Here is a 72,089-nt window from a genome sequence, read left to right on the forward strand (position 1 = left end):
TATTAAATTGATATATATATAAATATGGTAAAATGATTAGTAGTAGTAATGATAATAATAATAATAAAAATAGATGTCTGGTACCCATAGTGTCCGCTAGATGGTAATCTAGCACTGTAAACTGCACCCAACAGCTTCAGTGTGCACTAGAATGTGTTATTGGTTGTAATGACACAGTATATACACTAAGTGGCAGCAGACATCCATTTTTTGTCACAAAGGCACACATGACGGTCTCTGCAGAACAGCAGTAGTCTTTGTTCAACAATGTGGTGGAATTAGCGTTGAGCAACAATGGCTGAGAAACAGTTTCTAAAAGGGTTCATTTTTTGCTTTCCAATTTGCCTACATAATAATGCAACAGATACAATTTACAATTTAAGACACTGTACATAGACTATAATAAGTTAGTAAAATAAAATCACTTGATATAATATAGAGGGATGTCTGATAGCTGCTTAGGGTGTTGCCACCTCGACCAAACCCTAGATAAGCAGGAGGAAAAGGATAGCTGGATGGATGGGTTGATGCCATGGTTTAGCATCAACCCTAGAGACCCCCTCACCCCCCAAGAAAAAATGGTGAGGTGCTGTGTCAGTCCTCATCAGATGAGCTCTGCACAAGGGCATATTATCATCACCATCGTCATCATTAGTAATTACACGAGGAGACAGTGACCTTAAATCTCCCCAGAACTTGTTCTCCCAGCTGACTGGGTGTGTATTTGAACCACCAACTGTAACTTTATAATGGTGGTAACTTTCTTACATTTTTAGTCACCCAGATGTTACAAGTGGCAGTCTAAGGCGATATCGTATTGTTGCGTGATTTGGCCTAGTTTTTGGAAGATGAGTTTGTTCTCTGACTTATTAAATATGACTGGGATGCTTAAGCAAGAGTCTCCCCTCTTTCCCCTGCACTTGAACAGTCTGACCTCAGCCCACTCTGCCATTATTCATAGCTACAGATCTGACTCAGGAAGACAGGTGTGTGTGTGTGTGACACAGATAGACTGTGACAGAGGAGGGTGCAAGCCCCTCAGGATTGCATACAAATAAACAAGCTTTCAGCTCTTTCAATGGAGAAAAATCTTTGACCGTATGCGAGACACCCAAAATATTTTGAACGGAGCTCTTCTTTCCAGCCAAAAACATATTTCATGTACTTGCTTTCTTTAGAGCTGCTGGGAAATTAATAATTCAAGACAACTAAACTGTATGAGAGGTGGCGTCAGTTATTTGTGTTTAAAAAACTGAAACCCACCAAAGCACTTTAAAATATACCTTTGTCTTTCCTTATTTTCTGTACTTCTGGATCTGCATGATATCACCAAAAGCAGATGACCTTAACATGGTCATTTTAAGCATATAGTTCTGGCTGTTAGCATTGCATCTCCAACCACTTGTTTAAATTTTCTATTTGCAAGGGACAGCCAATCTTAAAGCCAATGAGAAACGTGGCCAATCTTGTGGTAATAAAGGATTATTATCAACAATGAATCATGCAAAAAAAAAACAACAACAACAATGGTTTGGGACTTGAGCAATTAATCCCAGGCTTGCTCTGTCCATGACACTGCCTGTGTTATGCACATTTTGAGTCAGTTTCTATGAATCTGAAACTGAATGGAAGTTCAGTGTATTGACTTGAAGTTGCTATTAGCAACACCAAATATTTATATCAATACGCTACGGCACATACCACAAATCATCACACCCATTTTACAGTTTATTGCTGTGGCATTAACATGGATGGCTTGTCACATCATACCCCCTTCTCTGGGCATACTGTCTACATCTATACTGCAAGTACCAAAACCTCGAAGAATATAGAAAATATAAAAAACAAAAAAAGCAGCATCAATAAATAGTAAAGGATGGATGATTGAAACATCATTTTTTGTTGTTATAATTTAGACAAATCATGTGAACAAAAGTTAACTGAAAAGAATAATAATGGATTGCATTTATATAGCGCTTTTTGAGAACCTCAAAGCGCTTTACAATTCCACTATTCATTCACTCTCATATTCACACACTGGTAGAGGCAAGCTACAGTTGTAGCCACAGCTGCCCTGGGGCAGACTAACAGAAGCGAGGCTGCCATGTCGCGCCATCGGCCCCTCTGGCCATCACCAGTAGGCGGTGGGTGAAGTGTCTTGCCCAAGGACACAACGACCGAGACTGTCCAATCTGGGGCTCGAACCGGCAACCTTCCAATTACAAGACGAACTGCCAACTCTTGCGCCACGATCGCCACAGAAAAGAAGGCACGTAAAGGGTACTCAATATGCTTTATTCTAACTCCATATTATTATGATTATTGTCTTTGTTGAATAGCACATTGAATGATTTGTAGTTCCCTGCATGATCCTTTTTAACTTTTTTTATTGGCAACAGCTGAAGTCTGAGTTCATCCTTTGTCAGAAAGAAAGTGTTTGAGCTTGTCTCCCTTTTAGGAAAACCTCACTCTCAGCCAACTATCTTGTGATTGGCTGCCTGTCACAAACAGAAAGTTCTAAATGTCTGTGTTTAGGGAGAGCTCTGTGTCTCTGTCTTTGTCAGTATAGCTAATATTAAGGAAACTGGCTATACTAATACCACAAGACACAAGTTGAATAAGACAGAAAAACCCAGCTGAAAATGAGCAATTTTATAAGTTGTTTATACAAATGGTGAAAAACACATATGACGAAAAGTTTAGTTGATTAAATAAAAGTCAAAAATCTCTCATTTGATCCCAGGAGGAGACACAAATCTCTTGAGGGTTGCTTTAGTAAGGGCATCTGGCATAAAGAAAATTGCCAAATCAAATATGCAAAGCTACTCATGGTGATGACCCCTTGTAACAAAGGAAACAGCCAAAGGTAACTTTGACCATGTAGCAGAAAGCAAGGAACAGATTCATCTTAGTGGCAGAATTAACTCGTTAATGTTTACCAGGCAGTGTTTAACAAACTAATGATCTGACAGTCGACAAGAGGACAGGCAAGACTCTATAGCACAGATTTTACACAGGTGAAAGCAATCAGACACAAATCAATAAGCTAGGGTGAAAATTGCCAAACAGGGAAATGAGAGAATGATAAACAAGTCTCACTTTTGTCCGCTGTGTTGGATAAATTACAAATGTCGGACATACATTCGTGGACACAGGTCACTTGGACTCACTAAAGTTGTCATGCAGTATTTTATATTCATAGGGATCCCGACTCGGTTCGTTCCATCTGAATGAACATTCATTGCTAAGCCAGACACCATACAAGTAAAATTCAGCTTTACCTACCTTTATGTGTCAGGTATTTTCATTTCATTTCAAGGCAATAGGCACTGCTTTACTGTGAGACAGGTTTAGAAATACACGATTAAAGCTCTCGTTGAGAAACATTCACGGTTTCTTTTCTGCTTAGTACTGACTTGGGATATGCATAGTTTATTTTCTGTGACACCGACATACAATTCCAGTAGGAATGAAAAAGAAAAGATTGAAAAGGTGATCATAGAGGCACGCTAGGGAATTTCCTGGCATAAAGAAAGACTCAATTTTCAGCTTTATATCTGTTATCACCACTGGGAACTGCAGCTTATCTGAATGAAAAGGCAGAAACACACAAGGTTCTCTACAAGGTCAGTCTCACAACCATTCTTAATGGAACAGGTTGTACATCACTGAGAAATTACAGGGTTGTTGCCCTGGCACTGTGGGTGAAAGTATTGAAAAAGACCTGTTCATCCATCCACTTGCTGACCTTATATTTTCATCACATCTACTGTGTGTGTGCATGTGTGTGTGTGTGTGTAAGTGTGTACACAAGCCTTGTGAATTCATGACATAAATTGTCAGTAGCACTTACAGCACTACGAAAAGCTTGTAAGGACTGCAAAACATACTCTATTGCACTCCTCAGCCTCTTCATTTAAAGGTGTGATCCTACCTTTCAAAGAAAACACAGACCTATTTCGACGTGACCTTTACCTTTCATGTCTTCTGTCATGAAAACTGACAGTCTGAGTGAAGGGCATTTGCTGTTTTCTGCTCACTGAGATATGAAAGTGAAGAAATTTATAGAAAAATCATGGCAACGAGGTAGGTTTCTCAAGAGGGGTTAGCTGTGAGAAGGTGAATAGGTTGCTATTAGTTATGGACTTCACACAGAGGTGTCATGATCTGTGTGTGCAGATCGTGTTGGAGAGAGGGTTCAAAAGCAGAAGCGTAGAGACAGGAGTGGACTTAACAAAAAGCAAGCCGTTTATTTAGGCTGGGAGAAAAACCAACAAGATTACAAAAGGCAAAAAGAGACACTTTACTAACTAAACAAAACACTAAGAACTGGACACATGGATACATGGAGTAACTGACACAATATATACACATGAGGGTGATTTAAGTGGAGACACATGGAAACATACGCAGGACAAATCAGGCATAAGGAGACAGGGGAAGCAAAAACTGAACACAATGCACATGACACAAAGGACTGCCAAAATAAAACAGGAAGTAACATGCACACCAAGAGTCAGACAAGGACACACAGGCTTGACACCAAGACACAGGGGTATACAAACATGGAAACACACAACAGACTGGGGAAGATAAAGGATGACAGAGAGGGAGAAGAACATGGAGACAGACACAGAGACATGACAAGGAGTAGACCATGACACAGAGGTACATTTACTCACTGTTAAATAAATCAGTACTAGATATGGAAAAGGTCATGCTAAAATGCTGCATTCGTAAAAGAGATTGTCTGTGTGTGAAAGTCATTTATACAAAAATTAATATATTTAATTTCTAAAAGTATTTAGTGAGAAGTGATGTAAAGATAACTCATATTCATCGCATGTCCTTTGTAGAGTATTTCAGCAACTTTCAGTTCATTTTTTGTCGCCAAGGAGCAGTTAGGTTAGGTGTAATTAAAGTTTCTTCTACATGTGAATTTGCCCTTTCTAAACCACATTTCCAACTGTAACAAAGAAGGAAAACAAACAAACAAAAAAAACCTAATCTCTTCCACTCCGGGCAACAAATAGGATATTTTCCTTGGGAGTTAGTGAAGAACAAAACAGAGTGAGAAGGAGAGTGAGCACAGGAATTGCAAATTAATGTTTTTCCAGACCTGCTAAATATACACAAGTATTTGCTAACATGTTTGCTGTCTCTATTATTTAAGGTCTATTAAACTTGAAAAAGGTCAAAATGTAACTTTAAGAAGTAATTATGACATTTTTTTTTACCGGGTACATAAGATATAACAAAACATTTTCCTAATCCTGGATGGAAAAGATTTTATAGTTTATTAAGGTGCAATTAAAAAAATGAGAAAACAACAATGGGACCACTGGTCGTTTTAAGCAAATATGTTGATCGTGTTACGAAACAGTTGTATAAATAAACTCGTGAACCAGCTCTTGAGGTAAATATCCAGACTTTTAGCTGCTAAAGCTATAAGACACATGCAGGATTGTATTCAGTATGTGTTGTGTCTTCAGTGCAACCTGATTATTTACAGTGCAATGCATTTTAAAGAAACAGAATAGCACACAAATAGGAGCAGAGTACCAGTAACAAACCCTCCAGGCTCAGCCAAAGGGACCTGTGTTTAATTTGAGTTGATAGCACTCATCATATATGCACAGAACTGTGTCCAGATTGAAGCCTTAGGGAGACAGAAAGCGACGATGGGGAGGCATGGGAAGAAGGGAATTTTTTTACACTGTGGATAAGGCAATCCAGTGAGAGAGTGTGGTAAATAGTGAGAGCAAGAAAAACGCTGCAGGCTCTCTTGTAATGGTCTGAGGATATCACTGTATCTGATGTTCACATTCAGTGCTTCAAGAGTACAAAACAGAGACAAGCGGAAGCAGAGAGGAAGAAGACAGAGACTGCAGTTTGTTTAGGAAAAAAAGACAACATCACGCTTAAAGAGGGATTGAGTGGGAATAGCAGATTAGCAGCGGGAAAAAGAATGAAAAAAATTGGAGGACATGAGGGTGGGTGAAAGGGTGACTAAGAAGAAAAGAATAGGAAAGAAAGAACTATAATATAGTGAACGCAGGGGTAGCATAAATGACTAAGCTAACTGATGTGGAAACCAATCATATGTGCATCACACCAAACCAAACAACAACTTGAAAGGTCTCTATACAGGGTGGCAATGCTGCACGCAAGCTGCAACACAAAGTGCACGCACATGCAACCCAACACAACAGTCGTGCCATGCAAGGTGTGCTGCCTGTGCCCTGAAGATGTTATTCTCCCTACTGACAGCACCACACTGAAGCTCAGGCAACTGCCTCGTTAGAAGTAATTACGTGATGGAATATGCTTTAACAATTGGCCACATGCACCAGACTTACCTCACTGGACAGCTGCCATGCTGATTAAAGACATAACCAGTGGTGCATGCTGAAATGAAACTGTGTTCATCTAACCTAATTCATCATCTGCACCACTGCTGCAAAGACATGCCATGGATGATGTTCTTGGTATAAAATGCTGGTTAGTGACTAACACTAAAATTATTATTATTATTTTTAAATTAACATTGATTGGTAAAACAGGGAGAACCTTATTCTTCCAATCTAAAAAAGAGTAATGTGCAAGAAGGTATAACTGAGAGACCTAACACTGACACTCACTAGAACAAATCTAAATGAGCAGTGAACAATGAAAGCCAAGTAACTTTTGGTAGGTGCTGAGATACCTTTTTAAAGAATGTCTTAAAGACTCAGCATGGCTCCATGTGTGAGGAGTTAACAGAATCTACAGACCAGAAGCATCCAAAAATATGTTGTAATAGATGTGTAATAACCTTGAAAAAACAAATGGAGTAAATTTTTTGGTCCCTGTCCTTCTTCATGGGGTCCATGATTTTGCACGAGAACAGTCGCCTAGAACAGACATCAATAATTACTCTACAGAGGATGGTTTGTGGTGGTTTTATTGACCAATGATCCTCCTCCAAGCTTGAAGTACAAGTCTAAGATGATTTTCAGGTGGTTGCGGTCTAAAACCTAACCCTCAGATTGCATTATTCATTGTACCTTGAAACAATGCTAACAAGTCTGCATATTCTTTGAAATTATCTGAGCCATGTCTGTTTTACTGTGAAATTCAATTTTCAAAAGGTTTCTGGGTTTTCATTCATGTACACATGTTTGTAGTCTTATTATTTTTAATGCATCAAAGCTCAAAGTCAACTTTGCCTCTCATTACCTTTATTTCCAACTCAAATTTCACTGTCTTCTTTTTGTCATTTCACAGATTACTTCAAAGGGGTCCCTCAGACATGTGTTGTATTGTGATGTAGAACGCTATGCTAATATGACCTTGCACCTACTTGTGCTATGGAGGACAATTTGAGACCTATGACAATGAAAGGGTAAAGATGGTGTAGGCATGGCCATTTGGAGCTAGACAGAACTTTATGGATACAGATATATAGACTGAATATAGACTGAATCACATTGAGAGCTACATAACTAGAAAGATCTATATTAAACTTAAAGCTTAAAGCATTTAAAGCTGTTTATTTGGCATTTATTTGGTAACACTCTATAAACAAAAAGTATTGCACAGTGAAGAACTAGTATTACCAAGAATCTCACAATTAAATTAGAATATTTAAGCTTTCCCCTGCCATGAAATACGCACAGTAATAATAATAAAAACAGCAGCGACATAGGTGCAATCTAAAAGTATTACTTTCTCAGTGGCAGGTTCCTGGCAAAGGAGCAGTGTGTTAGAAGAAATAAGGAGGAGCTGTAGGAAGTGTGACAAAAGGAGAAGATTTGGCTCTCTGCTCAATGTGTGCTCTTTTCTATACTTGTTTATTTGTTTCTCAGTTGTTTTAGATCCCTGTGGCATGCAGGAGGAGATCTTTTATTACACTGGGTGTGAAATTACGCTAAGCCGCTTAGTCAATCAATTACAAAAAAAAAGTGTGTAAAAAGTTTTTTTTTAAAGTTGGGTGGGGGCGTGCTGTCCTCTTTTGGAAATGTGTGCATGTTGAGATTATGCGTTCATCGGTTCCTTAGTCATCATCCATAAAGAAGATGAGGATGAGCCTGAAATGACTGGAGGGGACAAACCTTGACGAAGTATTGCGCAGCAGCAGCTAGCGGACAGGTGGCTGTCATCGTCACCGCACGCGCAATCGACCGGAAACGCGCGAGGGTCAGGCTCGAGACGTTTGATATAAAAATACGCGTGAGAGCAGCAGAAAGAGTACAAGAGAGCTGAATTCGATGTGACTTTTGAACAGACCCAAACGCAAAAAGACACGTTGGGTGTGTGCGTGCGTGCCCGCGCGTCTCCTCCAGCATCCGGCAAGGGGAAAGAGAGAGAGAGCGAGAGAGAAACAGAGCGAGAGAGAGCAGCACCAGCAGTCTGACAAAGCTGCACTCCCTCAAAGTTTGACATCTCCAGCGGCTACAGAAAGAGTTGTGCTCCGCCGCGACCATGGAGCCTCGGAAACGCACTGGTTTTGTACTGGTTGGAGTTTACCTGTGGGCAACATTCTGCTGTCAAGGTGGGTCACCGGAGCCTTCAGTCTGTATTCTGTATGCGTGCGTGAAAAGATGGCCAAAAAGACCGAGAGAGGAGCAATGGATTGACATGTTTTAAGACAGACTTCGGATTACTTCGGATGTTTATCGGTCATGAGATTTGTATCCAGTGTGTTTAAAAAAGCCAAGCACATGAGTTGTACATACTGTAGAGACTTTTATAAAAATAATAATAATAATGCTTGATTATAATGTTAAGTCAGCGTGGTAATATCAGTCGTGTGGCTATATATTTGCGGTATATTATTATATGCGCAAAGAGTGAATCCCTAAAGATTGCCACGGTTAAAAGTGCTGTATTACTGGATTTCCATGCTTGCAGCGCATGGCTCAGTGGCTGCATGTGTCTGCGCGTACACGATAGTGAGTGAACCTTCTTTAATAGAGTGGCGACAGCTGGCCCACAATAAGGAGGGCGTCCCGGCGGTGATGCACGAATTTCATGGGGCCATTCATCCCTTCAGTGTAATCTGCAATTAAAGGATTGTTAAATGCGCGACAGTGGAACTGAGCAAGAGAACCCTCAGACGAGGTTAAAAGTCTATGTCTGAATCCCTCGTTTTATTCTGTCTTTGTGCAGTAGTCTTTTTTTATTTTGATGCTGTTGAGAGGGTGCGGAGGTGGAGGGGGGTGTTGAACAGCCAGTTTCAAAAAGTGATTTCTTTACGTTTTAATTGCTCCAAGATTAATATCCCAACATGGTAGGACTTCAAGTAAGGAGGGTGCTGTATGCTTATGTGTCCTCTCAGCTTCTCCCAACAGGTTGCTTGCAGCTCTAAGAAGCCACATTGCTATTACAAAAGCAGGCAAACATACATTCTGTATAATAAAGTGGCTGGAGGAGGGGCATTTCCTGGAGAATGTTCAAGAGCAGTTTCTAAGAGACAAGTGTGAAGTTAAATGTTGTTCACGAGATGAGTCTGTGAATCTTCAAGGAAATTGTCTCGAGTGTAGTGCATCAAACCCTTTTCATTACTCAATGAATTAAGGGATTTGTCTTCTGAGCTCTACAATGCTGCACAAAACGTTGGTCATAATTCATAAGACACCTTTTGAAGGGGGATTTAAGCTGTCCTGAAATGAAAAGATGCTTATTCATTGATACTGGCACTTATTCCCAATGAATGAGCATCATTGAGTTGTTGTTGTTTTTTTTTCTTAATAATGTGCATTTCTACCAGCAACACTGAGTCACACAGTCCTTTCAGATCATACAGTAGTTACTCTCAGTATAGTCTGTAAAATATGGCCAGGATCTAGTCCTTTCATAGCTCACTGAACATGATTATTTGCAGTGGACTTACCATAAAATTAAGGCTGCTAATGAGACAGTGTAGCATGATTGCTTATTATTCTGAAAAATCTATGTATACACCCTAAATGGGTAGCCATTTTTGTTGTTGTGTTTGACAACATTTAGGCGTATGCAGCTGATTCAGAGTCGGCCATGATGAAAACAGTTCAAAGGACAATTTCTCTTTGAATAGTTAGATATAAATGATTAAGACTGAAAACAAAACTGGGATGACTCATGGGCCTGTGTTCAGAGTGACTCAGACAAATGTTAATGGCTGCTGAAAACTGAGTATTTGTCTGAATTTTGCAATTTTCAGTTTATTCTTCAGCCCACATCTTTCCTTTTTGAGTTGGGTTTAACTACCATACCATACCATACCATCTTTATTTATGAAATACTTTAAAATAACCACAGCTTACACAAAGTGCTGTACATTAGAATTAAACAATAAACATACATAAGATATAAAAAACTATTAAAAAGTAAAAAAAATAAATAAAAGAAAAAAATACTACTTCATTTCAATTCTAGTATATCTACAGTATACAGCAGCAGCATCAAACCTGTTTCTAGGTTGATTAGCGCTGTTAAATTAAAAAAAAAAAAAAAGAGTGGTACCTAGATGCTGACCATAGTGGAATAGTTAGCAGGCCATGAGACATTTCCCTCTGGACTTACTGGGGATCAGAATACAAAGTAAACTGTTGGTGGTCACACACCACGCCAAATGAAAAATGTTGGTCCTGGATGATAACATTTAAATCCCTCATTAGTTTTATTTTGAAAGTTTGTCTGTTTTATTTACAGGTTGTTACACCATCACCAAGTGGCTAGAAAAAAATTGATGCAGCTTTGACCTCCTAGGACCTGGCGTCCACATATGTGAACATCACATTTTGGGTTATTTAGACCAAAATACTCAATTTTGCTCTACAAGCGCCTGATATCCACTTACGAGGACATTATACTGCTACCGTTCTATCGAAATTTTAAACGAATATCCTCATATGTGGCTCTCATTTTTCTTAGAAAGAAAAATTAGGTAAAAAGAAAAAATCTTCTAATTCTTTGTTTTTACATTCATCGGGTCATCAGCCCAAATATCAAAGAGAAATTAAAAATGCATGCCATGGAAGAGTTCGGGTCTTAGGAGGTTAAAGAACATTTCTTATAATAAATAATGCAGATCCAATGCACAAATCAATGTTGCTTACAAAAAAAAAAGTATGAGACAACTTTTTTTTGGAATTATTAAATCATGTTTTTGTATTGACTAGAGCAATGGCAAAACCTCCTTAAAAACATATTTCCACTTCCCAGCAAAGTGACTTCATATTCTCAAGGAAACTTACTTGTAACACTCAGACACAGTTGGGCTGTCTTTCTTGCTTTTCAAATTCTGGATATGTATTGATCTTTTGCAGATGTTTGCAAACCATCTGCTTTAATGTGATTCGATTTTAAACTTGGCCAGCCTTCCTCGATGTTCAGACTCGCCAAGACTAATCAATATTTAATCTGTCTTTGTGGTGTGGTAATTGCCATGATATCTGTTCTTTAGTTGAATGGTATCTGCTTTCATGTACATTCCTTCATGTGCTTGCAGTTGTGATCCTAACTCTGTAGGAGTATTTAAGAGGAAAACTATAATAACACACACAGCAAAATGTACAATATTAATGTGTATTTCTACAATAAACACTGAAGTAAAATTAAATAAAACACCCAACAAGGAAAAACTGTTTGTGTTTGATCTACATACAGTGGGGCAAAAAAGTATTTAGTCAGCCACCGATTGTGCAAGTTCCCCCACCTAAAATGATGACAGAGGTCAGTAATTTGCACCAGAGGTACACTTCAACTGTGAGAGACAGAATGTGAAAAAAAAATCCATGAATCCACATGGTAGGATTTGTAAAGAATTTATTCGTAAATCAGGGTGGAAAATAAGTATTTGGTCAATAACAAAAATACAACTCAATACTTTGTAACATAACCTTTGTTGGCAATAACAGAGGTCAAACGTTTACTATAGGTCTTTACCAGGTTTGCACACACAGTAGCTGGTATTTTGGCCCATTCCTCCATGCAGATCTTCTCGAGAGCAGTGATGTTTTGGGGCTGTCGCCGAGCAACACGGACTTTCAACTCCCGCCACAGATTTTCTATGGGGTTGAGGTCTGGAGACTGGCTAGGCCACTCCAGGACTTTCAAATGCTTCTTACGGAGCCACTCCTTTGTTGCCCGGGCGGTGTGTTTGGGATCATTGTCATGTTGGAAGACCCAGCCTCGTTTCATCTTCAAAGTTCTCACTGATGGAAGGAGGTTTTGGCTCAAAATCTCACGATACATGGCCCCATTCATTCTGTCCTTAACACGGGTCAGTCGTCCTGTCCCCTTGGCAGAAAAACAGCCCCATAGCATGATGTTTCCACCCCCATGCTTCACAGTAGGTATGGTGTTCTTGGGATGCAACTCAGTATTCTTCTTCCTCCAAACACGACGAGTTGAGTTTATACCAAAAAGTTCTACTTTGGTTTCATCTGACCACATGACATTCTCCCAATCCTCTGCTGTATCATCCATGTGCTCTCTGGCAAACTTCAGACGGGCCTGGACATGCACTGGCTTCAGCAGCGGAACACGTCTGGCACTGCGGGATTTGATTCCCTGCCGTTGTAGTGTGTTACTGATGGTGACCTTTGTTACTTTGGTCCCAGCTCTCTGCAGGTCATTCACCAGGTCCCCCCGTGTGGTTCTGGGATCTTTGCTCACCGTTCTCATGATCATTTTGACCCCACGGGATGAGATCTTGCGTGGAGCCCCAGATCGAGGGAGATTATCAGTGGTCTTGTATGTCTTCCATTTTCTGATGATTGCTCCCACAGTTGATTTTTTCACACCAAGCTGCTTGCCTATTGTAGATTCACTCTTCCCAGTCTGGTGCAGGTCTACAATACTTTTCCTGGTGTCCTTCGAAAGCTCTTTGGTCTTGGCCATGGCGGAGTTTGGAGTCTGACTGTTTGAGGCTGTGGACAGGTGTCTTTTATACAGATGATGAGTTCAAACAGGTGCCATTCATACAGGTAACGAGTGGGGGACAGAAAAGCTTCTTACAGAAGACGTTACAGGTCTGTGAGAGCCAGAGATTTTCCTTGTTTGAGGTGACCAAATACTTATTTTCCACCCTAATTTACGAATAAATTCTTTACAGATCCTACCATGTGAATTCATGGATTTATTTTTCACATTCTGTCTCTCACAGTTGAAGTGTACCTCTGGTGCAAATTACTGACCTCTGTCATCATTTTAAGTGGGGGAACTTGCACAATCGGTGGCTGACTAAATACTTTTTTGCCCCACTGTATGTGTTATATGCTAGATATGTAGATATTTAGTTATACCAAAAATATGCTTCTGGGAAATAATAAAATCCTTCCATAAATTTTCTACTTACCCAGTTCATGGTTAAGTACAAGAGGAAGGATACACCCTCATCAGGTAGCTAACACAGTAAAACAGAAAATATTCATACTTGCATCTACAGCCAATTCAGAATCACCAATTAGCCTAACTCCAAACATGTCTTTGGACTGTTGGAGGAAGCTGCAGAGGAACACATAAGTCCACACAGAAAGGCCCTAGCCAGTCTGTGGATTTGAACCCAAGACCTTCTTGTTGTGAGGCAACATTGACCCAATACCACTAAAGTAAGTGCTCAGATACATTAGCAGGGAAGTGTAATATCACTACAACAGAATTCCAAAGGTCCACAAATTCCACTCAAAGGGAAAAAAAACTTTGATGTAGGAGAGTAATATGTGGAAGCATAATTTTTCACTTTAATGAGTTTTAGGTTTTGTTTTTTATTCACTGCTTAGTTTTGTATTTACTTACTGTTCGGTGCAGGAAAACCCTTTTACTTTCACAAAGTAACCACATTTAATTGTCTATTTTCTGGGTTATACAGAAGTGACAAGTAACACCCTATTTAATATGTGACTGGTCGCCTGACAAGAACTGACAGAAGAAAGGCAACCACTTGAACAAAGATATATTGAATACAAACCTATTTGTACAATGCCAAAAACAAATGTAATGTCTGATAACATGGAAATGCAGTTTGGGAGCACAAGTTTTAGAAGTCAGGGCTCAAAATGCGAGTGACAATTTTCTGGGCAGAGCTCATACCTCACAAGAAGGACCACTGATAGTTGGTATGAGGGCCTTTATTCCACCAGCTATCAGCTTTTTAAACAAGGTTCAATTTTCCCTGTCGGTTGTTGTAAACACTGACAACAGATTGTTTTCATTGCAATCTCGCTGACGGTCACACTTAAAGTGGTACAATGGTCTTTTATTCATTGTCCTGTGAATTTCACTTTTTACTACTCTGTGTAAACCAACCTACCTTTTGCAGGCATTAAAGATTGACTCTCCTCTGCTCAAGCCCGTCTTTGGCCTGCTGTCCTCAAGTGTCCCTTTTATTGCTGGAAGCCAAAAGCTGTTAGGGTTTCCCTTTGGCTGGCAAAAGCAATATGGTGTACAGTAAGATGAGAAACCCAGATAAGAATTTGCTTCAGGAAGTATAGTTTCATTTTTCCCCCAATATATTTTCAGTTTGTAAAACAAAGTTTTTAGTGTCGTTTAAGGAGCGAAGAATATGTGGTTTTCAGTTCAGCTATGGCAATTACAAGATTTTGGACACAATGACAGGAATAGATTTTGGGGCAAACTTTAGGAAATGACATGCTGTACTTAATTGCTGGATTTCCACCTTATGAATGTAATATGTAGATATTACATTCATAAGGTAGATCCAGCAGTTCTACTGTCAGCTGTGTTACTTTAAGCCTAATTTTAAGTACATGAAAATGAATAATGTCCAACATGCATCAGGTTTGTGTGTAACTGAGAGATTAGGATTTGTTTTCTTTGCCAAGAAGAATGACAACAGTACAGATGCCAGTATGTGTAGTATTTTAAAGGCAGCATACAACTTCAAGGGTGAACCACTTATAAACTAAATTGTCTTTCTGTCTACTGCTGTAGAATCCAGACAATAAAAAAGAAAAAAAATATTTTCATTGCCGTTAACTACACTGTACTGGTATGTCCTGTGCATCTGTATCATTCAGTTCAGAATTAATTAATTAAAACTGAAAAAGAGCTACAGTTGCAATCTGGGTGATGGAAGTATGACTTGACGATGGAAAACTGGGGCAGAATCCTGTATGTCAGTGGCAGGACCTGAGGGTAAGATGAATATTTTGAGGATGTAGCTATTTGTGTAAAAAAAAAAATTGAGGATAAGACCACCCACAGAGCATGAGAAAATATTTCCCTAGCTTTTGCTTTTAAAAGCAAAACTAACCTAAAATATTTCTTATTTTAAGTTAATATTCTTTCCAAAGTGTTTTTTGGCATTGTTCTCTCAGTGGGTAATGATCGACTTTTTTGGACTGTATTTTTGGATTTATCGTGATAATAGAAGTAAACATCAGATCTAAAAATGTAATTCTGTAAAGATACTAAAAAAAACATATTTAAGGAATTATGAAGTTACCATAGAGAAAAATGAACAACATGACTTTTTTGAATCTTCAGCTAAAGCTTTGTAGCAGTTCAGGGAGGTTAATATACAACATAGACGTTTTACGCTCCTTGAAAACTGCTGCCTTTTAATTCTCCCTATGTTAAGAATTAACATAATTAATTAGATTTGTATGCTGCAGCAACACTAGAAAGAGTGTAAACATTATTAGATTACAATAATTAACACATGTACAACATCAAGCATTTCTAAGATCTTACTATAGGTTTTACTGTATGTGCAGTTGTGTATTTGAAGAAAAAGAAGGACAACAAAGAGGCATTTCATAACTTAAAGTGAGCATTATTTGTATTTTAGTCAACCAGTCAGCCTAGTAATCTCTCTAGTGTGTTCTGGAGAGATTAGATCTCCATTACATGACTGAAACACTTTACCTAGAAAGTGCCTAGGAGGCATCTTGGTCCGATGCTCAAACCACCTTAAATGGCTCCTTTTGATGTGGAGGAGTAGCAGCTCTACCAAACTCTCCACCCTTAGCTGTTCCTAGAAATTCTGTCCATAAATATTATGAACAGAATTGGTGGTAAACGGCAGACCAACAGGCACTGAGAACAAGATTTTTTGCTGCTAGTGCAAACTAAGCTCTCACTACAGTTGTGCAGGAAACAGAAACAATTACAAACAGCTACAGCTAAATAAACTATAGCCAATTATAACACACAATTTAGCTCGTGCTATGTTCAGGATCTTTGTTGCTTTTTAACACAACATTTTTCAGGGTTTTTCTTATAATGTAAATATGAACCTATAGTTTTGTTGTGGAGATTTCATGTTTGCAGGATGCCCATTCCTTGAAGGAGAAGCAACAGTCCTAAATGTTCTAAATTTGTAGATGGCATGCAGCTATTACCATTTCATTATTTTTCTGAAGTCTGCTTTCTTAAGTTTGCTGTACAATAACACATCGCAAGTACACACATACACATACGCATGATATTTCTGTCTTATTGTGAAGGTTTATAGCAAGACAGATTTCATTAATTGCCATGTTGACACCCATTTAGAGATGTATATTATTTGTAGTGGCTCTTTGACAGGTCTCTTTACTGTTCAGCTTGTTTTTTTCTTGGCTCACTTCATTTTACTGACTCTCAACATTTTTGCTGGCTGCCACTTTCAGCCATTATGCAGATTTCCTGTCACCCCAAGATTTAGGAGTGGCCTATCACTCGCCAACACCCTCACTCACAAATGAACAGCTAGATGCCTTTGTTTATTTTTGCCTCATTAGCTAATTAGTCATTCACTCAGTCATTGTCGGTGCACTCACGTCTTGGCTGTCACTTGGTAATTGCTGGAATATGTTAAGACAACATCTAATTTGGACATGGATCACTGGGGAGAGGCAGACTGAGACCTTTTCAACTGTGACTGAAAATGACACTGAAGTAGAGAAGTTTAGAAAATTATCTAATGTCATCCTTTAATGAGAGAAGCTGCTGCTCTAAGGTTTTGGGGAACTCAGAGAGACTGTGAGAGATATGCAACCAACCAGGAATCCTAAAATAAAATATATGAAGTCCATATATTCTTCCACCAATAACTCAAAAGAGCCAATCAGAAGCTTTAAAACAGCTGAAATGGGAAGCCAGTGTTGTTGTTCTGGAGAAGAAAGTATACACTTGATGTTCACATCTGTGTTGCGCACACATTTCTACATGTTAATATAGGAAGAACACAGTCAGGATTTTCATTGTATGTTGCATGGCATTTATTCAAATGCTATGGTAGGAGCCCGAAACAGTAATTATATTGGTACTCTGTATAATTTATGTTATTGTGACATAATCCAAAGTCACCAAACATTATTAAAGTTTTTTCATCAGATTTTTATGTCTTGGTGTTCACTGAACCTAAAGTTATGGCTCTCTTCCATTCGTTTTACCAGAGCCTTGATTGTGTAAATCCCCCCTTGTTCTATATTTATATCAGTTGCTGTCTTTTTCAAAAGCAACACTGCAAGGCATTATAGCACAAAATATTCACATATTCTAAATAATACAGCTGAACTGTGAGATTCAGATTAAAAATTCTAACAAGTATATAATAATGTTCAACACAGGTTTACTTCAGTTTAAGCTTTGACTGTAAAGACTAGTTTGATAACAATAGTGGGTTTTTTGTTTTTGTCTGGTTACACTAACAGATACACACTTAGAGCTGCAACCACCAGAGTCACACTTGAACACAAAAACTGTTTGAAATGTGGACTCAACAGCTGTGTGACATGACAGCTCCATCGATTTGACCATCCATCATCACTCTGCTTACCCTGCTCACCCTGCCTGCTGTGAAAGGGCCTTAACAGCAACTTGGTTAAAGTCACTGCTTTGACCGCCACTCAAAGTAATTATATTTCAAATTACGACAGCAGCACTGATAAAAAAGAATTTTAGCATTGTGGATGTGCGATACCCTCGTGGCTGCCTGGGCTTGCTTTTGCTTGAGGGACTGTGCTGTAATACTTGTAATTGTTCAGTGTAAACCTCTTGATGAGGCATAATGAATACAGGAGAGAAAAAAGGGAAACACAGTCAACACAATTAAAGTTCAATGATTTAATGTGCTCATCACATTCACCTTAGTGCGACTTAATCAGTATTTATTGCAGAATTTGACACTGCATGAACAATGTTGGTTGTAACTGCAATAACAGTGCTGATTAGATTTAATATGGGTGGAGTAACTGTTTGATTGTTTTATAAATGTCACAACGGGACTGAACGGACTCACGCGCAGGCTCTAGGTCTTGAAAGCACAAGAGTCTTTATTATGATGCACCAGGTGATTATTTACAAAAGTGAGGGGAAAGCCGGGCTCCGGGGGTCCACACACGAACGGGAAAGACACGCACACTCTCCGTCCACTCCTCTTCACACTCGCACACTCTCCGTCCACTCCTCCTCACACTCCACTCACTCGGGTAACACAGGGGTAGGTCCAGGGAATCTGTACACAGAGACACGAATGGGTAGTTAGGTAAATCGCTATGAAACACTTCTGAAGTCATTGAGCTGGGGTTACACTGACGAGGGTCGGCAACGGTCCAGCGATGAGAAACACAGGGCTGCCGTCTTATAAAGGAGCTGGATCACTCGTGATGAGCCACAGGTGCGTGGGCCAAGGGCAGGAGCCCGCAGGTGAGCTCCGCCCAGGCAGAGGGAGGAGGGAAAGAGGGGAAAGGAGAGAGCAGGAAAAAAATAAAAAAAGGAATACAAAACATATGTAGCCGTACTGAGCCGACCGGGTAGGCACAGGGACCCTGACAATAAAGTTACTGGATTGAGTGAAAAAGAAAAAGGATGTGCACAGCAGAATTTAAATTGATCAGCTCCTTGCACCATTGTTCCTTTGGTTTCCTTTGCTAGTTCATTTTCCTCTTTTACCATAGGGCAAATCTGTACAAGTTAAAAAGTGAGTGACTATCTTGCTTCATTTTGGTTATAATTCTCAATTTATTCCCTGCAGTTTGTCATGGTGGAGTGTACCAGAGAAAGCTGTATCGTGATCTGATGGTAAACTACAATCGACTTGAGAGACCAGTCCAAAACGACTCTGCACCCATTGTGGTCGAACTGGGCCTCACTTTGCTACAGATTATTGATGTGGTGAGTCTGTGTGTGTTGTGAAGTGCCGAGAATATCTGAAGACAGTTGAAAGAGGATGAGGGTTTTTTTAAGACAAGTTGTACAGCAGCACACTGCCTGCAACAAACACTCATCTCGCAGCCAGTGGCACATAGAAGCCACTGCTGTTAGTTCAGTTTGAGAGGATGATTACTTTTACTGAAAACAAGCTTGAGGTTTATTGCCTACCCTAATAACAGGATTACAAAAAGGTGTTGGTCTTCTAATAATGGTTCTTATCTCTTATTAGAATCAGAATACTTCATTAATCCCAATCCAAAATAATGAAAAATAACAGAATGGGGAAAAAAACAGGGGTAATAGCAACAGGCTGCATGCAGGTCGGTGCAAATGTGCTAAATATTTATCCCAAAAGATTGATTACGTGAATCTTTTCCAACTTATACTTGAAAATGAAGCAATAGCATTCCTTGATTAACTAAAAACGTTTTCTCATCTATTTGTCACTTTCTTTCCATACCTCCCTTGCCCAGCGTTATATGTGTTTTGGGCTTATAATGCTGTCTTACTTTGTGAAACTTGAGGCATGTCTTTTAGGCTTTTTTATATTGAAGGTATTTCATCTTTCTTTATGCATCTTTTGTACTTCTTTAAAACTGTGAAGTTGAATTTCAAACTATTATTCCCACAGTGTCAAACTCAGTCAAGGGGGAAAAATTAAAGATTGACATGCTGAAAATGCTAACCATATCCTAACCAAAGGCAGTATAGAGTGCCTCTCTAGAAATTCCTGTAGAAGGTTTTCAAGGTAAAACTTATCTACAGTGTCAAACACTGTCAGTTTTCAGTTTGTTGTTTTTGAAAACAACAATAAAGATCAAATATTGTAAGATATTTTAATTTCGTCTTCAGCTATTTTCTCTTTAAAGAACTCTGCTCTTCTATGCTATGCTAAATTGCTGCTTATATTTGTCACCAGAAATAGGAGAAATAACCTCTAAAACAGAGGTTAGAAGGTTTCATAATGGTGACTCAGCCTAAGAATATATTATTACTTGACAATTTTTAAAATTGTTTTGTCACCTCAAACACTTATTACCCCAAAGCATCATTATATTAAATTAGAGCTGATTAACAATGTCATCATGTCTTCCTAACTAGTCAACAAGCTAAGGCATATGGAAAAATATAATTCGAGTGCTCAACAGACAGATTTAGTTATTTTTGACTGCATATTTCGATCCCAGACAACATTTGCCAGCCTGAATACTTAATTAGCCACCTAACATTAGCTGGTTGCCACTCCTTTAAACACTTCCTGCACAACACAATACAATACCTGTGTTTGTCTTCTTCATTTTATGGATATCATTTGAAGTGGTACCCTGAGAGAAAAGCTTGACTTAAAGCATCCATTCTTATTTTTGTGTCCTACATTTTATACCCACAAACACACACCCATACACACACCATTTAGCTCAACAAGGCACAATCCTCCCTTTCTCTGACATTCTTCACTCTTTTTAATGTTAAACCCACAACTCTTAAATTGACACTTCTGTGGTTTGAGTAGATTTTCTGTCACATCTCATATTTTGCTCCTTCAGTGTTTGCTCTACACTCAGTCAAGTGTTTCCTCCTGTTCCCCATCTCATACACCTACTCTTGCACAAAAACACACAAACCTCCTGCCTTCTGGCCCTACCACACAGCCAGGGCACTCAACCAAAAAAGCCAAGCCGACACCCTGTCACTTCCCAGAGTCAGCCCTGTGACAAGACATGAGGTTTCCTCATGATAACTACATGGTGGTACAGTAAATCTCATACACTAGACTCCTATTCTAATTCTATTGTTAATATGAAGTCTCAAACAGCGCACACTAAAAACATTTTAATGCATTTTAGATCTTGAGCTTCCATATGGAGAATCAGAACCAAGCAGCTTCCACATGGAATCTCTGAAGAACTCGTCACATAGTTACATGACTACAAATTTCTTTTCTTTTAAAACTATTTTATAGTTATTGTAGTTTATGTTATGTAAATATGTATAGTGTGCATGTATGTGCATGTATGTGTGTTTGTGTGTTGGTTGTTTATGTATTGTTGTGCTGTTAGATGGCTTGATAAATAATGAATAAGCTGGCAAAACCAGATGAATTAATGCTTACTGGGCATCTGTAAATAATGTAAACCTTGCTGTGTCTGTGTATATGTATGTGAGTATAATTGCAATGTGTGTGTAATATGGCCTTTGATTCCTCCATCTGCTCCTGGGTAACTCTCTAACCATGGAAATAGGGCAGGTTGATGCCCACTGGGTCCACTGCCATGAATAATGCCATACACAGACAGACTGATGGACAACTGGTAACCATATAGTTTAAAGTGCCACCATGTGTCTCATGCACCTTATTAGGAAACCAGTAAAGTTCATTGCAGATATGTAACAAAGTATATTTAATTGAGGACAACACATATATACCCTGTCATTCTTTTGAGTTTCTCTTTTACCTCTGAGTGAACAACTATGAATGAGAAATAAATATTTGCAATTTTACTTTACCGCACATTTATACTTGAATACTATAGGTGTTGCGTTCTTAACTGATTAGGGTTTTACATTAAAAAATAAATAAAATTAATTAAAAAAAAAACATCTACTATGACATTATTATAAATTTAAATATGAAATCAAATAAATAATGAGCTCTAATCCGGCTATCAACATTAAATTTGCACAATCATCGTATTGCCTCAATGAAGATGATTCAGTGATAAAATATAACAGTCACAATTTTGATGTACCATGGCCAATTCCACTGTTAAAAACTCATCTGCAGGATTTTTGCCAAAAACGCTTCATTGAAGACACATTCTCAACAAGTTTTTGTTATAAAAACATACTTTCAAACAATGAGAATTTGCTGTGGTGATAATTTTAAAAAATATTAATACTAGTCATAAATGCTTAAGTAAACCATTTTGAATACTACTTCTTCAGTTGCCAAGTATGCTCATGCTACATTCAAAGTAAGATGGAAGTCTGTTTGCTTTGGGATAATAGTATTACTTAACAACTCTGGAGGAAGATTCTTGACTCTTGAGGAAGATTAAAATAGTCAGAAAAAATGCTTGTAACAGATGTTTCTTTGCACAAGAGCAGGCACTTCTTTGCTTCTGCTCATGTTTGATTCAATCAACCCTGAGATATAAAGTATCTGCAGAGAAATGCTCCTCTTTCAGATAAACTGATGCATTGCAGCAGAAGCATGACCGTATCCATTGACCTGTATATAAAAGAACGAATTTTCACTATTCTTTGTCCCGATGAAGCTCTATTATTCAAAGAAACTGATGGGAAATATAAAGTCAATGCAAGTACATGAAGCACAATAGAGTTTTCTAAGAAGATATTATTTATTTCAGATTTTAGAATTTGTTGTCTTCCCTGTTTGGTGATTCTCTATCTTTGAAATATTGATCCTTTCATCTGGATTGGAAGAAAAAGAGGTAGGAAGTTATCCTATTGTTCCAAGCTGGGGATATAACTGAATGAATTCCACAGATGAAATCCTCTTTCTGGGGGAAAATGCACATGAAGATTTCAAACAAAGAACTATTTCATATGTGTATTACATTTTTCAGCCTTGAATGCTATATCGCTTGCAGTGAAATACAGATAAAGAGCTGTTATTAAATGCAAGTGTCCATCAAGCACAGCCTACAAAAACCAATCACAGTAGATTTATGAAAAGATTAGAGTGTTTATAGCGGGTGTCACAGAGCTGATATTGCAGCTCAGTGAAATCTCACAAAACACCAAAAAAAGAGAGGTCAGCCACAAAATAGAGCAAAAACACAGCAACCTTAAAGCAAAGCCAGGTCTCCAAAACTGTACATTAGGTTGCACACCAGAGGGACATAAAATGTTTCTTTGTATACAATAGAAGGCTGTTCCATTTCAACTGTGGAGAAGGAAGCCTGTTTAAAAGAAGCAGAGATTAGAAAGGACAGGTGGAGATAAGATTGTAGTTTGGGGGGAGTTAGGGAGGAATTGAGGAGGCAGAGGGATAGGGGGATGTAAACTGTGAGAATCGATTTTCACTACAAAGAGAAGTAAAAGCAGTGCTTTGCTTGGCTTGTCGCTGATGACACAAAGTTAAACCTTTGGAAAACTGTGGTAGTTGATTATACATCCTGATAATCATGACGGAGAATGTTAATGAAATTCAATGTTGTATGGTGTGTGCTGCTACATTTACAATTTAGAATAAGAATAAAACTGGTAACTGTAAAAAAAAAATCTCATTTACTTACATTGTTTTTTTTTAATTGAGGTGACCACAATCCTGAGTGTGTGTGTCTATGTATAGTAAGTATGTTCAGAATTTCCATTATATACCTATGTGAAAAAAAATCCTCTTTTTAGTGAAAGACTGAAAAAAAAAACATGTAGAGACAGGGTAGCATAGTCTACAGAATTGTATTTTGTCAAGACCAGTATCCTACACATTATAACTTCCTTTTTTTGCGTATGACTTAGGTTTAGTTATAGTTTTTGTTAAAATCTCTTCTCATGAATTCCTATGTAAGTGCATTTTCACAAATGCACTTGTGCCCTGACCTTTTTCAAGATATTACAGAATGTAGCTGCGTGTAAAAAAGCAAGTGTCCAACCTTATCAGATCAGATATTAGACAGTTTTGCCATCAGCCCCTTAGTAGAAAGTCTGTGTAATATATGATTGTACTGCATATGAGAATAGGTGAATCACTGCATGCATTTGCTTGCTCCTTGCAGGATTCTTTATATGCAAAATATGTTTTAATTGATTTATATTGGTAAACACAAAGACACGATTCTCTTCTTTGTCAGTTGCCTATTTTATATGGTATATTTACTTTAATTTACTTTAGTTCTAGTGTAAATGAGCATCTGTAAATGCTTTGTTAATACATTTATTGTGCCTTTTTATTGAAAATAGAAAATCATGGTTGCCAATATTAAGTGCACTGGCAGTAGCTTTTAAATTTTGAGTTAGATTTTGGAGGGCCAAGTGACAGGTATAATTTTCAACACGTCCTGTGATTGCCCTGGGGTGTCTCTCTGTTAGGATATGCCTGAAACACTTCACCTAGTAGGTGCCCAGTAGGCATCCTAGTCAGATCCCTGAACCACTTTAGCTGGATCCTTTGGATACTGAGAAGTAGCTGCTCTACTATGACCCCTTTCTGGCTGAGCTCCTCAACCAATCTCATAGTCTGAGCCCAGAGGAAACTCATGGCCATAGGTGAGAGTAGGAACATAGATTGTCTGGTAAGCTGGCAGCTTTCCTTTCACGCTCAAGTCACTCTTCACAACAAACAGATCTGTACAGCAGCCACGTCAGTGCTGACACTACAACAATCAGTCTGTCAGTCTCTGACTCCACTCTTGGGGTAACAACTCATCCTTCTAGGTGCATTACCCATTTCTGGCTGAGAACCATGGCCTCAGACTTGTTTTTGTTATATTTTAATCCTACAGAGAGGAGATCCTGAGGCCACCAAACCAGAAACCTTGCTCTACTTGCCTGCAAATAGAAAGTCTGTACACAAAAGTTGTGAACAGGATCAGTGACAAAGGACAGTTTTGCTCAAATAAAGGACTTAAAATACCCTCAAACATCCTCCAAAATTATTGTGAAGAATATGTCAACGCCTCTCTAAAACAATTTAATGGAAACATTATCAAAGTACTATTTACTGTTTGACTACCGTTTTTAGATTATACTATTAGGCAAGCAATATTCAACAGAGGGGATATACAGTGGGGCAAAAAAGTATTTAGTCAGCCACCGATTGTGCAAGTTCCCCCACTTAAAATGATGACAGAGGTCAGTAATTTGCACCAGAGGTACACTTCAACTGTGAGAGACAGAATGTGAAAAAAAAATCCATGAATTCACATGGTAGGATTTGTAAAGAATTTATTCGTAAATTAGGGTGGAAAATAAGTATTTGGTCACCTCAAACAAGGAAAATCTCTGGCTCTCACAGACCTGTAACGTCTTCTGTAAGAAGCTTTTCTGTCCCCCACTCGTTACCTGTATGAATGGCACCTGTTTGAACTCATCATCTGTATAAAAGACACCTGTCCACAGCCTCAAACAGTCAGACTCCAAACGCCGCCATGGCCAAGACCAAAGAGCTTTCGAAGGACACCAGGAAAAGTATTGTAGACCTGCACCAGACTGGGAAGAGTGAATCTACAATAGGCAAGCCGCTTGGTGTGAAAAAATCAACTGTGGGAGCAATCATCAGAAAATGGAAGACATACAAGACCACTGATAATCTCCCTCGATCTGGGGCTCCACGCAAGATCTCATCCCGTGGGGTCAAAATGATCATGAGAACGGTGAGCAAAGATCCCAGAACCACACGGGGGGACCTGGTGAATGACCTGCAGAGAGCTGGGACCAAAGTAACAAAGGTCACCATCAGTAACACACTACAACGGCAGGGAATCAAATCCCGCAGTGCCAGACGTGTTCCGCTGCTGAAGCCAGTGCATGTCCAGGCCCGTCTGAAGTTTGCCAGAGAGCACATGGATGATACAGCAGAGGATTGGGAGAATGTCATGTGGTCAGATGAAACCAAAGTAGAACTTTTTGGTATAAACTCAACTCGTCGTGTTTGGAGGAAGAAGAATACTGAGTTGCATCCCAAGAACACCATACCTACTGTGAAGCATGGGGGTGGAAACATCATGCTATGGGGCTGTTTTTCTGCCAAGGGGACAGGACGACTGATCCGTGTTAAGGACAGAATGAATGGGGCCATGTATCGTGAGATTTTGAGCCAAAACCTCCTTCCATCAGTGAGAACTTTGAAGATGAAATGAGGCTGGGTCTTCCAACATGACAATGATCCAAAACACACCGCCCGGGCAACAAAGGAGTGGCTCCGTAAGAAGCATTTGAAAGTCCTGGAGTGGCCTAGCCAGTCTCCAGACCTCAACCCCATAGAAAATCTGTGGCGGGAGTTGAAAGTCCGTGTTGCTCGGCGACAACCCCAAAACATCACTGCTCTCGAGAAGATCTGCATGGAGGAATGGGCCAAAATACCAGCTACTGTGTGTGCAAACCTGGTAAAGACCTATAGTAAACATTTGACCTCTGTTATTGCCAACAAAGGTTATGATACAAAGTATTGAGTTGTATTTTTGTTATTGACCAAATACTTATTTTCCACCCTGATTTACGAATAAATTCTTTACAAATCCTACCATGTGGATTCATGGATTTTTTTTTCACATTCTGTCTCTCACAGTTGAAGTGTACCTCTGGTGCAAATTACTGACCTCTGTCATCATTTTAGGTGGGGGAACTTGCACAATCGGTGGCTGACTAAATACTTTTTTGCCCCACTGTATGTGACAGTGATTCATTTCTAGTATTTCAAATCTATTTAGCAGTAAAATATAGAATCAAAGTTTACAAGCTACTGTATACATCTTAAAGAAGGGTTTTCCTAACATCTCAATAAAAATCAAGAATCATTCCAAGCAAATATTTCAGTGTACACGTGGTCTCCCAACTAATGTTTAAAGATAGTCTTAAAAACATCTGAAGGTGACCTGTAAGGTCATATCTAACCATACTTCACCACTTGGACTGTTTCACAAAATAAGAAATCCTGAACATCCAGAGGGAGAAAAATAAAAGTAACAGCGTGAAAGAGTCTGATAAGACAGAAAACTGTTCAGAAGCTTAGTTCTGACAAACAGAGAAAAATAGAGAGTACAGTAAATTGATTTCATGATTTTATCTCAGTAACTTTAAAGGGAAAGTTTTGAAAGGGTTGAAATAACTGTATTATTCCAGCTTCAGTCATGGGTAGAAGATAATGTGATAAGTCACTTCAATGAATCCATGAATGTTAAAAAGGGGCTATTCAATGAAGAAACACAGCACGAGATCATCCAGTTACCCACAAGCAGCTTGCAAGTGTTTCAGATCCAAGGCAGTGATAAAACATGAACCCAATGTATCAGTAATAACACAAGGAGCAAAATGTGCTGCTGTCATGTAGGATTTCACAAAACAGACTCTAGTTCATTCACATCTCAGTTTCCCCCCTGCATTGTTCCTGTCTCTCTTTATCCAATACTACTACTACTATTTCTTCTATGACTTGCTTTGTTGAAGCATCTCTGAAATCAGTTTTCTCTGAATATTTTTTGCATTTATTGCTCTCACTCTCATCTCACTACTTCTAGAATCATAAAAGAATCAACAGCCATCCTCTCTGTTTTTCTCCATCTGAACATTTGACCATGAGTTGGACTTTAGGAGCTTCTGTGTATTTATACTTTCACAATATGGATAGAAATGGCTGTATGCTCATCTCTTTCTTGAAAAGCACTCACCCTGTCTATTGTCAATGGAAATTGTTGCTTGACCCTGTTTCTTTATTATTTTTACTTCTGTTTAAAATATTGATATATGTTACTTCTTTGACGTGGCAATGGAAAAACCTTGTAAATAAGAGAATGCCGAAAAAGTACATCATTGTCATTCAGTTAGCCGGCAGCTCAGACTCGTATGAGATGCTGTTTGACTTCATTGCCGATCTGTCTCATTATTGTGCCTTATGTTTACCAGAATTGAATAATTTCTTTCTTTCTTTTTTTTTTTTTTACTCTTGCCCTGTAGAATATTGTCATTTACTATCTGCCTGCACCCATGTCAACTCACTGCTGATTATTCTCTCCGTCTCCTTTTGTTCCCCTCCAGGATGAAAAGAACCAAGTGTTGATAACAAATGCCTGGCTGCAGCTGGTACGTCTCACTTTTAAGTCCTTTTTTGTGTGATCACTGCACAATAATTGTCGTTTAGTATATTTTTGGAAGCCATATGTGGGCTGTGTCATTCATATTTTCAATAAGTGTACACATCTGACTGCTCTTGAAGGCATAGCACAAGCTAAAACCAATAACCTTTTGTTTTTAACAAAAACAATTTCTGGGAACAAACAAGAAACAGCACGATGCAGTTTTATGGCAGACATCTTTAACTGCCAAGTATAAAGGAAAAATTATGTTAAGATGGATCACAAAGGATAATATGATATTATATAATATTTAATAATAGCATGGTATCATAAGGCTATTTATTGTCAGCAATATAGCAGGGGAAGGTGATAGAAATATATTTTCAAAGATATTCTTTCAGGACTCAAGATTTAAAACACTGGGTTACTTTATTTTGCTGTTTAAGCTTTTCTATTTTACCTTTGTTTTACTCTTAAAAATTATATCTGATTTGACATTCTCAACATTTAAAATACAAATTTTAAATCTTGGTTCCTAAAGCCACAGAAAAATCAACATCCTCCTCAACTAATACAGTCACACACTAAAATACAAAAAATAGTGCCGTTCCTACAGACAGGTGACAAAGAAAGACATTACTTTTTAAGTTTTTAGGCCACTACATGCCAGTCTCTGGGATATTCCTGGACTTATCAGCATTCCCATATTCCCAAAGATATTCTCCCACTTTATATTTTGATAATGGTAGGCGGCGTCTGTCTAACACATCAATCCAAAATCTCCCATAGGTGTTCAGCTGGGTTGAGTTCTAGTGACTGTGAAGTGACTCACATCCATTTCATACACATCAAACCACTGAACCATAAACCCCTAGTGTCTTGTGGATAGGTTCGTTGTCAGCTTGTCCAGGATCACTGCCGTCAGCACAGAAAAATGTCATCATAAATTTGACCACTCAGAACAACTTTGTATTGATCTGTATTTATCGTGTTCCCTAAGGAGGTAAGTGGACCAATCCATGCTAACTAAATACTGCCCAAAGCATAACTGCTACACAATATCTTCATTGTAGAGAGTCAACAGTTCAGGTTTTTACTTTGTTGTGGTGTAGAGTAGGGCTGCACGATATTAGGAAAACCTGCGATGTGCGATAACTGTGATCAATACTGCGATAACGATATGACTTGCGATAAAATAAATAGCAAAAAAAAAACAAAAAACAAATACATAATTTCCGTTTTACTGCACAGTTTTATTTAATGAAAGCTGCTGTATTAGCAGTGTAACAACAAAGTGCAGTCAAACATTGAAACATTGCCCCCATAAAAAAATTTCTGAGGCTTGAATTCTGAAAGACATCCTTCCCGGTCTCTATAATTAGTTTTAAATAAACATAACTTAAATTATACTGCAAATTATCTCTATGCAGTTGTTCATCATTTTACCACTCACCAAGTAGTTATGATGCAAGTCAAAACTGGAGTGGAAACTTTACTAGATTAAACTATAGGTAAGAACTTGTCTGCTGTGGGAACACACCAAAGAACAATTGTCTACCTTTGTGGTCGTACTGGCCAAGACTAATATTATCAACAATTAAGAACAATGTAGGTAGTGTATTTTTGTAATTTTTTGAAAAAAAAAAAAGGTTTCTCTATCTTGCATTCATCCTTCCTGAGTGAATGTTTTTTATGGCAAGTTCTTGTTAAGGAAAACCAACATGTTTACTCTCCAAGGTTTTAAACATGTGCGCTGACATGTTACTATGTTTCCTGATGTACTAAAAAGTCTCTCTGAAGGTGAGCTACTTGCAGGTATGCAGAGATACTTCCTTGCAAGCTTGCTTAGCTGTGGGAATGTCATTTTGTGGAGTTTCCACCATGCCAAGGGGTCTTCCTCACTGTCTATGGCCGTGGATAGCAAGTAGCTGTTAAGCTCAGCTTCAACAGCTTGTGAGAGATGCATAAAAGAGGAGGTAGGGATTGGAGCTGCCTTGAAGAAACTGCCCAGGGACTTTTTTGCCTTCTTCAGGGGACGACTGGGTGGATCATCTGTCTGGGCCTCTGGTTCAGCGGAGCTTCTCTCCTGGAACAGAAAGCAGATTATAAGAAAAGTAAACATTTTGGACTAAATATGAATTGAAAGGTTTTATATATGAGCATGCATGAATACCTTCTGTGCCACTGCTTCCATTTCTGACATCACTCTGGTCTTGATGTCTGAGACTCGATCAGTGCTGGTGTAGCTGACTTTAAATCTGGGATCCATGAAGCACGCCATGTCCATAAGTTCCTGGGTAGCTGGATTTTCATATTTAGTAATCAGGTACTCGAGGATTTTCTTCTTAATTGATTTTGTCAAATCACTGTCTTCTTCCTTCTCTGCAAGCACCGACGTCTTCATCAGATGAAGGACTGGTTTTACATATGAAACACTAACGTAGCTCTCACCAGACAGGGCATCTGTAAAGTCTTGCAGGGGGTGTAATGCCTGGTTGACAGACTCCAGTACCTCAAGATCCTGCCAAGTAGGAATCAAGTGTCTTGATTTCTTGTCTGCTGAGATGACATCAGAAATGGCCCGCTGCTGCTCCAGGACTCTCTCAATCATCTTCTGCCTGGAACCCCACCTGGTTGGGCATTCTGTGATCAGTGTGTGCTCTGGGAGGTTGAGCTTCTGCTGTGCTTTTTTCAGAGCCATCTTTGCTTTCCAGCTGTGGCAAAAATGTCCAACTAACTTTTTGCAAAGTCCAATGGCTCGGGCAATGCGGGCATCATCTTTGATAGAATTTTCTGGAGAAATAAGAGGAAACAAAAAAACTGTCATGTTTAAAACCTTTTTTTTTAAAAAAAAAAAACTAATTGAAATTTATAACTAAAGTTGTCTAAAAAGGTAACATTATCCTTATCAATATCAATTTGATAATAATGTATAGCACATTTTCATTGCTAAAAAGATCTGCCTTGAATAAAACTTACCGATTGCAAGGTGCAGCCTGTGTCCAAAACACTGAAGTCTGACCCAGTTGTTTAGCTCCGTGGCTCTCACAACATTGGCACCGTTGTCTGTGGTGATGCACACTTGTCGATCTTCTTTAAGATCCCAGCTGGCTAACACCTCACGTAATACATGGGCTATATTTTCACTAGTGTGGGAGTCTGGAAAATACACAGTCTCTAGACACCGTGTTTTCAGTTCAAAGTCTTCGGTGAGGAAGTGCACTGTGAAACTCATATATGGTTCCGTTGTACGACTTGACCATAGGTCTGTAGTGCTTGCGTAGTTTTCAGCTTGGCTCAGTTCAAACATGACGGTCTTGCGGCATGTTTCATACATTTGTGGAATGGCGACATGTGAAAAGTAGTTTCGTGAGGGGATGCGGTATCTCTGGTCCACTTTATGTATCAGACTGGTGAAGCCCTCTCTGCTAACTGTATTTATAGGCATCATGTCTTTAGCCAAAAAATGTGTAATGGCCTCTGTTATTTCTTTGTACCGCTTCGACGTTTTCTCATAAGGAATTCCACTTGAAAAACTCTGATACAGAGACGGCTGTTGGACTGCTGCGCTCTTTGTCTTAACATTAGCAACCTTTGTTTGGCTAGCCCTATCTTTCTGGAACTCTTCAAACAGTTCTCTGTGGTTGTATTGAAGATGATGGTGGAGATTAGTCGTGTTTCCTCTGGTGGTTGCCACGAGTGTTCGGCAAGTTTTGCAGAGTACCTGTGTTTGGAGAACGTCGTCTTTATCAAATCCAAAGTACCTCCAAATAAGTGAGGTACTATTTTTTTTTTTAGCCACGAGTTCAGTAGCATTCTCGTCACGCGTCTCGCTCTCAGCCATTACAACTCTGACTCGTTGCTGCAGCGTTGTTCGCGCCCGACCTGCGTAGGAGGCGGGCCTCTAATCCATTTGAATGGTTAATGCCGTGAAGGGCTCTATTCGACTGGTCAAATGTGTAAATGGATTTCTTTGATTGGTAAATTCTTTACAGCACGTGTGTAAACATTTTAAGGTACCCAATTATCGCAGTTTACGCCGTCTTTTGCGATGGGCCCATCGCGCAGGCTGATATCGCGATGACAATAAATTTTCGATTTATCGTGCAGCCCTAGTGTAGAGGTATTTAATACAAAATATGTAGATTCCTGTTAAAAGTCCATCTGTGAGACTCACCTTTACTGAAAATAACTTGCACTAAGTTGAAGTAATTGTTTCCTGTATGACTTCATTAGTCTCTCATGTCATTGTGGGACAAATTTGATATTGTTGATATATTCTATTTTTTTTTTTTAGTTAATTGAGGTTTGCAGATATTCGTTAATGCTGAACCCTCCATGGTGGCTGTTAGTCAGGAGGTAGGACAGGTCATATACTAAAAAGAAGGTTGGTAGGTTTGATCCCTGGTTGCACCAGTCTGCTAGAGTATACTTGAATGAGTTACTGAACACTGAGTTGCTCTTGATGAGTTCATCGGAATATGAATGTAAGACAGAAAACACTAAGATGTAGAAAAAAATGGTTGTATGAATGTGCGTTTGAATGAGACATGCTGTATACAGAGCTTTGAGTGTTCAAACAGGCTAGAAAGGTACTACATAAGAACAACTCCACTTATCTATCCTAAGCACTGCCACATTTTAGATTGTTGTCTGGACTTTGACTGAGCCATTACCCATTGTGGATTTCATGACTGCAAGTTGTCCAAGTCCTTTGGTTTCAAAACAAGTCCAAATCAGTATCCCTCCACTACTGTGCTTGACAGCTGGCATGAGGTGTTTGTACTGTATGTTGTGTTGGTTTTTTTGCCAAATGTGGATTAGGAACTTTATGGTCACACATCTCCACTTTGATCTCAAGTTTCCTAAAAACATTGTTACAAAGGCCATTTGGCTTAAACCACAAACTTAAGCTGCTGCTGTGTTCTTTTTAGAGAGGAGAGCTTTATCTTGGCAAACATTCCAAACAAGACATGCTTTTTACAAGTCCTTAACATTTAATATGTTAACTGAGGCCGGTAGCATCTGAGATGCAGCTCTTAGGTTTTTTTGCAATTTCTCTGAGCATTTCTTGATCTGACCTTGCGGTAAATTTACAGGCACATCCATTCCTGGGGAGGCTGCATGTGTTAGAATATGCCTGAATGCTCTAAACCAGCAAACTGCTAAAACTGTTCAAATCTATTTGATAAGTAGCACCTGTCTTTTAATTCCCATGTAAGCAGTAAGGGTGTACTTTGTTTTCACATTACTCTATGCAGTCCAGTCAAAACATTGCATGACTGTATGTGTGAAGGGAAACATGGATTAGACTGTTGACTTAGGTTGCAGGTTGCAGCAAATGCCACACTATCTGTGGTCATTTTGTTTGCATATATTTCCAAGCACTACTTTCATAATTTCTTTAAAAACTTTGCATTGCTTCAACACAGTCCACCAAAACCTGTGTGTGGTTGCTATGCTGTTGTCAGACAAATTCCTATCTCTTATCCACTTAAATAGAATTTCTATATCAGAATAGAAACTGGCAAAGAAGTAAATAGCATAAAAAATATGGATTGCAGCGTTTAGTAGCTCTAGGAAAAGTGTTACATCAAACCAGGTAGGTACAACAGTCTCATTATAACAACAGCCACACTCAGAAGATCCCATTAAGTATGTCACAGCCGTCACGTTGAGTTGGCTGCTGCCTACCTTACAAGTTGAATAAATCAATTATTCAGGAAGCCTCCTCTTTAATACTGGCATCTACTATGGTTCAGTGGCTCAAGGGGGCTTTGCAGACATTGCAATTTTTGAGAGAGACCTAAGATTTACATTAACCAGCTCATACAAAGTCAGCCAGACAGTCAAAGAAAGGACAAGTTTGGGATTACAGGTTTATCAGTCAATGATTGTTCTACATTCAGATGTGACTGAAATACTCAGCACTGAAAATAAAAAACAAATAAACAAATAAAAATAGTGTATCTGAAATTGTGTTATTGTTAACAATCCATTGATTATGAAACCAACATTTTGTAGAATATTTATATAGTAATATGGCCATTGCAGTGCAAATAAAATCAATTCACCCTTGCAAATAACGAAAATCAGATTAGTGCTACATTTTCAATTACCTCTGTTACCTCTTTGGATTTGCAGTTGACTCACATGTGTCATATATGAATTTGAAGAAAAAAAATCAGCCTTTCATACTCTCAAATTAGTGATGCTGTCTTGAATTTATGTTATGCAACTCCATACCTATTCTTAGACAGCTGTTACCTTACATAGCTTTCAGTCCTCCTCATCTGTTCCTGACAGACTACAAAGTTAGTGAGCTGTGATTAGTTCTGTTGGCTGTTAGTTGTGTTTCTCCAGCCAATGAACATGAAAAGAAGCACCAAACCGCCAAGGCCCACAGATGACAAGTGTAGTGATTAAGTCATTAGCTGTGTGAGTGCAGACATATGCAGCAGGCCCATTTGAGATGGATGGAATATCTTTGAAATCATTTTCTATTGTATATTTAACTGACAGATGGTGTGGAAACATGCTGACAGTCACAAGGACTAAACCTTTTAAGTGGAAGAAAAAAAACACTATAAAAATACATGCATGCACATATACATACACACAAACAGATGATCCCAAATATACTGTTGCTACTTTAGCTCTGGGGATTTTTGTTGGTACATGAGGAATTTGCCCTGTGCTTTCAGCAATTGAATGCCTCCACCATATATTTATATACACACCATATAGCTTTCATGCAGCAAAAACACATCCAACTCATTGGAGCATGGAAAAACTATGTCTTGTAGTGTCTGTCACTCGGATGTTAGCAGCAGATTCTTTGATTGCTGCAAGTAGTGGGACAAGACCTCAATGGACTGGGTGTGACAGACTAATTTATGGATTTTATTAAGTCTGAATACACTTGGTCAAGCCACTCCTAAGCCGATTTTTTTATAATGGCGAAGCACTTTATCCTGTAACCACCTTCGCCGTGAGTAAATGTGCTTGCCATGTAATGTTTGGGTGAATGGTCTGTCCACATGAATACCCTGACAACTAGATTTCCAAACAGTGAATTGTATTGTAAAGACATGCTCAATATTGTGGTTAATCTGGGTAACACGTGTGCTTGCACACAGATTTAGAAAAAAGCATAATACTAGCATACGTTTAGATGCCAGGATGAATGCCAGTATTTATACCACTGTGGATCATATATCATCATGCTGTGCATTACAAGTAATGAAAATAAGCACAGAAGCAACACATATCACACTCACTCTTTGTGTTTTTGAACCCTTTGATGCTGTGTTCAGTTAGCTGAATACTGGCAGGCTCAAATGGGACTGCACATGGTTAGTGCCAACAACTGCTGGCCTGGCAACGTTTCTGTGCCAAGCTTCATTATCAGAGTTAGAGACAAAGTAGAAGAGCCAACAGCTGTATTAGTCTGTGTGAAGAGGAAATATTTGACTTCTAATGGGTTGAAGCTGTCCTCTTGTTAAGGACTTAAAAAGCTTCTTATCTGCAAACAGAGGAGTATCTAATACAGCAACACTTTACTAGAAGTACTTAAAAATCTTGTGGTAGTTTTACAGTGATTTGACAGAAAAAAAAATCCATAGCAAACATTTTGAATATCATATTCAAAATGTTTGAGTGGAAAGTAGAATTCTGTATTATAGCGACAACCTTCGGTCCTTCTTTGCCGCTTCTGCAGAACGTAAAGTTTCTGACTCGTGCTCTTGTTAAGTCTCTTGGATGCCTTCCGATAGCAAAAAACGAGGCGAAGGAAAGAAGGTGCAAAACATTTATTTTCCTTACAAATCGAAAGGTACAAAACAAATGCCTCTGGTGGGAGCTCCGTTTATATTCCCTTTGTGTTACAACAAAAGATAACATTAAAACGGCGACGATCAGAAAACTGTTGCTCCACGCCCTGCTTGCTTACCTAACCTTTTACCCACACCCCTCCGCATGCGGGCCAAATACACACCCCCTTTACGACATCTACCAACACTTTACAACAACAACAGACTAACAAAGCAGGATTAATTTATGGAGCACAGCATATTACATTATAACCTAAAATGATCAAGATTATAATAAAAACTTAAAGATCATGACAAATACTTAAATATGGCATGATGTAACTGAGTAAAATATTGGCCTGGACTTGGCTCCAACATCCTGTACACCCTCATCCTCTAGGATCTGCTATAGAAAATCTATCTACAATAACTATTCTTGGTTAATCACCAAACTTTTCAGATCAGTTGAGATGAGGATTCAAATACCATGTGAAACATAAATTAATATCAATGCACATAAAACAGATGGAAATTCCAGCTTATCAGTGGATTTCTTCCTACTGCAGTTTCTGATACTTTTGGTCATTCAAGGGTAAAGCAATAATATGCATGGATATAGTTTCAGTAAAAAATGCTATGAAATACCAGTGATGTGATATATATGCAACTGTACCACGAATATATAGGGTGGGAAAAAGTTTCCTTCACATGTCACTTTTGTTGACCCTCCACTTTTCCATTGCCTTACATAATTTTTTCTAATTTGACACTTTGTTTTCAGCATTGGACAGACATTTACCTCTCATGGAACCCAGACAGCTACCCTGGGGTTCAGAATCTCCGTTTCCCTTCAAATCTAGTGTGGGTCCCAGATATTCTTCTGTACAACAGGTATGTTACATTCTCATCTTTTTGAGTTGGTCTTATCAGGCTAGTGATTGGGTCACTTCATTGCTTTCCAGTAACATTTGTTCATTTATTTTACTGATTAGAACCATGCTCATCTAGCAGATCCAACTATAAGTTAATATATAGATCTTCTAATACCATTAGAAGAACATGCCTTGCTCAAATGGCTTTTAACTATTTCAACCGGAAACAGAAAAAAATCTTCTTTAACAAACAAACAAACTATTCAGACTTTTGACAACTTAAAACTGAATACAATTTGATATATACTTTTTCCATTATCAGTCATAAAGGACTGAGAAAAGAAAATTGTGTTTTTGGACAGAGCGTTCTCACTCCCGAGGCGTAACATGTCGACGTTTTGTCACGTCCCGCGGCGTTCCTGAGGAACGCGAAAGGAGACCTTCGACGTTCTTATGGTACGCGGCGGGTTATGGCTGGAATCCAGTGCAATGACGCTCCCGCGGGAGTAGACGTTCCAGCCCTGTATTCCAGCCCTAAACCTAACCTTATCCCTGGCCCTGACCATAACCTTATTCCTGACCTTAACCAGGACTTTAATGATGTTAAATAGCGTGTTTCTAAGCGATTTGAAGAATAAGAGCGAACATGTGTAGGTTCAGTCCAGACGGTTCTCATATTTCCTCTTTTTCCGAGGTCGTCATTTAGGAACGTGGTGGGTAGCCGAAAACGTAATATGGTGACGATTTGTCACCTAGCGTAAAATGTTACGCTTTGGGAGTGAGAACGGGTTGTTTTGGAGCTTGCAGAAGCCAAAACTTGAAAGCCATCTTCTGGCTAAAATGTCAATGTGAAGGGTAAAAAACACAATTTTGAAATGACAGCAAATCAATAATCATGACTAGAATTTGTTAGTCCAATTTTGGTAATTAGCAATTTATTTTACCATGTTAAAATACTTATTCATCAATTAATTGGCTACAACAGTAATATAAAAAGCTTACAAACTATTTCAGACCAAATTAAGTAAAACATTTCATAATGTCTTTTCAAACGTAGTTTCTCAGGCAATAGTTGCTAAATTTACCCATTATATAATTTGCAGTCCATGGGCATGACAACTTACACAGTTCTTGGTATTTCACCATTTTGTATTTAAAATTGTTCACATGGTAAAGTGCAGTGAATTAGAGTGGGTATTTAATAAAGTGTACTGACTTTAAGCAAATGATAAGGACAGGCAACCCACATTACAAAACCTCCACTTTGCTGTTAATTACATCATACTGCCCACTAGAATAATCAACACTGTTTCCTCAAATTGATTTTTACCATTTAATTTTTCATTAGATTTCATTATATATTTTGGTTTTTACATTTTCTCTCTTTCGCCATTCTTCTTCTATGTAGAAAAATATGCTTTCTTTTGTGAATGGACACAACACTACACTGCCATGTATCTGTGTATCCAAAAACACAGCAGAATGAAAGATTCTATAGATGAAATATCACTCTGCTTACAGTATCATTTAATTAAATGATCGAGCCAATTCCCTCTTTGGGGAATAAACCATAACTCCTTTTAGGCTTTGCATCTGTTTCCAGTAACAGCATAGGACTCTGACTACTGAAAGCACTGTGCCAAGTGGGTAAAATTGCCAGTGCTTTGGCTAGTTTGAAAACTAATAACGATTCAAGCTTCAGAAGAATAGAGAGAATTTAAGCTATATTCTGTACTACCTTTATTTATTTGGAGAATTCTTCTCTTAATTCCATGTTTTAGGCCCTGTCACCGTGGTTGTAGATGAGGTTCAATTCAATAATGAACCACAGGCTCTTGGAAACAGCCATCTGAACAAGCTCATTTCTTCCTTTATCAAAGAATTGGGCTTTAATAGCACAAAGGGGAAATAATCTGTCTCTTGAACACTGGCTCACTGGCTTCTCTGATACAGAGGTCAATAGAACAGAACCTCTTTTCTTTCAGCATATTTGGCTGGACATGAGGCTCCTGTGCTCATTGTCCTGCTTGGCTAGATTGAAGAAATACAAAGCGCTTGGGCTGCTTTCACAATGTCATCTAGATCTGGTCAGATTTAAGAAGAATTCAAGCACCTCACATTACTGCCAGTGACTGACTTGATCATTTTCCAGAGTCCTTTGCATTTTGACCTTTTCTGTGGCACCAGTGTTGTCCTCAAACAACCTGATTTTAGACTTTTATAACATATACTGACAGCTGCCTACACAGTAAACAAATAACACAGAACATTTACCCTTTTGCAAAACAGCTGTGACATAATAAAAATCAACAGCAACACCCAGTGTGCCTCTGTGGGGCACATCAATCATGATTTTGTCTACAAGCATTTGCTGAGAAAAATAGATAAATAAATAAAGTCAATAAATAGTGAAATAATATTCACTTCAGAGAAGAATTTGGTAGGTGTCTTGAAACACTTAAAATTCCTTTGAAAATTGCAGTAAAATATCTTAGGAGTTGCAACAACAGACAATTTTAGGAAGGTTATTTTTTTATTTTTTTATTTTATTGGCCATAGTAAGTAATCGTTACAGTTTAAACTGCAAAGTGGAAGACAGTTCTAGTTCTTACTTAAGGATGTCCACTTGCTAAACATTAATCAAAGAAATGTGCAAGGCAAGGCCACTTGAGGAAACGCTGAAGTGGTATTTATATAGTGCTCCAGTTTATGTGACTAAAACAGACAGCTATGTAATTGTGGATCATTATTAACCTGTCAAAACAGATGATATTAAACAGGGCATCAGCGCTTCACTTAACTCCTTGCAGCAATACACTGCTTCTTGCTTACAAAGAAGTAGACTTGCGATGGGAAAAAGACAACAGGACACAAGATAGAGGTAGATTTGACTCCTGATGTTTCTGTTTCAGCTTCTTTAAGTTGATTAAATATTCTTTCATAAGGGAGAGATAGTGACAGATTTACAGCTTACCTATGACTGAGTGTGTCAGGGCTCGTGTGCGGAGGCGAGGAAGGGATGACCCACATGCAGGACTCGTGGTGCAGAACGAGGTTTATTGAATATGTAGACAACAGATGATAGGATGGCTGGCTGGACTTAGTGGACTGGTAGACTGGCTGGCTAACTGACTGGACGGAACACACACACGACAGAAACAACATCATCAATGACCCGACACTGAATGGGTAGAACAGAGGGCTTAAATACACAGACTGGTGATAATGATGATAATGAGGGACCGGTGAGTACACAGCTGAACATAATGAACTAATGATAATGGGAAGAGGATTGAACATAATACACACAGACCAAGGCTAACACAATAAAACAGGAAGTGGAACAGGCAGTAGATAAACAGTGAGTGTGAACTGAAAACACTGGGTCACCGACCCAGGAACCCTGACAGGACCCCCCCCTTCAAAGGCCGGCACCCGACGGCCAAACGAAAAAGAACCAGAACAGGGCAGGCGGAGGGGGCCCAGGACAGAGGGACGGAGGCCACACAGAGACAGTTCGGGAGGTCGGCAGTGCGGAAGGCAACGGCGGCCAGTCAAGCGAAGGCGGTCCGGGGGCCGGCCGCGCGGAAGGCAGCGGCGGCTCTCCAGTTTTAGGCGTGCTGGCCATGGCCCGGTGGGCACAGGACCAGACGAGGCAGGATCAGGCGAAGCACAGGCCGGAGCTGCAGCAGGCGAAATAAAAGCCAAAGTCGAGGCCGGGCCAGACGAGGACGAAGGCTCCGAGGCCGGGCCAGACGAGGACGAAGGCTCCGAGGCCGGGCCAGACGAGGACGAAGGCTCCGAGGCCGGGCCAGACGAGGACGAAGGCTCCGAGGCCGGGCCAGACGAGGACGAAGGCTCCGAGGCCGGGCCAGACGAGGACGAAGCAGAGCTAGGTGACAGTGAGGCATGAGGCTGGTGCGGTTCCCCTGAACCCCCAGTTGACGAAGAAGGTTGCCGGACGGGCTCCTCGGGCCCTCCAGCGAAAACGGTCTCAGAACCAGTGGGCACTGGAGCCCCTGGCACACACAGGACAGGGCCAGCGGGTGCGGAAACCCCTGGCTGAGGAGCGGCCGGGCCAGCGGGTGCGGAAACCCCTGGCTGGGCAGCAGGGTAGCTCACAGCAGGCTCTGGGTACTGAACAGGTTGGTGGACGGGCGACTGGGCCACTGGTGACTGGACAGGAGGCGACTGGGCCACTGGTGACTGGACAGGAGGCGACTGGGCCACTGGTGACTGGACAGGAGGCGACTGGGCCACGGGTGACTGGACAGGAGGCGACTGGGCCACGGGTGACTGGACAGGAGGCGACTGGAGAGCAGGTGAGTGAACTGACGGGGCTGGAAGCTGAACAGCAGGTGAGGCTGACGACGGAGCTGAGGTTGGTGTGGCTAATGGCTGGGCTACAGACTGAGCTAATGAGGGAGATAAAGCTACAGCCTGAGCTAGTAAGGCCGGTGCCTGAGCAGGGGACACTTCAGCCAGCCTAACCAGGGATAAAGCTAGTGCGTGAAAGGCTGGGTCAGGAGGTGGATGAAGTGGTGGACTGATTAGCTCTTCCGTGCCTCCAGAGCGTGAGGGCACTGGCTGGAGAGCCTCAGCTGAGTCTCTAGGGGGGTCAGACTGGATCCTGGCCGTCCTCAGCCTAGGTGCTGGGACAGGCACGGGAGGTGGCTGGACACCAGTCACCCCCACTCGAGAAACCGAAGCGGGTGTGGCGGTAGACTGGGTCGCAGCTGCCCTCCTCCTGGGAGCTGGCACTGGTGTGGGGGTAGACTGACTGACGGGAGTGGAGATAATGACTGGGTGTGTGATGTTAGCAGGTTTATTGGGGATTGTTCTGGTTTTCCTGCCACCACTATTTACAGTCTTTGGGAGAGCAGAGCAGAACAAATCTTCCCAGTCCACAGAATCTTCCAGGAGGGAAACATCCCACGAATCAGAGATGGGGTTATTGTGCGTTTTGAGTGAATAATCAGATGGTGAGTGCGAAAAACAGTCACTGGAGCTCACCATCGGGAGTGGCTGAAAGTGGTCCGTTTTATGGCGGCGTGTGCGCCGATTTCTCCGGGAGGAGGAAGCGGGCGGGGTACACGTCCGAGCCTCTGGCACGGGAGCCTCTGTTGAGCCGAGGTGGAAGACGGAGCCGCTGTGCCGTGGCGAGGTTGAAGGTCCGGTGAATGAGGCAGGTGATGTGTGAGCGTGGAGCGGAGTGGCGAGAGAGGGAGCGGCCGAAGCGCGGCGTGAAACGTCCACTCTCCGCGGCAGATGCTCCGGTGCAGGTGAGGCAGCAGGTGGGGGAACGCGGCGTCTCCGAGGCCCGCCCAGAGCCAAGCGAGTGCCCTCGAAGACGTGCTCTCGCTCCGCGAAGAGCCGCTGTCTCTCCTTGAGTTTTTCAGCCCACAAGGAGAGCGCTACCTCCTGCCGCTCGTAGAGGTCCGAGTCCGCTGGGTCAAAAGCGTGTCTTCTTGGCACGGGTCGGGTCATTCTGTCAGGGCTCGTGTGCGGAGGCGAGGAAGGGATGACCCACATGCAGGACTCGTGGTGCAGAACGAGGTTTATTGAATATGTAGACAACAGATGATAGGATGGATGGATGGCGGACTGACTGACTGACTGACTGACTGACTGACTGACTGACTGACTGACTGGACGGAACACACGACAGAAACAACATCATCAATGACCCGACACTGAATGGGTAGAACAGAGGGCTTAAATACACAGACTGGTGATAATGATGATAATGAGGGACCGGTGAGTACACAGCTGAACATAATGAACTAATGATAATGGGAAGAGGATTGAACATAATACACACAGACCAAGGCTAACACAATAAAACAGGAAGTGGAACAGGCAGTAGATAAACAGTGAGTGTGAACTGAAAACACTGGGTCACCGACCCAGGAACCCTGACAGAGTGAGAGAGAATGAGTGAGAAAGAGGGATGGAAGCAAGAGCTCTGGGTGTCTACAAGGGATGATACAGAACATTAAGCGGCTTACAGTAGGGATAACTGATAATGATCAATATGCTCCTGACAGAGACCTAGATTGTAAATGACATTCTTCATGGATTCAACATAAATCTGGAGTAAAATCATTTACTCTTATTTTTATGAATCAAGAAAGCAAGCATGAGAGGAGATTAAAATTATGAGAAGATGTAGTTTTACAAATCCCTAATGGGAAACTAGGTCAGTGCAGTGGCAAGGCTTTAGCACACACATTTTTTTTTTTAAATTCAAAGTGACAGGACCACCCTCATTCCACCCACACCAAATCTCGACATTAAACCTCTATCCCCCATGTCAGAGAGATTTACCACTTCACTGCTAAGGGTTAGTAGGTAATGGGCATTGCAGGTTTTGGTTGCATAGGGAACAATCTAATGTATTTACCAACTTGTCAGATGTCAATTATTGGTATCCTTCACTCCCAGAAGGAATCACATCAAATGATCTTTTCAAAATTAAGATACTTTTAGGTCAGGATCTGCCCACTTTGTGTCACAAATGTTTACTGTCTTTACTACTATGCCCCTTAAACACAACATGAAAGCCATGGGAATCAGGACTGTTGGGCCAGCTGACAATAAGCTACAATGGTATACACTGGAGCCAGCTGAGGTGGTTCGGGCATCTGACAAGGATGCCTCCTGGGTGAGGTGTTCCGGGCATGTCCCGCCGGGAGAAGGCCCCGGGGCAGACCCAGGACACGCTGGAGAGATTATATCTCTCAGCTGGCCTGGGAACGCCTTGGTGTTCCCCCGGATAAGCTGGAGGAGATGGCTGGGGAGAGGGAGGTCTGGGCCTCTCTGCTTAGGCTGCTGCCCCCGCGACCCGGCCTTGGATAAAGCAGATGAAGATGGATGGATGGATGGTATACATAGACCTTAAGTCAATCTTCAGACCATTCAGCCCTTTGTGCAAAAAATAAATTCTTATTTATTTATTTTATCACAGACAGCATGATGATGATGGCAGCGTAAAGTGCGCTCCTTCCCAAGTGGTGGACTCTAATGCAAGTGCACATTTCTAGTAGATTATATTCTGGATTGTGGATATTCAGAAATGCTACAAGTTCCAAGTCTTTAGCCATGGTTGGCACTTCACTTGACCTTTCTTTCATCTGACCCTGGTCAGAGTAAAACCTGGATCAAGCATCTTTGCTTTGGTCCCATCAGCCTCACATCAGCCCCTAAGATTTACAAAGTCTAAGCCCAGGTCAACCATGCTCATGTTCAACCCTCAAGGTAAGTCTGGGACTATGAAGTCTGACTGGCAATGTAGAATGTCTCCTCTCTGGTGGGGAAGACGCAGCAGACAGTATAGGAAGTGAAAAGATACCAATGATCATATTCCTTCTACTGGTGTAGAGGTGTTTAGTTGGACTTTTATCTGAGAGAACAAAAAGGGTAAACCCTATGCAGCTGCACTTCTCAAAAAGGGTGATTATTTTTTTATGCTTATGAAGCAAAAACCAGTTCAAAGAATTTCATCTTATTGGAGTCTCTGAGTGGGACATTAAGGATTCCTGGCTCAGGACTTGTATCAGATACTGTTTGATCATAAGGTAGTTCATACAACAACACCTTAGGACAAAGATCAGTGGATTGACTTTGATATTATTTCAGAGAATGTGCATTTTAATGTACCACTTTTTGTATCCTGGATAGTCTTTTTCTGTTTCTTTTTTCTAAAGAAAGTTAGTGACTTTGACTTAGTCAAGAATTTTTGAACACTAGGTCCAGAAAGTAGGGACAGTTGTAATTTTGTATTTGCTTGTGTCAGCACATAAACAAATCAATAATCTCCTCACATGAATAAAATATGAATACAATGACAATTCCTCTCTGTCAAAGACATGGATTTGAATATTTCATCATTTATAGATATCTGGAAAGCTTGAATACAAAAAGACTAAGCTTTCTACTTTTCCCATGTAAATAGTATAGACCATTTATCTGTAAAGAAGCATTACTTTTTTATATTATAGCTAGTTATCTAAAAGATAAATTGCTGACACACACTACAACAGTGTTTGACAAGAATGATATGTCAGTCCAGACCGTGTCATTGCATTTCTCCACTGACTATTGAAACCAGACTTCATATTCTATACTGCTATGTGAGAAACATATTTAAAGTTACAGTGCAGTAATGACCAATTTAATTTAAGTAATACTTTACTTCCATTTATGATTTATACATTTTCTTTTTCACTTTTAATACTGGGATATTACACTTTTGGAATTATTTATTGCTATAAAGTAAAGTTTTTGAAGAATCCCATTAAGAAAAAACTCAATAAAAAGTCAATTGGGATTTAAGACATATTGTAGTTTTCATGTGATCTTTTATTAATATGTGATCTAATTAAATGCGGTTAAAGTTATACATCAAGGAATCATTAATGCCTGGGTCTCTGTGTGCTGTACATTATTCAAGTCATTGTCTTTCATATTAAACATTTATATTGGCATTTTGAGAGAGGGTTTAGTAAATGAAAAATGAAATGTTTTTATTTCAATTTTTAATGCTTTAATTTGTCCATGTGAGGTAGATGTATTCCAGATACCATTACAAGGCTAAATGCTAAGATCATTTATTCTAGGCAATGGATGAGAGCTACTCTGAAATATCTCTGTCTTCCACCCTTTAAGTGAAATAAATGATTAGATATAAATTATGGATGTAGCATTATAAATCTGCATCCATTAAAGCTTTGTCCTGTTACACGTCTTCTGGATTCAGTCCCAAAAACTTTACTAAAATCTATACTCCACCCACAAAGCAAAAAGCTTGTCAGAAGAATTTGAAATGTTGTTTAAATGTTCCTCACTCTCCAGTTGCATATAGTCTCATGCTACAAGCAGTAAATATTTACTAATGGAAAATAACAGTGCGGTTTGAACTGTTGTCTGAGTTGCATTAACATTCATTCATCCTTTAAAATGAGATATATTGAGTTGCCAGTGCACCTCATTCAGTTTTCCTTTTTAAGAGGTCACAGCATACTGAAATATGTGAATTAAATATTATACTTGTTATGAATACATGGATAAATAGGTATAATTGTATGCCATTTACCGGTTCATTACTTTTGCAAGGAGGCTGTTTTCAGTCCATATGCTTTGTCCATTTGGTAGTTTTTCCCCTTCTTTTCCATCTCATTATCCAGCATAAACAAAACTCAAAAGTGTTTACAACCGTGATAGGGTATACTTATACACAGGAGGCTTTGAGCTAAATGATAAAATTATATGCTAATTACTCATGATGACCGTGCTAACATACTCAGATGCTTGGCAATTTAGTTTAGTTCTTTCCATTTGATGACCTCATTGACAAGTTTTGACATCTGACAAGTATATTTCAATCAAGATGTGTTTTAATGAGTCAACAGATTTTTTCAAGCTAATCCCTACCCATCCATTCACTTCCACTTATCTTTTCCAGGGTCGAGGGGGGCGCTGGAGCATATCCCAGCTGTCATAGGGCGAGAGGCGGGGTACACCCTGGACAGGTCGCCAGTCTGTCGCAGGGCTAACACATAGAGACACAGACAACCATTCGCACTCACATTCACTCACAGATTCAGTCTAGAATTTATTAAAAGCTACACTTTTTTATATTTTTCACATGCTTACTTTTACAACAATGAATAGAGGTCACTGTTGCTCGCACAGTGAAATTGGCTTCAAAGAACATGCTTCACCAAAAAGTCATAGTGATTGCTTTGATTACTCACAGTTGCCTGTGATTTTGCATGTTTGACCTCAAATACTTGGTAACTACTAGCTGAGGGACAGTAACACTTGAGTTTTACTACAACTGAGAGATTAGCTGCACAAGTCTGTCACTTCCATGGTTATTCCACTGGTCATTGACCAGTCTCTGCACCTGCAACTGTTTTCCTAGTGACACCCTCCATCAACCTCCATCATCCACTTGCAACCTGCCAGTTCCCAGATGGGTCCTGACCAGTCTGTAGAGCTGTATGACTGGGGCATTGTTAATTTTATCCCACATTGCAACCATAATTGTTAAGACACCTACAATGAATGAAGTTAATGTCACATACTAATCTCAACATAATATGAGTCAGTGGTAGCTCACTATCTAACAGTGGCATGGTTTAATTTGACTGTTAGATGTTAATTAGTTGTTGGTATATTAAACTGTCAGTGTAGAAGACTTTATTATTAGCATGTGTGTTGTCAGAAGCTCAATAGATACAATTTCAGCATGACACAATCAAATCAGCCTAACAAAGCAAAAGTATTCTTCAACTGACTTCTCAGATACTCTTCTGGTTATTTTTACTCTCTGAAAGAAACATTAATCAGTTTTTGTGTTCCAGAGATTTTGAGCATGCGAAATAGATAATCCCTGGTCTGCTTGAAGGACGTCTTGGTAACAGACGACCGTGTTTATTTAACATGATGAGCAAAATTAAACACACTCTGTCTGGATCTTCACTAATCCCCCTTGTCTCTGCCTTCTGTCACCTTCATTTACCACTTGATGTTTTTTTGTCTATCTTTACTTTTGTAGTTGACTCTGACTCAGCTTAATAACTTCTATTCTCTTCTTTCTGTGTGTTTTTCTCTTCCATTTAATTGTTATGATAAAATGCCCCATTTAACTACTCTTGTCCCCCTATAGTGCTGATGAGAGGTTTGATGCCACGTTCCATACAAATGTGCTGGTCAATGCTTCAGGAGCTTGTCAGTACATTCCACCAGGTGAGACATCCCAGATATTTCTATATTCTTACACTACCGTCCCACACTACTCCCAACATGCTAAATCCAAATTGTCATCATCTTAGGGACATCATTATCTCAACATCATCATTACTGTTATCACTGCCATCAACACCCTTCTCATTCTCACCTCACTGTTCTGGTGAACAATCTCTATTCAGATTCCCAAGACAATGTCATTTTACAATCACTGAACATTAGAGACTGTTTCCACTTCCTCCACATACCAAAGTTGTTCCATTTGATATAGATCTAGTGACTCGGGGGGCCATGGAAGATCACTGAACTCACTTTCTTGTTCACAAAGACAGAATTGGATTGCTGTCTTGCATTGTTTTACTGCAACAGCCATTGGAAGATGGTAAATTATGGGTATAAGAAATATATGGTCAGCAAAAATATTCAGACTATAGCATGCAGACATACAAGTTCAAGTTTGCAGAGAAAACTGTTATACCACTACAACCAACTTGGATTATTAACACAAGCTAGCTCTAGCCTCAGCATTGTCTTCTTGGCTGACAGGAGAAGAGCGCGTCATGGTCTTCCACTTATTATGCTTTCTAAAGGGCTTACCATCATCTTTCTGTCAGCTTTAACTAGTGTCACCATTCTCTTTTAGTCTTTTACATGCACTTTTCTGTTTGCAGAACTGCTGCTCACTGAGCAATTTTTGTAAACTCTGGAGATTGTTCTGGTGAAAATCTCAGGAGATCAGCAATTTCAGACTCACTCAAACTACCCTGCCTGGCATCAGCAAAGATGCCATGGCCACTGAACTCAAATACTCCCCCCCCCACCCCATCTAATGCTTGATATAACACTAACTAAAGCTCTTGATCTGTTTCTAGATCAGTATTTTTTGAATCGCAAAGCTGATGTTTATTTGTATTCTAAAAGGATATCAGTGCCTATAATAAATGGCTTGGAATATACTAGATTTTAGTATCAGAGAAGCATTTATTTAAAGTATGTTTAAGTAAAAATTGTCATGTAGAAGTAACTTTTTATTATTTTAAAAATAAATATTTACATAAAAAAACTGATTGGTTTCTAAAAGTAATTTATCTGCAGGTATCTTGAAGAGTACCTGCTACATCGACGTTCGGTGGTTCCCGTTTGATATTCAGAAGTGTGACCTGAAATTTGGTTCCTGGACCCACAATGGTTGGTTGCTGGATCTCCAGATGATGGAAGTCGATGTCTCTACATATATACCCAATGGGGAGTGGGACCTTGTTGGTAAGAACGAAAACAAAATGTCATGCATAGATGCTGAATAAGAAAGACCCTGATAAGACTCTCACTGAGATTCAGCATTAACTATGTGAAACATCCAATCAGTGTCACACACAGCAGGTGTTTCAGCTGTGTTTCTTTCTTTGTAAGATGCCACTCTCTTAGTCAATCAGTCCACAACGAAGGGGTCTTTAGATGGTGTGAATAATGCAGCTTCTATTTACTATAGTACTAAATAAATCTTCAACAAATTCTGTTTCTGACAGCATTTCTGTACAATACAGGTGATGCTAATTTCAAATACTGATCACAACAGGTAGGCTAGCAAAGCTAAAAATAAAATCCATCAGAAGTAGTTAAAAAGAACTCTCTCAGTTCATACCTTCAAGCCTTTCAGAAGCATCTAGGAAATGACTCCAGCATTTTGCCTACAGTTAGGGTTAGGGTTGATGACTCAAATGGATAAAGCATATCAAAAAACATGGAAAGTTGCCCATCAAAGTGCCGTTTAAAATCATCCTCCTAACTTTATCCCTCATCCTATCAATATTTTTACCGTATATATTCCACTGCTTGTGTCTCCATATGGAAATAAAGAACTCATCCAGGTTTGGGTGTTAATCGGAGGCCAATGGAATAATTTCCAGACACAAACTGACTAACACACAGAGTTGGTGCACCCAGCTGGCTGGGGGAATAGATGGGGGGTTGTGAGTGTGTGTGGTGACAGCTGGCCTAGGGATGGTTCACTTAATTCAGGCACAGCCAGGCAGCTAGCTGGCCAAGAACACACACTGTCCTGGTGCCTTAGAACATGCCCATGTTCATGCAAGAGTGCAAACACACACTCAAAAGCAAGCAGACACGCATTGTTTCACTGTCTCAGGGGGTAACTCATTAAATTAAGCCATTCCTGAGCCCATTAACCTAATCTGAACTATCACAACTGAATGCCTCACCCCCACCCTTCACCTATTTATAACCTTTACCCTAAAACCAACTCTTATCCCCAAAAAGCAGTCTGGACCCTTCGGGACTGCACTTTTAAGTCTCTAGGGTGACACACGTTCCCATGGGTTAGTGTTCTGTCAGGTTAAAGTCCCTAAAGGGAATGGAGGACATGACCCCATACAAGTGAGCGCACACACACACACACACACACACACACACACACACACACACACACACACACACACACACACACACACACACACACACACACACACACACACAAGATCTGGTAAATGCATCTGCAGGTCTACAATCCATCAAATTAATAGAAACTAACAAAGGCTATTTCTCTTCGGCAAGCGGGTGACAAGAGTTTTAAATGAAATGAAATTGAATCCGAGCAATCAATTTAAACTGAATTCCTATAGGAAGTAAGGCTCACACACGCAGTGATAATATCAAGTGTTTTCTGTTACTGACTTGAAAAAAGTTGTGCATTTTGACTGTATTGTTGATTGTGTCATTTTCACAATCAATTAATTGCTATTAGAGGTGTATAATGCTGGGTAAACCATACACATTATTATTGTTATTGTCAGCTTACTGAAAGAGGGTGAAATTAACCACGGTCCAGTCATTGATGACTTTGTTCAGTGGTGTGAGGAGTCTTATCTCCAGCTGAACATATCTAAAACAAAAGACATGGTTGTTGATTTTAGGAAACAACAAAATGGGCACGGAGTCACTTTAATTAAAGGTCAGAAAATAGAGCAAGTACAATCATATAAATATCTTGGGACCATAATCAATGAAAAACTGAACTTTGATCAAAATTGCAAATCAGTTTGTAAAAAGGGTCACCAGCACCTTTATTGCCTTAGGAAACTTGTTCATTTCCACATTGACCAAAAAATTTTAACTTTGTTTTATCGTTCTTTTATTGAGTCCGTTTTATCCTTTTGTTTGGTGGCATGGTTTGGTCAGACCTCTGTCACAGAGAAAAACTCTCTAAATCAGATAGTGAGATGGTCCAGTCGTCTGATAGGTGAGCCACAGTCTTGTTTAGCCTCCCTGTACTCTAAGCAGGTACAGAGGATGGCTTTATCAATCCTTAAAAATGGTTCCCATCCTCTAAGGGGTGAATTTCAGCTTCTTCCCTCAGGACGGAGGTTTCTATTTCCAAGATGCAGGACAAAGCGTTATAAAAATAGCTTTGTCCCCGTTGCTGTCACTGAATTAAATAAGAACTGTTTTTGATTCGAAATATTAAAGTATGTGTCACAGTGAGTTTTATATATTTACTAGGTATGTGTGTTTTTAAAGGGATGTCAAATGCTGTCATTTTTCTGTAAAGCAAATTTACCTTGCCTTTAGGTATAAATAAAGTTACCTTACCTTACCTTACCTTACCTTACCTTACACAGGCAGCACTCTTGTGGGTTGACTTTTATTCATCACTGATTGTTGATTGTAAGCTACACATGACTGCCTGGCAGTCACACATACTCACACAGAGGTCCTTGATTGATGATATTAATCCAGAGGACAAGCTAACATTGTCTGCATTCCACCTTAAAATGATTATACATATGAAATAGATCTGCTATTGTTACTCATCATTTAGCTATACAATTGTTCTTGTACTTGTAGTTTTTCTGACTATGGCCAGGCCAATGTGATGTTGATTTCTGTTACTGACCTTTTAAAAATCAAAATATATCTATGCCAACAACAAAGATAAAACTATAGTGTTGAACATGGCAGATGACTGCTTTTTGGAGATGTAGCTGGGTAATCTGAAGCATTTACTAACATTTGCAGGTTTTAACATTTTGTGGCAGTCCTTTACTCTTGCTCGGCATATAATACAACCAATGATCATGGCACAATGCATTGCAGCTACAGCTAACTTTCCACAATCTCCAAAGATAATTTTATTTGAAACTATTTAAATTACAGCTAAAGATAAATACACGCTCCTTTTAGTTTTTGTTTATTTGTTTTTTACAAAAACAGAGTTACTGTTCAGATATATATTCTATATTTTCACTTTTTAGTCACCATGAAATGAACTTGAACATAAAATAAACTTTAGTGACTGCTTTTTAATGTCATTTTACTGTTTTCATTTAATTTTTTGTCTACCCTTACTTGTTTTGATACGTTGAACTAGTACTGTGTACAAAAGGTGCCTTTCAAATATGCTGTAAGGAACAGGAACTGTTGTTTGTCTGTAAAATAGATGTGGAAGTATTCATAAATTTTAATAGTTTATATTTGAAAGTTATCAAGCTGGTTTTGATCAAACAAATTCCAATAACAGGATGAAAAGATGGCCAGCTGGTCAGCAAACAGATTCAAAAGCCAATTACTGCTCTCAACAAATGGCTGTCATTTTAAAGCCATGAACTTGCAACTTCTATTTCAGTCTCTACTGTATGAGCAATTCTTTATACTGATTATAACGTCCTGCTAAACAAACAGGTGGAATGGATTTGAGATTATTAGGCACAAGTTGATTTTCTTTTGTTTTTGTTTTTTTCAAAGCAAGCTGCTTCCCAACATGATTAACTAAATTCCAGTCTGGACAAAATAATATTAATCTGATTGGTTAAAGTCTACAAATTTATGAAATACAGAAATTGAAAGAAGAAGAAAAAAGTACTATTATCATATTCATAAGTTTCCAACATCTTCTATAAAAAGTACAAGTTGGCTTTCCATAAAATGTAAAACATTATACTTCTACAAGTATTTTGCCTGTATTTATTTACATTTTAACTAATGCCTTTTTGTTAACAAGGCCATACATGAAGTATGAAGAAATGTGCATTATTGGCTTATTTTACTGTTTATAAAAAATATTCAGTCAAGCAGAAGAAAGAACTGGACCATTATTTCATAATTCTGTGTTTTTGACCTCTAAACTGACACCTTTTTACCCCTTAATATGTCTCCCAGGTGTACCAGCAAAGCGTAATGAGCTGTATTATGACTGCTGCAAGGAGCCCTACCCCGATGTGACGTTCACAGTCACAATGCGCCGCAGGACTCTTTATTATGGCTTAAACCTGCTCATCCCCTGTGTGCTCATCTCTGGTCTGGCACTGTTGGTCTTTCTGCTCCCTGCTGACTCTGGAGAAAAGATCTCACTGGGTACAGAGGATCACATACACATCAGGCCATCCTTGCACACAAAGACACAGATACACAGTTTCACGCAGAGGGACAATGATTCATGATTATATTCATACATGTAGACAAAAATGTGCCTTTCTCCCCTACTTTGGTCATCTCTGCCCACCAGACTGCAATTGCTTACCCATTTATTTGTCTTTGCTTTATGCTAGCGCTGACATTATTGCTTTGAATAAGCATTTGCTTTGAATTCTGTTCCTTAGCAGATGAACAAAAGCACCACTGTTAACGCAGCAAAGATAATCATGTGGACCTGAAAATGCCAGCTTGTTTCAAAATGCCATTCCGTGAGACAGGGCTGCACTAAATAGAAATGAGACAGTGCTCCTTTGACAGTGGATAAGATAGTAAATATTCCAAAAATAAATTCATAGCTTTTGTCACCTGTTTTGAAGACAACCAGCTGCATTTATTTTGAGTTCTCTCAAGTCACAATTTAACAGCAATAGAGATGTTTGATGAAATAATGTATCTAATGTGTGTCTGCCCTTTTTAGGCATAACGGTACTGCTGTCTCTGACAGTGTTCATGTTACTGGTAGCAGAGATCATGCCTGCCACTTCAGACTCAGTTCCTCTAATTGGTAAGACAATATTCAGCTCCTCGTAATGCTTTTATTGGTAATTATTTAATTGTTGGTTTAAAAACAACATTAAAGCAATTGTGAATTGTGAAGGTTTTCACAGGAACCTATGCAGTCTGAGTATGCACATCCCTCGATTCAGTGGCTTGTAGAACAACATTTAGCAGCAATAACTTGAAGCACTGATTGGTTTTCTATATGACTTCACTAGTCTCTAAAATAATTGTGAAGAAATCTTCTTTGCAAGGTTTATGGGGAGTTCTTTTAGGGTCTTATCATACCACTTCATTTGCTGAGTCAACTGCTAAAACTTCTGCTTTAATAGAAGCAATTGCAATTGTTGATAATCAGTTAACCAAGTCCATTTACACAGTAGTGCATAGAGACTGTACTCTGGTGTCCACCTAAAGACATGGATGTTAATTGGTGATTCTAAATTGGTTATGGATGCCAACACTAGAAAATGTTATTTAAATCACAATCTAATATTTCCATTTTCAAACATCCAAGAGCTAAAATGTGTGCTATTTTTAGTTTATTTTTAATTGATGGAATTGTTTTTACAATAAATAGGTAAGAAAATTATAATATATCATGACTTGCCCAAAAGGTGGAAAAGGTATAAAGTGCCACAGTGAGGGTAGTGGGTCAGTATGGAGATTTTATTTTCTCAATTTACTGTTCAGAGAGAAAACCATGGAAAGTTGCTGGATGAAAAGAATAATTTACCCAGGAGACAGTTGGCTACAATAGGTTAGAGTGTCAAAATAGATCGTTATGCCTCATACTCACATCACAGGGCAGTCTGTAGCAGAAAACATTCTTTGCACAGATGGACTGATATGTTGTGGCTGTGGGCGGGTTCTAAAGAGTGTGGGGTGGGTGTTTGCTTGCTGATGCAGTATGTGAAGATTATATTCAGCGTAGGAGATAAACAGTTGTGTTGCATAAGACCATACTGATGCAGACAGGGGAAGACAAGGCAGCAGACTTTAAGAAGGGAGGAGAAGCTGCAGATAGGGCTGCTGCCCTGCATCATCTGGCAGCTCAGTGATGTAAAACAAAGCCAAGAGAAAACACGCCTTTTAGAGTAGATGTTTAACACACTACAGATACTGTATATCAGAGATAATAGATAAAAGACAAAAATGTCTTTGACATTTACTATCAGAGGTTATCATACAATTCCAATTATATTGTGACACGGAAACGTATAATTTCATTAGCCCGCCTTTCTACTTAATCGCTGACATCACAGCTGCATCAGAATGTGTTTGAAAAACATGCTTTCCTACATGGAAAGGATATGCATTTTTATGTCCCTGTGTGTCTTCCAGTGCCTCCAAGGCTGTTATGTCTTTTGGCTACATTTTACATTAACAAAAAAGATGTTAGTCATCCTCTTAACCGCCCCTGGGGTGTTATGACCTTAGATTTGTTGACAGGGATCATTTCTTCACTGAATAATCAACCAGCTACCTTACTTGGTGACAGTGATGATGCTTTCTAATCTAATAATTTTAAAATGACCATTTCACTTATATATTTAAATAAATAAATCATTCAGTAACAGACTACAATATCTACTAACAAGCCATGTGTCCTTTATTGAAATTGCAATATACTGATTTGTTCGTATTCTTCTTCAGCTCAGTATTTTGCTAGCACCATGATGATTGTGGGATTGTCGGTGGTGGTAACTGTTCTGGTTCTGCAATTCCACCACCATGACCCCCACGGAGGAAAAATGCCTAAATGGGTGAGTTCAATAAGGGGAAAAAAGAGACAATTTAATTACAGTATTATTTCAATAACCACCTCTCTAAAACTGTTTCCAAGCTTTGATGTGCCCCTCTTTAGAAGTTGAAAAAGGTTAGTTCTTGCAACAAAAAGGGTACGCATCATTAGCACAATAACAGATCCTTCTTTGTTTAGTAAAAAAAAAACATAAAAAAAAAAATTGACTCTCCTTAGTTTCACATCATATTTTTCACTGACAACCACTGCTCTAACATAATGCATAGAGGTACAGCCGCTGAGCCAGTATAAGTCCATTTTATTTTCGAGTTTGTTTGTGTAAGGACATGACACCAAGATCTTACACAATGATTAAAGGTACTTTTTAAAACTATACTCTGCAAAACTTTTCTTAAACCCTTTACCACTTGAGGCAACATTTTAAGAGTGGCTGTGAACAAGTCATTTCTGATGTATCCTTCTATTATCTTTTGATTTTTTCCTTTTAGTCCTGCTCTCATTCTCTTAAGAAGCTTTGCCTTTTTGGTAGGCCACCAAATAAATGCAAGAAATAGAAATTTTCAGGATGAAATCATACCAACTGTTGTTTCAATTCTGTTGCTAGCTTTAGTCATTTTAGAAGATTTTAGACTATTTTTTTGGTAAGTGTCAATTAAACTGTCTATGTAGATTCTCTGTCATCCAGGTCATGGTAGTCTAAGGAACACTTTCCAGTGTAAATTAACATATCAATCCAATCTTTCCACCTTCTTTCCTCCAGCTAAATCTTTATCTTTCTTATTTCTTTCTTTCAGGTCCGAGTCTTTCTTCTCAACTGGTGCGCTTGGTTCCTCCGTATGAAGAAGCCTGGAGAGGAAAGCAAAACTCCAGTGAGCTCAAGCAGTCCTCCAACTTATAAGTACTCCCATTCTCCTGCTCACCACACTAGCACCACCAGCATTCAGATGAGCACCATACCAGGGCAGCCATCCACTCAGGCAACAACAACCAATGGAAACATGAACCTATACTTTAGCTACCACTCAATGGGCACAGACAACCCTGTGTTTCCACCTAGTGTTGATTCAGGTGTGATTGTGTGCGGTGGTGGAAATGGAGGTGGAGGGAATCATCATAACGGTACCTCCCAGCTTGACATCCACTCAGACCAGACACGGACTTTGCTTTTGGAGCAGATTCCCGAAATTTGCCGGATTTTGGAAGAAGTGCAGTACATTGCGAATCGCTTCAGAGAGCAGGACGAGGGGGAGGCAATCTGCAGCGAGTGGAAATTTGCAGCTGCAGTCGTGGACCGGTTATGCCTGGTGGCCTTCTCGCTGTTCTCCATCATCTGCACCTTCACTATTCTCATGTCAGCTCCCAATTTCATTGAAGCCGTGTCAAAAGACTTTACGTAAGGCTGCTCTCTATCATCACTGACAGATAAAAACTAACAGTAGAAATTCTGACACAATTAGACCTGCACCACACAAGCCTCTCTTGTACTTTTATGTGAAGACACACAAGCTCAAGTTAATTTAGAATTGATATCACCATAGATCAGTACCCAGCCTTTACCCCTCTCATTACACGTTTGTTGGTATATAGCTGGGGTAATGTGTTTTTTCCCTGTGAAGGTTCCTCTTTAGCTTACAACATACATACAGGTACATAGGAAGTTGAAGCAACATGTAGTAGTTAATGATGTAGAAAGTCAGACTGATGCACTTTTCTTCTGTATCCCTGCTGCACCACATCATTTACTTGCCACCATTTGAGCGTCACGTCTCATCAGAATTCACTCTTTCCCTTACAGCTTTTCTTTTCTCTTAATTTTAGAATTTACACATCCTGTCTTCACTCCGTTTTCTAGAGATGTCTTACCTAAACAACTTCAGCAGTTACATATATAGTACAGGGTTTTACAGGTGTATTCTTGTAATGCATTTGTTCTTTGTATTTTATAAATAAATCCACATTTTACAGTGCAATCTGGTTAAGCTGAAATTGATTTTTTAATGAGTTAGCAAATTCACTGAGATCTACTGAAATTATACATTTCACTAATCTGAGGTGTGAAACTACTGATTTCATTTTAGATTTCATTTCATTTTATTTTCATTTTAGATAAATATACCATTTTCCCTCGCTAACTGAAATTTGATTTAAAATTTCAATTCAACTCAATTTTATTTATATAGTTGTCCCCTCAAGGTGAAAATGCCCATTATAATTTCCCACAGCCTGACTTACAACTGTATCTGATTCATTACAACAAAGAAAGCCAAATAATTTCTTTATACCTTCATTATTACTCTTCCTTTTACAAATGGAGCTATTAGTCTAATATATATTACAGTTTTTCTCGATTGCTTAAACACTTTTCTTGAAACTATGGCTCGTATTCTCAAAACAGTAAACACAAATCCATAACGTCTCACTCAATTTCCCGAAAATTGTATTTTCAGGTCAAAATTAAGCTCTACACTCAAAACCATTCACTCTTGCTGAAAAACCAAACTTTGTCCACAGACATCAGACACAAGGCCTCAAAAACACACACACTACAACATAGTCTTACACATTGGTGCAATAAATTGAAAACAATATTTCAAAAACTGTCAAGTTATGTTGCTTGTGGTTCTTCCCCTCAAAAACCTTTTCACATCATGAAAACAAAAGATCCAATGTACATACAGTGTAGGGCTGGGCGATATATCGAGTTTTTGAAAAATATCGATATATTTTCATACGAGATATAAGATGTGACAATATCGTTTATATCATATAGTCTATGTTACGTTATAATTATACTTATGGAGCCGCAGGTTTGCCTCTCTTTCGTCCACTTTTGTCTCTACGCAACGTCACTCGGCCTCGCCTCTCCTTCACTGAACACAACTCCCCCTCCCCCATAGCTTCACCTGCAGGCAATGACAAGATGAAAGCGGAAAATCTCCGTTAGCGAGTTACCTCGGATCGCCCCGTGCGTGGGGCTGGACGGTGTCAACGTGTTAGCGAGCTAACCGCGCTAACGACATGCAGCCCGGAGGAGCTGCACGGCCTAAAATCCTTTCATTTTCTCAAAAACCGACAGTGCGCCTTATGTATGAATTCTGGTTGTGCTTACTGACGCGAACCGATTTTATGTGGTACACAGCGCTCAGCAATCTGTCAAAAAATGTTTTAATATGACTTTGCTAAGCTACGGAGCTGCACCACTTGATGGATTGTCGGAGGATTACGGCTACCGAGGAGGATCCTCGCGGAGTGATACGTACTGTGTGTGTATAAGGACCACAAATGGCACCTGTTCAGAGACGTGGTGCAGCTGTGAAATCTGTCTCTTTGTTATTACGCTCAGCGTCTATTAGTTTACATTTTGATTGCACAATTGTGAGCTTTTTGTTATGCACAAAAACAACATTGTTTTCTTTTATTTATGGACCATGATTATTTAATAAATGCTGATAATTTATTTTTGAGTAATTTCTTCATGTACATCTACGCTGTATGTAAATAAAAGTGCCCGTGTGACATCTGGGACACAGTGTGACTAGAACTCTCTTTTTGTTCTTAACTTAAAACTTAAAACTTTAAAAAAAATATTGAGATATATATCTTATATCGCCATCCAGCTAAAAAATATCGAGATATGAATTTTGGGTCATATCGCCCAGCCCTAATACAGTGGCACATTTTTATTCATGTACCATACAGTACAACACACAGCAAAAACATTATTCCACCTGCAGCATCCTGTCTGTGATCTGGGTCAGGTCCGGGAATCTCATCCACATCACAGGCTATATTGACCCTGGCCAGGCAGCAGGGGTAAAATCCTCTCACATGCCTGATCCACCGCTGGCATGCATCTACTGATATGTATAGGCAGGCTTCTTCCACGACCCGGAGGAGGTGAACACGGACATAAGGTTCTCTGTCATACACTTTCTACCGCCACGCCGAAAATAACTCCTCCATCGGGTTTAGAAAGGGAGAGTATGCAGGCAGAAAGATGTTAGAAAACCTTGGGTTATTGGTAAACCAGTCATGAACCAGAGCAGTGTGATGGAAGCTGACATTACACCAAACAACAGCATAGTGAGGCTGCTCTGGCTGTGCTGGTTCACTGTAGTCCCGCTGGAACATATGTTGTCTTAGACCATCAAGAAAAGCAAGGAGAAGCATAGTGTTATAGGGTCCTAGAATGGCATGGCGGTGGAGTACCCCTCGTTGGCTGATGGCTGCGCACAGAGTGACATTCCCTCCACGCTGACCAGGTACATTTACAATAGCCCAATGGCCAATTATGTTCCTCCACCTCCTCCTTGGTGTCCTAGACCTCCTTTTCCTCCTCAACCTCTTCCTTTGCATCTCTTTGAATCCATTGTTTCAAACCTGAATGAGTTTCCGATTGGTGTGTGATAAATTTTGACTCGTAGTGTTTCCACTTGGTTAATTGTGTGCTAATTGAGCTCAAGCTGTGCTGACTTAAGTTAACATTATTGAATGCAAGCGCTTTCTAAATGGCCACATGGTATAAGCACTGAAAAATGTAGGGATTTGTGTGTAGAGTTTTGCAGTAACAGTTCCCCACATCTGACTCATGTGTTAAAGCAGGGGAATAGTGTTTATAGTTCAAGGAAATGGGTGTGCTTTTTGAAAAATAGCATTATGGTTTTGAAATTTTAGTTCAAAAGATTGGTTATAGTGTTTAAGCAATCAAGAAAACCTGCAATACATCGCCTGCCCTTTATAAGGTTTATTTACTGCAGACAGAAGAACACAGAATACGTAGGCACCAAAATGTTAATATACCTCTGCTAACCCTGCCTTACAGGCCAAATCTTACCAATCTCTGCTTCTCCACAGCAACCCAGTCTGTCAGTGGCAGTTCATTTAAACTATAGGAATGATTTACCAGACACTGGAAAAAATACTCAGTCAACATTACTGTTTTGAAATGACATTAAAGCGACAAATTAATACTACCGGAACTTTTCTGTGACTGAAAACTTAACTTTTCAGGGCAGTTTATTAAAGTGTCACTTCATTACATCCATCCCTTGTGTTAATACAGTATAGTTTTGTTAGCATATGATGCACTATTTGTAAATCACTCACACTCACTTACAGTGCAATTTTTCCTTGGGTAGTAAATTCATCTTTGTTTATTTGTGTGAGCTAGACATGTTTTTGTATTCTCACACAGAAACTCACAATACAGAAAGAGAATATTTTGAAATCTATTCTGAGATGTGCATTTAGTACTCTTTTGTAGTGGTGAGTGCTTTGTATTTTACTCTCTAATGCTCAGTGAAAGGCAAACACTTTTCTTCCCTAATCTCTAGTGACAACATGTAACAAGAATTACTGGGTGACTTGATAGAACAGATTTTTGTTCAACTTTGTCTCTTTTCGCCCCCTGACTGTCCTCTGATTCCAGGGGGCAAAAGACATGAGTGAATTCCCATTTTAAAAACCCACATAAATTCACAGCCTTTTTCCACCAAGCTATTGGATATTTTAAATGGTGTTAAGTGGGGAAACTAAAGAAGAATGAAGCAACACCATACAGTATACCACACAGCGATTGCAGAAATACTCACTGAAATGGAATTCATGCTGTTACAGTTAATCAATGCACTACGTACAGACAAACAGCTTCCAACTGCTGTCGACCTTTTATGCCACTAAAGCACTGTAAACAGTTTGTTATGTCCAGTCATAATAGACATGAAGCAAAAGGTGAAGCCAATGAAATGTACAGTGTTGCTTTATTGCCAATTCTTTTGTGCGAACTTAAGCTGCATTCAAAAATCTACTTTTCTGTGACCAGGGATTTGATGTTTTTACTTGCTTTAAATGTCGCAAATATGCTTTTAAAAATAACACGGAGTAGTCTTATAATCTTTAAATGAACAGGCAGACATTTGTTTCAAACAGATCAAAAGATGAATACCACTTTCACATCTGTGTAATAAAGGAGCTATAGTCAGTGCTCTGGAGTTATCTTAAGCTACCTACATGCTGATGGTAACTTACTTGACTGACATATTTCTGTCTAACTCAGAGAAACAAATCCATTTTTTACCAAGTTGAACAATTCCATTAAATATTGGTCAGTGTTCTAATTGTGCACGGTCCTAGCATATTCCAAATTGTACAGTATTTGCTTAAATATGAATCCAATCATAGATGATCTGATAACAAAACATTTATTGGGATTTATTGGAAATGCCTGCAAATGTCCATGCAGATAGAAGTGGGAAGGTATCACAAATGTGCTCCATCTCACCTACCAACGTGTTGGAACATACAGATGCAATAGTTCATATGAGGCATGAATTGAAAGGTTGCATTAGAAGAAATAAAACCATGTCAAGAATTGTTTAATGTAAAAGACAATGCAATTTACAATTCAATATATTGAAGTTCACCCACACACTAAAGGCTCGAATTGCAGTTTTTTAAAGGTTTAATTCTGCTGAATGATTTTGACAAGTATAGCTAAAAATGAGGATGTGGCAGTTTACTTTTTGCAATGCTTTTGAATTTGTCTGTTGCTTTTAATGGTTTTTAAACTGACAATGTTGTATTTTGGTCAACTTGAGTGTCTTATTCTTTGTAGTCTGTGCCTCAGTATCATTCAGAGTCATTCTACATTGAATAATGTACATAAATGCTCAGTGTACATCACTATTTTGAGAAAAATAAAGGAGTGACTAATAATTATTGGCATTTCACTTGCTGACATGCTACAATTCATGAAATTATATAGTTTGATTAAAATGTTACCACCAGAATTTTCAATCAGTCATGATGAATTCTGGAACCGACTGGAAGTGGTCATTACTAGGTTGTTTTTTGCAATCTGAAGAGTCAGTGAAATGACAGCTTGTCATCTAATATGCCTGCCTAATCACAAGTGACTTCTATGGTATTGTTCACACAGTTTTATAAAATGTCATATTTCACTGACAGAATAATATATTATTTTTTTTCTCACAATAAGCTCTAACAAAAGAGTTCAAAATTTAGAAAAATATACACACAATCAGGTTCATAAGTATTTGAACAATGCAACCAATAATGGGTTCTGTATACCATAACAGTCGATTTAAAAAAACAGAAAACCAAGATGTGATTAATGTGCAGACTTTCAGCTTTAATTTAAGCAGAGATTTAAATCAGGTGGTAATTCCAAATACTAAACTTTTGTAGCCCTTCGTTGGTGCTTTTAAAATAAGGTCCAGACAGATGCTGATGCAACTGAAAAAGGCTATCATTACCCTGAAAAATAAATCTTATCTATCAGACAAAACAGCAAAACTGGGTATATTCTTAAAAAGCCATGCACTGGGTAGCTCATTAACAGCCAAGGGCAAGAAAGACCACAGAAGACAAACATCTAAGTATTGAGACTGGGGGAAGTATGGAGAAGGGAAAGAACACCTCATGATCGAAAGCATACAACAATATCAGTCAATCATGATGAAGCAGAGTGACCCACAAACAAATAGCAACTGAAGCCAACTACAGTAAAGGCCTAGCAGAGGCCAACAAGGAAGGTAACACAGCAATGGATGATTTTCCAGGCTTCATTGTCTAGTATAGGGCTGCCACGATTAGTCGACTAGTCATGATTACGTCGACTATCAAAATCGTCGACGACTAATTTAATAGTCGACGCGTCGTTTGAAGCTTTTGTAAGATCACAAAAGACGCAGGAATAAGTAGTAGGATTTAAGAGTGTAATAACGTACTGAAACAGAAGATGGCAGCACTGCATGTATAAGGATGCCAGCTGCCGTTAAACCCCGAAGAAGAAAAAGAAGTAGCTCTGTCCCAGAATTCATAGCGCAGCCCAGCTCAGTTTCCAACAATGGCGGTAGCTAGTTAGTTTTAATATTACTCTTATTATTCTTTCTGGGTCACAAAATAAACGTTTAACATATTTTCAAGCGAGAATGTAGCTGTGTAAACCTCAAATATCTGCTCAGTTTATCAAGACACCACATATTTTGAAAAGCACTCAAACGTCTGTTCCCCACTACCTCGATAGCTAGCCGGGGGCAAAGCTGACTAGAGCCGGTGAGAACCCCGGACTCCGGGCAAATCGTTTTCAAACCCACGGCCGTCTTTCGCTACTCGGGTTAAACATGATATGTAAGTCACTACATATGTTATAACTTAAAATGTTATTGTTTGGCTTTTTTTTTAGTATTTTATTTATTCCTGAGTAAATCGGTTTGGCTGAGATTAAAGTTATAGTTTTTACACAGCTGAATAAACGTCAAGCAGACAACTGATTATCAGAAGTGTGAAATGCTCGAGAATATACTCCGGTGTCCTGTTATATTTTAGATAGCAAGGAGTTTATTAAACTTCACCGAAACAATCTGCAAATTTCATTAAAATTTAATAAACTATCATCTTGCCTTTATTTTTAATTAGCACATACCTTAAACACTTAAAGCTGTAAGCTAATGATAGTTATATAAGAGCAGATGCATGCTCTGATTAGTCGACTAATCGCAAAAATAATCTGTGACTAGTCGACTATCAAAATAATCGTTTGTGGCAGCCCTAGTCTAGCATTAAACACAATTATCAAAACTAAAAAACTTTGTTAATTTTATAATTATTTTTAGCCTCTGAAAATAGGAGAATTTCTTTAAAAATGTCTGTAAACAGTTAATGTAAACAATTAATATCTTCGTTAAATCATTTAAATTAAACATAAAAGTCTGCACTACAATCATCTTGACTGCATGACTTGAATTGATTGATTGCTGGACCGTGATGTCATACAGACAATATTGCAATAATTCTATTATTGTCCAAATATGTATGACCCTAACTGCATATGTCTTCTTCATGACAGTGAGATCATGAAGCTTCACATGTGCAGTAAGATCCATGAAGTCAAGAGTCATTCAGCATAGCATAAAGGTTAAGCTGTGAACAAATCTAAATGTACCATATTTTTTGGATTATAAGGCGCACTATAGATTAACGGGTCTGTTTTCATACATATAATGCAGATTATAAGACGCATTAAGGGAAACAAAACAGTCAGATAAGTCAAATTTTACTCAACTCATTCTTCTTACTTCCTCCATTTCCTTACCATTAATTCATTAATGTTGAATTCTCTTGCAGCTGCTCTATTCCCATGTTGTTGCAGTATATTAATGACTAACCTCGTATTGTGGATGGGTTATCTCAGTTGTTCTCCTAACTGAAGTTTGGTTCGTTTACAGCATCCTGCCATGTGATTGCATTTGTTCCTAACCATTGGGAACCCTCATGTTAACTTTTATCGAGTCGAAAAAAGTTAGCATTCATCCTCCAGCTTCACTGTGTTTATGTTATGCTAACATTACATTATCCTAGCTGTGTCATTAGCGATCACATAGCACAGACCTTCCGAAAGTGTGGGGCCCGCCCCCTATGGGGGGCGCAGAGCCATTGCAGGGGGGGGCGCAGCATGAAAAGGGGAAAAAAACAAAACAACCATTGGGCGCCCACACAAACGCAAAGCAGGAGATGAAGCATCGCTGAATATGTTTCCAAACCAACTTCATTCTAAGCCAAAGACTAGAAAATATGGTGAAGCATATCTTCCCTTTGGTTTCACCTGCACAAGTGCCAAGGTAGGTCTCCCCTGCAGAATTGGTTTTCCCTTCATTGGGAGCACAAGCTGGGCTCTCCAAATCACGGACAAACAGCATCCCACATTCGTGATTTTTAGTTCACAAACACTTCTTGTAATGACTAAACTACTCCTGACATTTTGGAGATGTTAGCTCTTTATACAGTAAAGTTACAGTGGGGTACAAATAATATCAGGCTGATCCTGCCACGATTTGTTCCCCCTGTCTAAATCATGGACAAACAGTATCCCACAGCTGTTTATGTTTTTAAACCCATTTTGCACAGAGAGGCATTTTTTTTTGAAAAATGTATTGATAGCAATGTTGAATATTATTACACAGGAAAAAAACAACTACATGTAAAATAATTACACCGTGATGCCTCTGCCTTTCTAAATTGAGGGACAGTAACTGCGTGTTTATATGTAAGCATGTAAAACCTGAAGATAGAGACAAAATACTGTTAATCTGACTATCTGCCATTCTGCAATTCCACTCATGTAAGCAATAACGTGGTGCACAGCTGACGTGAAAAAAGGCACATACCTTTGACGGTGCGAGACGAACTGTATTCCTCATCCACACCTAAACGCAAAAAATTAGTTTTAAAAAATCTCCGTTTTCGGTGATTCGAAACGCCGTTTACGTGTGGACGAAACAGCTGCGTTTTCAAAAAATACCCGTGTAGCGTAAAGAGTTAGTAGTTTATTTTCTTACTACCTGCAGATTACTTGTATTTGCTTAATTGTTTACTAAATGTTTGAGGTGTGAAATAAACCACAATTGAGCAAAATATGGGTGTGTGTGGTTGGAGGATGTGTTGGAGCGTGCGTGTGTGTGTGCGCGCGCGAGGGGGGGGGGTGCGCGAACATTTTTCTGTAAAACAAAGGGGTGCGCAGCGAAAAAAGTTTGGGAACCACTGACATAGCACATCATTAAATACCAGCTAGTCCAACTTCAGTAACCTTACAAAAGTCACTGTTGTTTAGTTTTCTGTCTTCATGTATGTTGGAAGTGATAGCAGAGCTGTAAGTTTTATTTTTTTTCAGAAATCTCTCATTTAGAACATACCATATCAAGTTTAGGTGGAAACTAGGGAGCTAACTTCCTGCTAACTTCTAACTTCAAATCTTGCTAATTTTGTTAAAGATGAAAGAATTTAGACAGTTTTTACCTCTCATTGATGCCGCAGTGTTCGTTTTAATTTTGGGACCTGAAGTGGAAAGAGTTTGGGACCCAGATTACTCCGCTCCTGACTATGGTAGCCGTAATGCTCTGACAATCCATCAAGCAGTGCAGCTACATAGCTTACCAAAGTCGTACTAAAACATTTTTTGACAGATTTTTGAGCGCCGTGACCACATAAAATCGGCTTGAGGTCAGTAAGCACAACCAGAATTCATACACAAAGGCGCACAGTGTTATAAGGCACACTATTGATTTTTGAGAAAATTAAAGGATTTTAAGTATGCCTCATAATGCGGAAAATACAGTAATTAACTTGCTGCTGTGTCAAGCTCCTAGCTTCAATAGAGACATCCAGAACCACATGTTGATTTACATATGCCAGTATTGATAGATTTTTTTTTTAAGATAAGAAATGACATTTTTTGACATTTCAAAACTCATGTTCGATGCAATGCAAAATTCAAAGATTCCCTGTTTTAGGAATAGTATTTCTAGGCTCAGGCTTCAGATTACTACACAAAATTGAGCCAGAACCTTCTCTGCACCCTGAGCTGATAAGTTAAACTAAACTCAGATATGTGAACATGTAACAAACATTCATCAGACAGTATGGTTCAGCAGCCTTCCTCATTTCCCAAGAGGAAGGAATGGAGGAAATAAACAAAGTCAGACAGTATCCAATCTCCTTACTGCCTATGATATTAGTCAGGACTTTCAGCAGCTTAGCACACACACAAACACACAGACACCAAATGCTGCTCAGCAGTGTGATAACATGTTCAAATTGGTCAAATCTAATCTCAGGCTTCACTGCACACATACAGACAGCTGTAGGTGGCTGGAATTGCACCCCACTGTATCACACCACAAACACATGGACCCCAACCTTCCATTTGCCAGCAGACCAAGGTGACAAACACAGTGCCATAACCTTTACCTGAAATTGTCCTGGAACAGGCCACTTTGGTTGTACTGGATGCTTGCACAGTTTTGGTGAGTAATGTTTTCTCTGTTTGGTGGCACTGTTGGTCTCAGGTAATCTGGAACACACCTCTGTGGGCTTAATAGTGTAGTTCAATATAAAGACCACACACCTAACATCTCCAGTGAGGTGTATGTATATGGTCCTAAACAGTTCTATGATAAAATGTTTTGCAACTTGCAGCTAAATAAATACAAGCTAACCTGAGTATTTTGAATAACTATTGTTTCTTACAATAATAAAATGCAATGCAATATAATGTCTTAATGCATCTCTATTATTTAGAATGCATAAAGTCAAAAGTACTTACTGCATCCTGAATATGAGGAAAGCCAGCCTCTAGCCAATGATCTGAAAGTCACTGCTGTCGTGGATGTTTCATGAAGTAGTTTGCTTTTGAATAACCTGCATGACCTAGTAAGTCTAATCTGATCTCTGTAATCACGCATTTTCCATTCAAATGGAGTATTAAAACAAATTGAACCCAATGAGAACACAAGGCTTACCCGACATCAAGCTGTGCTGTCCATCATTGCTGACAATGGCTGGTAACACAAATGTGTTACCAGTCGTCCTCATTGTCTTACAGATGTGGCAATCAACCATGGATGTTTTTATGTTAAAATCTACACTTCACCTTGTCTATAACCAAGGAATAATAAAAATAGAAATAATAATAATTACATCCATGTTCATTTATTTCACGTATCAACCACTTTCTCTTCTCTCCAACTTAATCCAGAAGTATGGAAATGCATGTATATGTGTGTAGTGTGTAAAAAAATAAAACATATAAATAAAATGCTCTTAATCTGATTTCAGGGTGAATGGGGTATATAATCTCATTTACTCCTTCAATCCTTTTCCATTCTATTCTTAACAAATGCTCTCATAGTAACACTACGAGTACAGTGCATATTCACAGTTATTCTTAGTGCATAATCTTGGCTCATAACAGAACTGATTGGGAGAAAAGAGGTTATTAAAGGAGGTTAGGAGGTCACATGTTGCTGTTGGCGATACATGAGAAAACCATGTATCGCATGTCGTAGTTGGAGGGAATTACACATGATTAAAACTAAATTGAAAGACTGCGGTTTCTAAATGAAGAAAAAATAAACATTTAACTTAAACTTCTGTTCAGGAGTTTCTGTAATTACAACCATGAGAAAGTGATTTTACTTAATGGCAATATTTCACTTCTGATCAGACATGTTCTGATAAAGTATATTTAAATGGCACCGCAAAGCAAGAAAACCCTAACCCTAACTGCAATAGCACATGAGAAGTCAGGCAGAACCTCATAAACTGGCAGTTAAAGTTCTCTCAGGTTTAAATCACTATTTTCCCCTTAAAGCAGTCAGGGGTGAATGGTGACAGTTACCATTTGCACTGCTGCTTTTTATTGCAGATGTTTTGTTGCAGTATATTATGTTGAATATAATGTCTCTGCTTGCTGTTATCAGATCAGTAAGGTGTGGAGAGGCAGTGTGTGTGACAGACACAGCCTGTGTCTGGCCCCTGCCCCAGTGCTGCAGTGAGTTAACTTAATGTGTTTGAAGAGGCGTATTTTCTGTTTTTGCGCTTCGTGCCCTAAGTGATACAAATAGGATGCTGATGTGTGTGGGAGCCATGGCGGAAACATTTCATCATTTGATGATCATCATTTCTCCTCCTGTCTGAACACATACCATCTACCTTGTTTTTTTTCCTCCTTTTGCATTTGTGAAACATTACCAGTTACTATATGTGCATGTCTACTCATCCCTGTTCACACACCTCTTATATCTCTTTTACACATCTCTTTTCTCCACCTCTGATTACATTTGTATTATAAAATTAAGTAAACACGTTAACCAGTAAGTTATAGTAATTAAGTAGTGCTGTGCTTCCAATGTGAAGGTGAAATGTCTCTTTTCGGAATATTTTGTTGTATATGACATAAATGAATTTAGTGAAACATACAGTGGGGCAAAAAAGTATTTAGTCAGCCACCGATTGTGCAAGTTTCCCCACTTAAAATGATGACAGAGGTCAGTAATTTGCACCAGAGGTACACTTCAACTGTGAGAGACAGAATGTGAAAAATAAATCCATGAATCCACATGGTAGGATTTGTAAAGAATTTATTCGTAAATCAGGGTGGAAAATAAGTATTTGGTCAATAACAAAAATACAACTCAATACTTTGTAACATAACCTTTGTTGGCAATAACAGAGGTCAAACGTTTACTATAGGTCTTTACCAGGTTTGCACACACAGTAGCTGGTATCTTGGCCCATTCCTCCATGCAGATCTTCTCGAGAGCAGTGATGTTTTGTGGCTGTTGCCGAGCAACACGGACTTTCAACTCCCGCCACAGATTTTCTATGGAGTTGAGGTCTGGAGACTGGCTAGGCCACTCCAGGACTTTCAAATGCTTCTTATGGAGCCACTCCTTTGTTGCCCGGGCGGTGTGTTTTGGATCATTGTCATGTTGGAAGACCCAGCCTCGTTTCATCTTCAAAGTTCTCACTGATGGAAGGAGGTTTTGGCTCAAAATCTCACGATACATGGCCCCATTCATTCTGTCCTTAACACGGATCAGTCGTCCTGTCCCCTTGGCAGAAAAACAGCCCCATAGCATGATGTTTCCACCCCCATGCTTCACAGTAGGTATGGTGTTCTTGGGATGCAACTCACTATTCTTCTTCCTCCAAACACGACGAGTTGAGTTTATACCAAAAAGTTCTACTTTGGTTTCATCTGACCACATGACATTCTCCCAATCCTCTGCTGTATCATCCATGTGCTCTCTGGCAAACTTCAGATGGGCCTGGACATGCACTGGCTTCAGCAGCGGAACACGTCTGGCACTGCGGGATTTGATTCCTTGCCGTTGTAGTGTGTTACTGATGGTGACCTTTGTTACTTTGGTCCCAGCTCTCTGCAGGTCATTCACCAGGTCCCCCCGTGTGGTTCTGGGATCTTTGCTCACCGTTCTCATGATCATTTTGACCCCACGGGATGAGATCTTGCGTGGAGCCCCAGATCGAGGGAGATTATCAGTGGTCTTGTATGTCTTCCATTTTCTGATGATTGCTCCCACAGTTGATTTTTTCACACCAAGCTGCTTGCCTATTGTAGATTCACTCTTCCCAGTCTGGTGCAGGTCTACAATACTTTTCCTGGTGTCCTTCGAAAGCTCTTTGGTCTTGGCCATGGCGGAGTTTGGAGTCTGACTGTTTGAGGCTGTGGACAGGTGTCTTTTATACAGATGATGAGTTCAAACAGGTGCCATTCATACAGGTAACGAGTGGGGGACAGAAAAGCTTCTTACAGAAGACGTTACAGGTCTGTGAGAGCCAGAGATTTTCCTTGTTTGAGGTGACCAAATACTTATTTTCCACCCTGATTTACGAATAAATTCTTTACAAATCCTACCATGTGAATTCATGGATTTTTTTTTTTTCACATTCTGTCTCTCACAGTTGAAGTGTACCTCTGGTGCAAATTACTGACCTCTGTCATCATTTTAAGTGGGGGAACTTGCACAATCGGTGGCTGACTAAATACTTTTTTGCCCCACTGTACGTACGAGATGAAGGAAGATGATAAACCAGTCAGGGTGAGCGAATGCATTTTTATTACACTGTATGCAATTCACTTCCAGCATACAGTATATTATATCTGAAAAGCAATGAAGGTTGAGAAAAAAAATTGAGCCAGCTTTTTACGTTGTATCTTTGTAAGAGGGACCTTCACTGTAACCCGCTAAAATTCCCAACAATGGCTGCCCAGAAATGATTTTATGCACTTCTTGTAGTATAAAAAGCTTTTTTTCCCCAAGCAGAATCAGTCAGAATGCACTGCTGTGCAAAATACTTTCGCTTTGCCAAAAATATGTGTGTGTATGTAAGAGAGTTAGTTGGGTTTTCTTGCTTGTTTGGGAAAGTTAATGGATCTAACATGTACCCGTGGTGGACAGAATGCCAGCTTTGGCTGAGGTCCTCTACAGGAAGCATGTGGTAGAGGTCATGCTCTGGCACTTAGTTCTGCTATGGGGCAAAGTGCACCACTGGCAGCATGGCGTTCATAACCGATGCAAAGCATCATCAATCATCATGTTAACATGATCCCAGCGACAGGCATCCATGAACATACTGAGAACAAGTACACCATCCTGTAGCTCTGGTAACTGTTTTAACAGATAACCATACTGAAGGGAATTATATATTTTTTTTAATTTATTTACTGGTAAAAAAAAAAAAGTAAACACAAAATTAATTAGTTAGGGATTACAGAAGCTGTATAATAAAAAAGAAAATGTGAAATAAATCTAAAACTGTTTTTTATCTTTTATGCAATTTATTTTCATGAATAGAGATTTACAGTTTAAAGTTGGCAGGATGGCTGATAATTTGAAATGTTATTCAAATTAGTCAGGTCATATCCTGTTTGGCTGGGTTTGATGTCCACTATTTATGGGACTTTAGAGGACATGCCAAATGAATCTGTGATCCAACAAAGAAATTAACTGTGTATATCTAAACATGAATAGATGAATAAATAACTGTGATCATTTTTGTACCAGTGCTGCATGATTCATCTTAGTTCAAGTTCATTTGGAGAAATAGCTGGTATTTACAGAAAGTAATGTTTTTCTACAAACAAAATTGTTTTCTTTTTCTTGAGCCAGAAATAACACACACTAACTACAACCATATGTAGTCTAGTCAACGATAGTGGATAACAGATTTAATCTGACAATAGGTTCTATGCATGGTGCAGTCGCCACACATCAGATTTAGGGATTCAGGATAAAGGTACTTCCATAATTAAATAAATAATAAATAACCAAACAAGATAAACATACATATATAATACAAACACAATATATCGGGTTCTTACAGCTTTCTCATTAACATTTTTCTCTGACTAATTGAAATGCTTGCCTCTTTCTTTTTTCTGAAAAAAAGAAACAAGAAAGAAAGAAAGGAAGCTGACTGAGGGCTCATTATGGCTAATGGTATATAACACTTTTATCCTCAAACCAGAATTGGCAATCTTGTGCAGGCTGGTAGGTATTTTGGTTGCAATGACTCTAATTGGAATCATACTATAGTGTAACTCAGACAATTTGAAACATGATTCTGTTTTTAGTGTAAAAATGTGGCATACAAGAAAATTAATTGCAGACATTTTATCTAGCTAAGTTAAGCTAAA

At 39.2% G+C, this 72,089-nt stretch overlaps 2 protein-coding genes across 2 annotated transcripts; one reads left to right on the forward strand and one right to left on the reverse strand.

Moving 5' to 3' along the window:
- Nucleotides 1-8,169: 8,169 nt before the first annotated feature.
- LOC101470163 (neuronal acetylcholine receptor subunit alpha-7) lies at nucleotides 8,170-56,711 on the forward strand. The gene is made up of 10 exons (XM_004538861.3): nucleotides 8,170-8,533; nucleotides 18,950-19,089; nucleotides 27,850-27,894; nucleotides 36,480-36,589; nucleotides 47,243-47,322; nucleotides 48,418-48,585; nucleotides 52,495-52,689; nucleotides 53,228-53,314; nucleotides 54,964-55,073; nucleotides 55,867-56,711. The coding sequence occupies exons 1-10, from the start codon at nucleotides 8,464-8,466 to the stop codon at nucleotides 56,467-56,469; spliced, it is 1,608 nt and encodes a 535-aa protein (XP_004538918.1). The 5' UTR covers nucleotides 8,170-8,463; the 3' UTR covers nucleotides 56,470-56,711.
- On the reverse strand, nucleotides 29,032-31,781 carry LOC143419061 (E3 SUMO-protein ligase ZBED1-like). Its single transcript, XM_076885209.1, has 3 exons — nucleotides 30,867-31,781; nucleotides 30,061-30,680; nucleotides 29,032-29,973 (listed from the first exon to the last, which is right to left on the reverse strand). The coding sequence occupies exons 1-3, from the start codon at nucleotides 31,729-31,731 to the stop codon at nucleotides 29,578-29,580; spliced, it is 1,881 nt and encodes a 626-aa protein (XP_076741324.1). The 5' UTR covers nucleotides 31,732-31,781; the 3' UTR covers nucleotides 29,032-29,577.
- Nucleotides 56,712-72,089: the final 15,378 nt, after the last annotated feature.

Source organism: Maylandia zebra, linkage group LG6, assembly GCF_041146795.1.
Source record: "Maylandia zebra isolate NMK-2024a linkage group LG6, Mzebra_GT3a, whole genome shotgun sequence".
In the NCBI taxonomy this organism is placed as follows: domain Eukaryota; kingdom Metazoa; phylum Chordata; class Actinopteri; order Cichliformes; family Cichlidae; genus Maylandia; species Maylandia zebra.

Excerpts from the sequence above, each read along its gene's own strand:
- LOC101470163 (XM_004538861.3), top strand. The coding sequence starts at position 8,464 with ATGGAGCCTCGGAAACGCACTGGTTTTGTACTGGTTGGAGTTTACCTG. Across the intron at positions 53,315-54,963 it reads AGACTCAGTTCCTCTAATTG|CTCAGTATTTTGCTAGCACC; the intron begins GTAAGACAATAT and ends ATTCTTCTTCAG. Across the intron at positions 55,074-55,866 it reads GAGGAAAAATGCCTAAATGG|GTCCGAGTCTTTCTTCTCAA; the intron begins GTGAGTTCAATA and ends TCTTTCTTTCAG.
- LOC143419061 (XM_076885209.1), bottom strand. The coding sequence starts at position 31,731 with ATGGCTGAGAGCGAGACGCGTGACGAGAATGCTACTGAACTCGTGGCT. Across the intron at positions 30,681-30,866 it reads CAGGCTGCACCTTGCAATCG|AAAATTCTATCAAAGATGAT; the intron begins GTAAGTTTTATT and ends TTATTTCTCCAG. Across the intron at positions 29,974-30,060 it reads TGGAAGCAGTGGCACAGAAG|GAGAGAAGCTCCGCTGAACC; the intron begins GTATTCATGCAT and ends TTTCTGTTCCAG.